The sequence below is a fragment of the Oncorhynchus kisutch genome, linkage group LG10, assembly GCF_002021735.2.
Source record: "Oncorhynchus kisutch isolate 150728-3 linkage group LG10, Okis_V2, whole genome shotgun sequence".
Taxonomy (NCBI): Eukaryota; Metazoa; Chordata; class Actinopteri; order Salmoniformes; family Salmonidae; genus Oncorhynchus; species Oncorhynchus kisutch.
In genome coordinates, this window is record NC_034183.2 from 9764832 (window position 1) to 9836920 (window position 72089).

Genomic DNA, 72089 nt, shown 5'->3' on the forward strand with positions numbered 1-72089 from the left:
AGTAGAAAGTTTGCAGCCATCCACTTCCTTATGTCTGAAACACATGCTTCTAGCGAGGGCAATTTTGGGGCTTCACCATGTTTCATTGAAATGTACAGCTGTGTGTCATCCGCATAGCAGTGAAAGTTTACATTATGTTTTCGAATAACATCCCCAAGAGGTAAAATATATAGTGAAAACAATAGTGGTCCTAAAACGGAACCTTGAGGAACACCGAAATTTACAGTTGATTTGTCAGAGGACAAACCATTCACAGAGACAAACTGATATCTTTCCGACAGATAAGATCTAAACCAGGCCAGAACATGTCCGTGTAGACCAATTTGGGTTTCCAATCTCTCCAAAAGAATGTGGTGATCGATGGTATCAAAAGCAGCACTAAGGTCTAGGAGCACGAGGACAGATGCAGAGCCTCGGTCCGATGCCATTAAAATGTCATTTACCACCTTCACAAGTGCCGTCTCAGTGCTATGATGGGGTCTAAAACCAGACTGAAGCATTTCGTATACATTGTTTGTCTTCAGGAAGGCAGTGAGTTGCTGCGCAACAGCCTTCTCTAAAATTTTTGAGAGGAATGGAAGATTCGATATAGGCCGATAGTTTTTTATATTTTCTGGGTCAAGGTTTGGCTTTTTCAAGAGAGGCTTTATTACTGCCACTTTTAGTGAGTTTGGTACACATCCAGTGGATAGAGAGCCATTTATTATGTTCAACATAGGAGGGCCAAGCACAGGAAGCAGCTCTTTCAGTAGTTTAGTTGGAATAGGGTCCAGTATGCAGCTTGAAGGTTTAGAGGCCATGATTATTTTCATCATTGTGTCAAGAGATATAGTACTAAAACACTTGAGCGTCTCTCTTGATCCTAGGTCCTGGCAGAGTTGTGCAGACTCAGGACAACTGAGGTTTGGAGGAATACGCAGGTTTAAAGAGGAGTCCGTAATTTGCTTTCTAATAATCATAATCTTTTCCTCAAAGAAGTTCATGAATTTATCACTGCTAAAGTGAAAGTCATCCTCTCTTGGGGAATGCTGCTTTTTAGTTAGCTTTGCGACAGTATTAAAAAGGAATTTCGGATTGTTCTTATTTTCCTCAATTAAGTTAGAAAAATAGGATGATCGAGCAGCAGTAAGGGCTCTACGGTACTGCACGGTACCGTCCTTCCAAGCTAGTCGGAAGACTTCCAGTTTGGTGTGGCGCCATTTCCGTTCCAATTTTCTGGAAGCTTGCTTCAGAGCTCGGGTATTTTCTGTGTACCAGGGAGCTAGTTTCTTATGAGAATTTTTTTTTGTTTTTAGGGGTGCAACTGCATCTAGGGTATTGCGCAAGGTTAGATTGAGGTTAGACCTATCTTTTGGCGCAATTATTAGAAAATGGAAGAAGTTCAAGATGACGGTCAATCACCCTCGGTCTGGGGCTCCATGCAAGATCTCACCTCGTGGGGCATCAATGATCATGAGGAAGGTGAGGGATCAGCCCAGAACCACACGGCAGGACCTGGTCAATGACCTGAAGAGAGCTGGGACCACAGTCTCAAAGAAAACCATTAGTAACACACTACGCCGTCATGGATTAAAATCCTGCAGCGCACGCAAGGTCCCCCTGCTCAAGCCAGCGCATGTCCAGGCCCGTCTGAAGTTTGCCATTGACCATCTGGATGATCCAGAGGAGGAATGGGAGAAGGTGGTCTAATGAGACAAAAATAGAGCTTTTTGGTCTAAACTCCACTCGCCGTGTTTGGAGGAAGAAGAAGGATGAGTACAACCCCAAGAACAGCATCCCAACCATGAAGCATGGATGTGGAAACATCATTCTTTGTTGATGCAAAGGGGACAGGATGACTGCACCGTATTGAGGGGAGGATGGATGGGGCCATGTATCACGAGATCTTGGCCAACAACCTCCTTCCCTCAGTAAGAGCATTGAAGATGGGTCGTGGCTGGGTCTTCCAGCATGACAACGACCCGAAACACACAGCCAGGGCAACTAAGTAGTGGCTCCGTAAGAAGCATCTCAAGGTCCTGGAGTGGCCTAGCCAGTCTCCAGACCTGAACCCAATAGAAAATCTTTGGAGGGAGCGGAAAGTCCGTATTGCCCAGCGACAGCCCCGAAACCTGAAGGATCTGGAGAAGGCCTGTATGGAGGAGTGGGCCAAAATCCCTGCTGCAGTGTGTGCAAACCTTTTCAAGAACTACAGGAAACGTATGATCTCTGTAATTGCAAACAAAGGTTTCTGTACCAAATATTAAGTTTTGCTTTTCTGATGTATCAAATACTTATGTCATGCAATAAAATGCAAATTAATTACTTAAAAATCATACAATGTGATTTTCTGGATTTTTGTTTTAGATTCCGTCTCTCACAGTTGAAGTGTACCTATGATAAAAATGACAGACCTCTACATGCTTTGTAAGTAGGAAAACCTGCAAAATCGGCAGTGTATCAAATACTTGTTCTCCCCACTGTATACAGCTACACCTCCCTCATAAGCATTCCTGTCTCTTCTATAGATGTTATATCCTTGTATTGCTACTGCTGCATCATCAAATGAATTATCTAAGTGAGTCTCAGAAATGGCTAATATATGAATGTTATCTGATGTAGCAAGTTATTGATTTCATGAACCTTATTTCTAAGGCTAAATATATACTGCTCAAAAAAATTAAGGGAACACTAAAATAACACATCCTAGATCTGAATGAATGAAATATTCTTATTAAATACTTTTTTCTTTACATAGTTGAATGTGCTGACAACAAAATCACACAATAATTATCAATGGAAATCAAATTTATCAACCCGTGGAGGTCTGGATTTGGAGTCACACTCAAAATTAAAGTGGAAAACCACACTACAGGCTGATCCAACTTTGATGTAATATCCTTAAAACAAGTCAAAATGAGGCTCAGTAGTGTGTGTGGCCTCCACTTGCCTGTATGACCTCCCTACCAGGCCTGGGCATGCTCCTGATGAGGTGGTGGATGGTCTCCTGAGGGATCTCCTCCCAGACCTGGACTAAAGCATCCGTCAACTCCTGGACAGCCTGTGGTGCAATTTCCGCGTTGGTAGATGGAGCGAGACATGATGTCCCAGATGTGCTCAATTGGATTCAGGTCTGGGGAACGGGCGGGCCAGTCCATAGCATCAATGCCTTCCTCTTTTGCAGGAACTGCTGACACACTCCAGCCACATGAGGTCTTGCATTAGGAGGAACCCAGGGCCAACCGCACCAGCATATGGTCTCACAAGGGGTCTGAGGATCTCATCTCGGTACCTAATGGCAGTCAGGCTACCTCTGGCGAGCACATGGAGGGTTGTGCGGCCCCCCAAAGAAATACCACCCCACACCATGACTGACCCATCGCCAAACCGGTCATGCTGGAGGATGTTGCAGGCAGCAGAACGTTCTCCACGGCGTCTCCAGACTGTCACGTCTGTCACATGTGCTCAGTGTGAACCTGCTTTCATCTGTTAAGAGCACAGGGCGCCAGTGGCGAATTTGCCAATCTTGGTGTTCTCTGGCAAATGCCAAACGTCCTGCACGGTGTTGGGCTGTAAGCACAACCCCCACCTGTGGACATCGGGCCCTCATACCTCCCTCATGGAGTCTGTTTCTGACCGTTTGAGCAGACACATGCACATTTGTGGCCTGCTGGAGGTCATTTTGCAGGGCTCTGGCAGTGCTCCTCCTGCTCCTCCTTGCACAAAGGCGGAGGTAGCGGTCCTGCTGCTGGGTTGTTGCCCTCCTAGGGCCTCCTCCACGTCTCCTGATGTACTGGCCTGTCTCCTGGTAGTGCTTCCATGCTCTGGACACTACGCTGACAGACACAGCAAACCTTCTTGCCACAGCTCGCATTGATGTGCCATCCTGGATGAGCTGCACTACCTGAGCCTACCTGAGCCTTGTGTGTGTTGTAGACTCCGTCTCATGCTACTACTAGAGTGAAAGCACCGCCAGCATTCAAAAGTGACCAAAACATCAGCTAGGAAGCATAGGAACTGAGAAGTGGTCTGTGGTTATCACCTGCAGAACCACTCCTTTATTGGGGGGGTCTTGCTAATTGCCTATCATTTCCACCTATTGTCTATTCCATTTGCACAACAGCATGTGAAAAGTTATTGTCAATCAGTGTTGCTTCCTAAGTGGACAGTTTGATATCACAGAAGTGTGATTGACTTGGAGTTACATTGTGTTGTTTAAGTGTTCCCTTTATTTTTTTGAGCAGTGTATTAATATGGGCTATTTTCAGCCTTTTCCTATATTATTTTCTATATTATAGACATAATATGGAAAGGAGCAAACAAAACAAGAGGAAACATATACATTCAGCAGCCCATTAATCAGTTGGTGTGTGTGTGTGTGACTCTTGTTTCTCTTGGTCTGAGAGTCCTTTATGTGCCTTTTGAGAAACAAGATTCCCTGGTCTGATGAAACCAAGATTGAACTCTTTGTCCTGAATACCAAACGTCACATTTGGAGGAAATCTGGCACCATCCCTACGGTGAAGCAAGGTGGTGGCAGCATCATGCATAGGGATGTTTTTCAGCGTCAGGGACTTGGAGACTAGTCAGGATCGAGAGAAAGATGAACGGAACAAAGTACAGACAGATCCTTGGTGAAAACCTGCTCCAGTCTTTGAATGTCCTTGAGTGGCCCAGCCAGAGCCCAGACTTGAACCCGATTTAACCTCTTTGGAGAGACCTGAAAATAGCTGTGCCGCGACGCTCCCCATCCAACCTGACAGAGCTTGAGAGGATCTGCAGAGAAGAATGTGAGAAACTCCCCAAATACAGGTGTGCTAAGCTTGTAGAGTCATACCCAAGAAGACTCGAGTATGTAATCGCTGCCAAAGGTGCTTCAACAAAGTACTGAATAAAGGGTCTGAATACTTATGTTGTTTTATTTTTTATAAATTAGCAAACATTTCTAAAAACCTGTTTTTGCTTTGTCATTATTGTGTGTAGATTGATGAGTAAAACATTTATTTTAATAAATGTAATACATTTTAGAATAAGGCTGTAACATAACAAAATATGGAAATTGAATACTTTCCCGAAGGCACTGTAGTTATTTTTTTTGAACTAGGCAAGTCAGTTAAGAACAAATTCTTATTTACAATGACGGCCTGAAAGTGTGTTAGTAACATACATGTTCCAAGCAACAATCATAAACTTGGTGGCACTGCAGAAATATTGATGGACTCCCAATCAGGTTGCAAGTTCAAATAATTATTGTATACTCTACGTCAAGAGTCCTTGAGAACTGCTAGCTTTATGTTGATGTAATGTCGGTGGTGATTATTGTACAATTATTTACTTGATTGTGGGTGGCTTTTAGCAAAGTGCAGAAATGCATTCTAGCCCATAAGTCTGTATCTCTTTTACACTCACATATCTGGTGGTGTAGCTGCCCTGCAGCAGGACATAACAAGTTTGGTTCACAACACAAAATATTTAACAGTAATTGAAATCAGAATAAATCTTCATTTTTTTTAAACAACACTTTTAAGTTGTTGTATATTAGTTACTTTATTTTTACTGCAACTTAAGGCAAAGTGAAAAAATATATTCTTAGCAAGAATCTCTGTTATGTCCATAGACCTGGAGGCTCGGCAGGAACTTCAGGTAGCTAGTAACCAAGATGTAGTGAGTTCAAATCCCGAAGTGAGGTTCAGTCCCAAGTAATCAGCATACTGTCATTTAACATAAAAAATACAGTAACTCGTTATAAATGTCCCAAATTTTCACTGCAACTAGACAAAAACCTCTAGGGGACCATGACACAACTTTCTGAGAACGTCCCTGGAGCAAATCGGGAACTAGAATGAAACCTGAAGGGGACCAATGACACAACATTCTGAGAACTTCCCTGGAACAAACCAGGAACTAGAATGAAACCTGAAGTGGACCATGACACAACGTTCTGAGAACTTCCATGGGAACAAACCAGGAACTAGAATGAAACCTGAAGGGGACCAATGACACAACATTCTGAGAACTTCCCTGGAACAAACCAGGAACTAGAATGAAACCTGAAGGGGACCAATGACACAACATTCTGAGAACTTCCCTGGAACAAACCAGGAACTAGAATGAAACCTGAAGGGGACCAATGACACAACATTCTGAGAACTTCCCTGGAACAAACCAGGAACTAGAATGAAACCTGAAGGGGACCATGAATGTTTAAAAGGAATTCATGTTATTTAAAGTAAAGTATTCTAAATGACGTTTAACCTCTCGGCTTTTGCATGTGCTCAAATGATGTCACATGAAATTTCATGGTATCACATATTGAAATGTTGCATCCCTATGTTGTAAAACAAAATTCACATGAGATCAGGTTATCACATATGTTCAAATGTTGTCATGTGTACTTTCATGTCACATTTATTTCCCATTCATTTCACATGAGATCATGTTCTCACATTTTGTCACATGTTATCACATTAACATCACATTAAATCACATTATCACATGTGAAATTCATGTGGTTTTTCCATAAGGAACCCTAATTTGCCCTGAATTTGGTAAACCCTGGCCTACTGCACGAGGGCAAAAGTAAGATATTGAGGTGGCACCATTGATACGTGAGGAAGCGCCATAGAAACGTGAGGTGGCGCCATAAAAACGCAATGTGGCGCCATAGAAACGTGAGGTGGCGCCATAGAAACGTGAGGTGGTGCTGTCCATGATGCTGGAAATGGCTGCCAATGCTAGGCTCCTATGTGTGTTGAGGCACACGGTAAACCCCCAGTCCAATAGACTGCTTGTCACGGCTCCTCCCGAAGGTGGCTCCCCTTCCCGTTCGGGTGGTGCTCGGCGGTCGTTGTCACCGGCCTACTAGCTGCCACTGATCTTTTCCTCCCCCTCCTTGTCTGTTTATTAGTTACACCTGTTGGTTAATTAGGTTTATTAGTTGGGTTTTATTAGCCAGCCGGGCCGTCTGCTGGGTGTGCGGGATTGTTTATTGTGTACACGCATGTATGTAACGGTTGTTCGTGTCCGTGAGTTGTTTTTTGGGACTGTTTAGTTCCCCTGTGTTTTGGGACTGTTTAGTTCCCCTGTGTTTTGGGACGGTTTAGTTCCCCTGTGTTTTGGGACTGTTTAGTTCCCCTGTGTTTTGGGGCATTTGTTTTGAGTGGCGTCTGTTTTTACCTGGTCGGTGTATAAAGAAGTAGCGCTACTCTGAAGTCTCTGTCTCCTGCGTCTGACTCCTTCCTCCACTACACCCCGGGCATTACACTGCTCCATCGTATGTCATACCATCACTTTAATACATAGCCTTTGACCACACAATTTTTAAAAAATCGCTAAATAATTAGGATCTAACCAAACTACAAATAGACCTAAATGGTGTTTGGCAAAAGCATTCACGTTAGAAAGTCATAGCTTGTGTCCTAAATTGAAGCCTATTCCCTATTGGGGGGGCACTACTTTTGACCAGAGCCCTATAGAACCCTATAGAACCCTATATAGAGCACTACTTTTGACCAGAGCCCTATAGAACCCTATATAGGGCACTACTTTTGACCAGAGCCCTATAGAACCCTATAGAACCCTATATAGAGCACTACTTTTGACCAGAGCCTGGTCTAACTTAGTGCATAAATATATGGAATAGGATGCTATTTTGGATGCACTCATACACCTCACCTCAGGAGTGTCTCCAAACACACCACTGGTACTTTGTTTTGTTGTGCCCTGCTGAGAATAGTAAAAAGACTTCACCACAACGGAACCATGACTAATAACCTTTGCCGAGAGTTGAGAGAAACACATATTGCAGACGGTAAGCGTCACCCTTTACACATGACCTGTAGAAGACATTTCTCTGAGTTGCTAAGAGAATCGTTCAACATATTAAAAAGTCTCAATAGGCTATAGCCTATGGGTTACTCTAGCATTATGTCTGAGGGGAAAGGCTATGCGAATGACGCGGACACTTTATTGTTCTGAAAAGTTAAGAGGGAAGAGTAGGCTAGGTGTGCTTCAATGGAATATGATAGCGCCATGACTTAAATGGCGACTGAACTTCCTGATTTGGACACGTTTAATATTTGTTTCATTAAGAAATGCTAGTGGCCATAACTGAATCCAAACGTGAGTTTGTTTCTGGGTGTGGTTTGATGTGGGTGTCTATTGTGTGTGTTCGCAGGTTGGAAGAGTTAGACAAACTTTTACGCCAAGTAACTTCAGCCAGTTAGTGTGCAACTGTGACAAAATTGGTTTGACTTTGGATAGTCTATCTCAGGGGCTAGTTAGGGACTGTCAATATAACAACACAATCTCACACTCAATTCATTCAAATATGTACAAAAGGTATCTTTGTGTGGCTTAATTAGAGTGAAAATACAACACATTTTTGTGCGACTTCATTCATTGGAAAATAACTTTTTTTGGGGGGGGCAGGCTTTGGAACAATCTTTTGAACGTTGTTAGAGCAATGCATGATGGGCAATGGTGTTCTACACTGCCTTTTTTTTTGTGTGTCCCACATTTATTTATATATATATTAAAAAAACACTTTTATTATTGTTAATCAACCAGGTTGTCACCGAAATAATTGTAATAATAGTATCCTTATGTTGTTGTATTTTTTATGAATGCCAATACTGTTTTCCATGCTTGTTTACACGTAATACTTTGGGATATTGGTGCACTTGTAGTCAGAAATGCCCTTTATTCGTGTACGCAATACCAGGTCTACATGATTTTCTTCATAACACATTTCATATTTCGTGGAGCCTACATTAACAATTTCTTTCATATTGCATTGTATCCAAGGCTATGTCGAATTTTATGAGGGTTGCCAGATTGGAGATGAAAAAAAATATATCATATTTTTGGGGGTATCGATGAAGGTATTTGATTGGGGAATGGGGATAACTTTTTATGATCAAATCAAATCAAATGTATTTATAAAGCCCTTTGTACATCAGCTGATATCTCAAAGTGAAACCCAGCCTAAAACCCCAAACAGCAAGCAATGCAGGTGTAGAAGCACGGTGGCTAGGAAAAACTCCCTAAAAGGGCCAAAACCTAGGAAGAAACCTAGAGAGGAACCAGGCTATGTGGGGTGGCCAGTCCTCTTCTGGCTGTGCCGGGTGGAGATTATAACAGAACATGGCCAAGATGTTCAAATGTTCATAAATGACCAGCATGGTCGAATAATAATAAGGCAGAACAGTTGAAACTGGAGCAGCAGCACGGCCAGGTGGACTGGGGACAGCAAGGGGTCATCATGTCAGGTAGTCCTGGGGCATGGTCCTAGGGCTCAGGTCCTCTGAGAGAGAGAAAGAAAGAGAGAAAAGAGAGAATTAGAGAGAGCACATGTGGGGTGGCCTGTCCTCTTCTGGCTGTGCCGGGTGGAGATTATAACAGAACATGGCCAAGATGTTCAAATGTTCATAAATGACCAGCATGGACGGATAATAATAAGGCAGAACAAAAAGGTGAAGCTCTATGTAAATAAATGGTGATAAATGCTCCGTTTGAAGCCATTCGTTTGAAGCCACACAGCCCTATAATAATGCTACAAGTTATATCACCTTAAAAGGTATCACGGCTCAGGACAAGACCCAGATGAAGAACGGTTTGAAGTAACAAAAGTTTATTATAAAAACAGGGAGCAGGCAAACAACAGGTCAAGGGCATGCAGAGATCAGTAATCCAGCGCACTGTCACAAGGTACAGAATGGCAGGCAGGCTCAGGGTCAGGGCAGGCAGAATGGTAAAAAACAGAAAAACTGGAAAACAGGGACTAGAGAAAAGTACGGGAAAAAACGCTGGTAGGCTTGACAAGACAAGACAAACTGGCAACAGACAAACAGAGAACACAGGTATGAATACACTGGGGATAATGGGGAAGATAGACGACACCTGGAAGGGGGGTTTAGACAAGCACAAAGACAGGTGACAGATAAGGGTGTGACAAAAAGGGTTTATTTAGAACCTCTGGGGTTTAACATGTTGGGCCAAGTAGTATAGGAGAGTCTGACATATAACCTCTATCTTGAGTTCAGTCTTCACCAGAGAAAACCAAGAGAGGCCAGCTTTGTCCTTCATGCCTGGAAAAGGCCTTGATTCTAGGCCATAGAAAATCCTCCATCCATCACATTAGATCAGAACTGGATGGATTCAACAGTGATTCATATTATTGGTATGGATCCTATAAGTTGTGTTTGGCTGCGTAAGACACATGATTTGTCTACCCATATGATGTGGATCATTGTCAGGTTATTAGATATATAAACTTCCATAAAACAACAGAACACCATGGTTGTAATAGCACTTTAAACAGGTAATTTGTAAATGTGTAGAATGTGTTTTGTTTTGGGTCCACACTGGTAAGTTAACTTAGACCGTCACAAGAGGATTTCCTTCTGAATAACTGGTCAGGGCATAACACTTTCCATTCAGCTTCAGGCTACTTTGATGTAAGGCTTGATCACACCTGACGACTGTCTATCCGTCACGCCCATTGTTGCTTATCCATTGTTCACTAGATATATAAATGTAATTACACCCAACACAATGTTGAAGAACAGAATGCTTCCCACCACTAGATCGGATGACTAAACGGACGTAATCCCAACGCTGCCACCAATGTAGCGGAAGAAAGTAAAAGCTGCAACAGGGACTCTAACCAGGGCTCATACATGGCAACGTGAGCTCAAATGGCAGTTGTCATGAAAGCCGAGTAGGCCTCTGGGCAGAGGCAGTAGGGCTACAATGCTGGCATATGCCTTGTCACAATAGCCTAAGTATATAACATGATTGACACGACCGTATTAATCATCATGAAACGATCTTGGAAAAGCCATGAGTGTAAGACAACATAGTTCATTATTTTACATGAACCTGTTTAACTGCATTGAAATGTCTTAATTGATCGTAGCCCAGACTCGTTATAGATATGTCTTAATTGATCATAGTCAGACTCGTTATAGATATGTCTTAATTGATCATAGTCCAGACTCGTAATAGATATGTCATAATTGATCATAGTCCAGACTCGTTATAGATATGTCTTAATTGATCATAGTCAGACTCGTTATAGATATGTCTTAATTGACCATAGTCAGACTCGTTATAGATATGTCTTAATTGATCATAGTCAGACTCGTTATAGATATGTCATAATTGATCGTAGTCCAGACTCGTTATAGATATGTCATAATTGATCGTAGTCCAGACTCGTTATAGAAATGTCTTAATTGATCATATTCCAGACTCGTTATAGATATGTCTTAATTGATCATAGTCAGACTCGTAATAGATATGTCTTAATTGATCATAGTCCAGACTCGTTATAGATATGTCATAATTGATCATAGTCAGACTCGTTATAGATATGTCTTAATTGATCGTAGTCCAGACTCGTAATAGATATGTCTTAATTGATCATAGTCAGACTCGTAATAGAAATGTCTTAATTGATCATAGTCCAGACTCGTTATAGATATGTCATAATTGATCATAGTCCAGACTCGTAATAGATATGTCTTAATTGATCATAGTCAGACTCGTAATAGATATGTCTTAATTGATCATAGTCAGACTCGTTATAGATATGTCTTAATTGATCATAGTCCAGACTCGTTATAGATATGTCTTAATTGATCGTAGTCCAGACTCGTTATAGATATGTCATAATTGATCATAGTCCAGACTCGTTATAGATATGTCTTAATTGATCATAGTCAGACTCGTTATAGATATGTCTTAATTGATCATAGTCAGACTCGTTATAGATATGTCTTAATTGATCATAGTCAGACTCGTTATAGATATGTCATAATTGATCGTAGTCCAGACTCGTTATAGATATGTCTTAATTGATCATAGTCAGACTCGTTATAGATATGTCATAATTGATCGTAGTCCAGACTCGTTATAGATATGTCTTAATTGATCATAGTCAGACTCGTTATAGATATGTCTTAATTGATCATAGTCCAGACTCGTAATAGATATGTCATAATTGATCATAGTCCAGACTCGTTATAGATATGTCTTAATTGATCATAGTCAGACTCGTTATAGATATGTCTTAATTGATCATAGTCAGACTCGCTATAGATATGTCATAATTGATCGTAGTCCAGACTCGTTATAGATATGTCTTAATTGATCATAGTCCAGACTCGTTATAGATATGTCTTAATTGACCATAGTCAGACTCGTTATAGATATGTCTTAATTGACCATAGTCACACTCGTTATAGATATGTCTTAATTGATCATAGTCCAGACTCGTTATAGATATGTCATAATTGATCGTAGTCCAGACTCGTTATAGATATGTCTTAATTGATCATAGTCCAGACTCGTTATAGATATGTCTTAATTGATCATAGTCAGACTCGTTATAGATATGTCTTAATTGATCATAGTCCAGACTCGTTATAGATATGTCATAATTTATCATAGTCCAGACTCGTAATAGATATGTCTTAATTGATCATAGTCAGACTCGTTATAGATATGTCTTAATTGATCATAGTCAGACTCGTTATAGATATCTTAATTGATCATAGTCCAGACTCGTTATAGATATGTCTTAATTGATCGTAGTCCAGATTCGTAATAGATATGTCTTAATTGATCATAGTCCAGACTCGTAATAGATATGTCTTAAATGATCATAGTCAGACTCGTTATAGATATGTCTTAATTGATCATAGTCAGACTCGTTATAGATATGTCTTAATTGATCATAGTCAGACTCGTTATAGAAATGTCTTAATTGATCATAGTCAGACTCGTTATAGATATGTCTTAATTGATCATAGTCCAGACTCGTAATAGATATGTCTTAATTGATCCTAGTCCAGACTCGTTATAGATATGTCTTAATTGATCCTAGTCCAGACTCGTTATAGATATGTCATAATTGATCATAGTCAGACTCGTTATAGATATGTCTTAATTGATCGTAGTCCAGACTTGTTATAGTGGCAAATACCATGCAGTTGCACCAGGGGGATTTTGCAGGTCTTCTGTTTCCCCACATTTATTGATGAATTAATTTCCCATTATGAAATGTATCCCCATTCCCCAATCAAATAACTTAATCAAAACCACAACAACAAAAAACGGACGAATACAGCTTCTTACTCCAATCTGGCAACCCTCATGAAAATCTGACACCAGTATCCCAAATAATTAAGCGAAAACAAGCATAGAAAACCACATTGGCATTAATAAAAATCTAATAAAAACGCTACTATTATAAGTATTTCGGTGACAACCTGGTTTATATACAGTATATATAAATAAATGTCAGACACAAAAAAGGCAGTGTAGAACACCATTGCCCAAAATGCATTGCTCCAATAACTTTCAAAAGATTGTTCCGAAGTTTTACCTTCCAAAATGTATTTTCCTATGAATTAAATCACACAAAATGTGTGTATTTTCAGAATAATTAAACCACATAAAAACGCACAAAATCTACTGAAATAGTTTTTGTACATATTTGCACTAATTGAGTGTGAGATTGTGTTGTACACAATGTAAATTTGACATTTTCATGTTGCACACTTTTTTTCTGTCTCTCATTCAATTATTTCAAATATTTGTATATACATTTCTACAATTTATAGTTGGTTTGAGGTTTTTAAGTTATTTAAATTTGGCAGTATTGGAATCTTAACATATTGTCCCATGTACATTGTGTAATTTACAGATGGTCTCTAACTATCCCTGTCGACATCCAAAGTCAACCCGAATTTACCACAGGCATAATGATCTCTGTCGCGAATGAATGATTATGCGAACGTGTGTGATGTCAGCTGTGGGCATATGAGCAGGATTGAATTAAACCCAACCTTAATTTACGTTGTGATGTAGTCACGACCAAATGTCTCACAAAACTCAGTTGTAGACAAGACTGACTTTATGGCCAAAATGATCCTATTTACACTTTGTAGTCACTTTTGATGGTAGAATGGATGTTTCTGACTCTTATCGATGCCACATAGTCCATTTTCTACTAGATAAGTAGTTTTTGAGGGGCAGTTGCTCAATTTGTTGAGATGAAATCATGGGAGGTGAATTAGATTTTCCTTAGCCTGTTTTATGATAGTCTTTCTTTCGCAATGATATTGTCAAGTAAACGATGAACTAATAGGCTAGGCGGCTTATTGGCGACCTATAGTCGAATCAAAAAGGGAGAATCATATGATGTAATAACACAAATGTCAGACATGATAAGCAAGGTTTATATTTACTTGCATAAATCATGAAATGTACAATAAAATTGTCATGGGTGACAGGCCTATATGGGTGTTCTCGGCATAAAGCAAATGGGTCGTCGTCCGCGTCCTTGCCTTTCCAGAGATGGATCATAAGACGTCATCGGGAACAATCAGGAGTCACGCAGCAGCACTCAGGGGTCAGAGCCAAGTCTGCCTGGAGAGAACGATTCCGGAGGTGACTAAGAACCACCGACCATGGAAACAGAGTGCTGTCCTCCTTTATGAAAACATAAACACACAAGTCACCTCAACTCCACCCGCCTCCTCTCCATCTCCGCCTCTCTCCGCCTGTTTAAACTCTCCCTCCATCATAACGGAAGCATATATGACTTGATAAAGAAATTAGAATTCGGCCGCTATCTAAAACCGGCAGGATTTTAAACATGTCAATAATACATGGTTTCATTTTCCATTTCTATTATTACGCTCTCCAAAACATTTGCCTTGTGGTTGGCCCCCTCGTCTCCCACATGTGCCTGTGTGTGTATACAGGGATCATTTTCATTTGTTTGCTGTCCCTCCCATCTGCCTTCGGGTTTCCATTCCATCTCGTATCGGGCGACGCATAGTCGTTCTAGGAAATCGACAGGATTTTGGTTGTTTACTATTGAGAGCTGGATGGGGCGGGGGGTGGAAGGCATGGATGGGATGTGGGGAGTGGAAGAGATTAATGGTGGGGGTTTGTTTGAATTTCAACCTCAGATTAAGGATCCCTTCCCTCCCTCCCTGTTTATTTTCCATCTCTCCTGCCTAAATGATGTCAATGGAAGCAGAGCTATAGGAGCTATTTATAGCATCCCCCCACCCACCCCTCGGCATCACGTGGTTCAGAGCTGCTGCACAATAACCACCTCAAGACAAGAGTGTGCATGAATAGAGGCGGTGAATATTTATCAACGGACGGGTGTCCTGCCATTGTCACATTTACCCACTGTGCAACACCCGTTTGAAAAAAGTTTGTGCGTGGGTGTGTTTGGAGTGGGTGTGTTTGGAGTGGGTGTGTTTGGAGTGGGTGTGTTTGGAGTGGGTGTGTTTGGAGTGGGTGGATGTTTTATGTTTTCTTATTATTATTTTACCCGAAACCTTTATGTGCAAATATCGCCCCCGCAAACGTGCAGCTGTAGCTGACTGCAACTCGCACCCATTGACAAGGATTGCGCGCACACACACACACACGCTCATATTGGGTTCATTCATTCATCCCTTCACCCAGTCATTCACAGAATTCCTCCCGAGTTCCCCGAATGACTAAGACGAATGAATTTGGGAATACACTTGTTCTTCTGACGTTGAGTACATTTTGTACTTTACCAAACACCCAAATCTTCGGGGACACAAAAGTACACGGTGTTCCCTTGTTATTCGTTTTTGGTGCGCTTTATGCATAGACCACATATCATGGTGGTCTACTCTTCTCTCCCCCTAAACCCCCTCCAACTGGTTGTCTCTCGCCTCGTTCACATGCTACATTACATAACGAAGCTTTACGTCTTCCTCCCATCACAAATAAAGACACGGTTCGCTGCACAAGCGTCTTCGGTTGAGAACTGAAGTCTATATTTAATGGCTATTTCTGCATGTTGCAGGTGATAAAAATACACTACAACCCCCATATCGCTTTCAAACCCAAATTCTTTATATACACACTGAGTATACAAAACATTAAGAACACCTGCTCTTCCCATGACATAGACTGACCAGGTGAAAACTATGATCCCTTATTGATGTAATTTGTTAAATTAACTTCAATCACTGTAGATGAAGGGGTGGAGACAGGTTGAAGAATGATTTTTAAGCCTTGAGAGAATTGAGACATGGATTGTGCTATTCAGTAGGTGAATGGGCAAGACAAAATATTGAATTGCCTTTGAACGGGGTATGGTAGTAGGTGCCAGATGCACGGTTTGTGTCAAGAACTGCAACACTACTGGATTTTTCACGCTCATCAGTTTCCCGTGTGTATCAAGAATGGTCCACCACCCAAAGGACATCCAGCCAACTTGACACAACTCTGGGAAGCATTGGAGTCAACATGGGCCAGCATCCCTGTGGAACGCCTTCAATACATTGTAGAGTCCAAGCCGAAGATTTAAAGCTCTTCTGAGGGCAGGTGTTCCTAATATTTGGTGTACTCAGTGTATATTCCATACAGTATAGGCTATATCAATCGTCGGATCAGCTATAACATCAAAACAACAACTAAAACGACATAACCGAGCCTTTTTGTCAGAAATAACCAAATAAACACAAATAAATCCATTTTATATAGATTGGCATAGGGCTGCAACATTTACGCCATGTTGTGTGTTTGTCTTCTGAGCTCAATCTCACGTGCGATTGAATTTGTATGGAGTTGTAACAACAGCTAATCTTTTTCGATGTATAATTTATGGCGAGGTTGCTGTTTATAGCGAGTACTGTCACACACGTGTAGCAGCTACTTCCTCGCACTCCTGCTGAAGTTGACATTCTGGCGCTTACTGGCTGCTATATATAGCACTCGTCGCTGTGCTGTTACTATTCCCAGCATTGTACATGAGGGGGCGGGCGTTGCTTTTCTTTAGTAAAAGGAAGAATACAAAGTTTTAGTTCACAATGGATGCATTTATTTCTCCGTGTAGGTACGTTCTTGCCCTGGTGTCTGTTTCGTTTGCATAGCAAACTGCTGCATCGATAAGTTAATCACTTGTGTATCAATCACTGGGAATCAAGTAATTATCTGTATGCCGCTATCCCATGGTGCTGAATGGTATAAAATCCCCTCAGTCCTTGTAAAACCATGGCGAGGTCTTATTAAAAAATACATTTATCTGGAGCCTTAAAACATAAGGATATTCAAGTTTCCCTCTAATCAGGGACCCGCTAACCACTCCATGTACTTGATGTATTCCAGAGCTAACACACCTGATTCAACTTGTCAAGCAAGCCCTTGACTAAGTAGCTGGTTCATGTGAGTTTGTTCAGGACTACAACAACATTTCCCGAGAAGAGATTTGGGGACCACTGCTGTAAGGATAAAGACTTGGATTCGAAATGAGGTAGCGTTTTTTGGGGGGGTTGAATGCCTATAAGATCAGAACACAAGGCTTTAGGTAGCCAGAGTGGGGAGCAATAGGCTCTATAAGGGTTCTAGTATACACTACCACCATCAATAGTCACATATGTAAACCATTTATTGAATGCTCATTGAGTTTCATGTTTTTTGTTGTTGAATCACCTAGTTCTCCTGCTCAAGTCGATTACTCACTGAGGAACCGTTTCAACGCTCAGTGTTTCTGATGTTTATTCTTCTATTCTATTCCTGGTGCTGCTGCTACACGCTCCACCTCCACTTCCTGGTTATTTTCGGCAGTGTGTGTTTTGGTGTCAGGCTCCGCGGATGGTGGGTTTGGGAAATACCTGGTCACGATAAATCAGGGGGGAGGTTTAGCTAAGAACATGTCACCCCCTACTGCATGGGAAGGAGAAATGCACATACGGATGTTAGTAGATACATAAAGTGCTGTATTTCTATTTGCCCCCTTTCTAATTTAGCATTTTTTCTTTTAAATACTAAATGTTATCAGATCTTCAACTCCCAATGGCCCTATGGGGAAAAAGTAATTGCCCCCCATACACTCGAAATTGGGTAAAGTGTTATGAAATGTTATGTAATATTTTAAATTGTATATAACTGCCTTAATGTTACTGGACCCCAGGAATAGCAGCTGCTGCCATGGCAACAACTAATTGGGGATCTTTAATAAATACAAAAATACAAACAACTGGTTGTGCCACCTTTAGCTGCAATGACTCCAACCAAACGCTTCCAGTAGTTGTTGATCAGTCACTCACATTGCTGTGGAGGAATTTTGGCCAACTCTTGCATCCAGAACTCATGGTTCCTTCTATTCTTTACTGCCTCAGGACCTGGATGACTGGTCTTAATAGGAGATAAACGTCATTACCATTATCACACCAGCCTCCCTCTGGACCCCCCCATAATCACACCAGCCTCCCTCTGGACCCCCCCCATAATCACACCAACCTCCCTCTGGACCCCCCCATAATCACACCAACCTCCCTCTGGACCCCCCATAATCACACCGGCCTCCCCCTGGACCCCCCCACAATCACACCAGCCTCCCTCTGGACCCCCCATAATCACACCAACCTCCCTCTGGACCCCCCTGTAATCACACCAACCTCCCTCTGGACCCCCATGTAATCACACCAACCTCCCTCTGGACCCCCCTGTAATCACACCAACCTCCCTCTGGACCCCCCATAATCACACCAACCTCCCTCTGGACCCCCCTGGAATCACACCAGCCTCCCTCTGGACCCCCCTGGAATCACACCAGCCTCCCTCTGGAGACACCATTATCACACCAACCTCCCTCTGGAGACACCATTATCACACCAACCTCCCTCTGGACCCACCCATAATTACACCAACCTCCCTCTGGACCCCCCCCCATAATCACACCAACCTCCCTCTGGACCCCCCCATAATCACACCACTTCCCTCTGGAGCCCGGCCTGAGACAAATGCATACTCATCCAGTCAGATACACACCCCTCTTTGTATTGTTTCCATCCATATCATGGTAGTCATGTTGACCTCAATAGGTTGCCATAGTCCCAAGCCCTAATCATTTAATAAGATATATTCACTTATCTCAGATCTACAGTTCATTAGAACCATGTAATGGGAATGTCAGCCAAGGTGCTTATGATGTTCTGACTCCAAGAACAATTTTTACATTCTGGGTTGAGGAGAAAGGGATTCTCTGGACCTGACTAGCAGGGCCATGTTCAATGGGCCGCAACGTTTAATAGAAGAGAAACTGTTAAGTGTCATTATGGTGGCTCCAGAGAGTGGTTGTGTAGTGGACATGTGTTATTATGGTTCAGAGGGATGTTGTGGACGTGTGATTTCAAATGGTCACCCTCATATAGATCACAAAACGTAAGAAAACATACCTTATAGAATGCTGAAGAATGGTAAGCATAGTTTTGGGAAAATGTGATGTTCTATTTACACCGTTGTAAAAAGGAGCAAAACATTTCACGAACTGAATGCGTCCCAAGTCTCAAAGCTTCTAGAATAGAATGATAGAATGCATTCTGCAATGCAAAGAGAATCAAAAAATTTAATTATTATTGCAGGAGTTCAGGGGAAGGGGGGGAACAAAATGCTGGTCTGTGTTGCCCTCTAGTGGAGGATTTCAGGGTCCATTTGAATACATTTAGAGTGCCGATCTAGGAGCAGCATAGCATTTTATATCATAATGAATAAGATTAGGTTGACAGAGGGGAGACCTGATCCTGGATCTGCACAGCTACTCTGAGATACTTTATAAAAATGGGCCCAATTGTTCAATGTCAAAAGGCCAACAGCAGCCCGGATGTTGATGGCCACAGCCGGATGTCGATGGCCACAGCCGGATGTCGATGGCCACAGCCGGATGTCGATGGCCACAGCCGGATGTCGATGGCCACAGCCGGATGTTGATGGCAGCAGCCGGATGTTGATGGCCACAGCCGGATGTCGATGGCAGCAGCCCGGATGTCGATGGCAGCAGCCCGGATGTCGATGGCAGCAGCCCGGATGTTGATGGCCACAGCCGGATGTCGATGGCCACAGCCGGATGTTGATGGCAGCAGCCCGGATGTCGATGGCCACAGCCGGATGTCGATGGCCACAGCCCGGATGTCGATGGCCACAGCCGGATGTTGATGGCAGCAGCCGGATGTTGATGGCAAATTGATGTAAATTGCTTATGTGAGTTTGACCTTAAGCTTCTCCTCAGGCTAATGGATCTTAACCTCTTCCTCAGGCTAATTGATCTTAACCTCTTCCTCAGGCTAATTGATCTTAACCTCTTCCTCAGGCTAATTGATCTTAACCTCTTCCTCAGGCTAATTGATCTTAACCTCTTCCTCAGGCTAATTGATCTTGTCCTCTTCCTCAGGCTAATTGATCTTGTCCTCTTCCTCAGGCTAATTGATCTTGTCCTCAGGCTAATCGATACAGCATGTAAAAGAGAGAGCTAGCTGGTGGCCAACACAAGTTTGATTTCAATCACAAGAAAGAGCCTCCTGAATGAAGAAATGATTGATAAGATAATACATTTTTATATAATACATTTGGTATTAAGTCATTAGCTCAATTGAGAAATCTAAACCATAGAAACCACACCTTGACAATATGAACACAATAAACCACCTTGGTATTGATGTTCATCAGTTCGTTGTAGGGCATTTCCTACAAGTCGTCTTCTGCTTCACTGAAAAACGAACTATTCAGATAAAGAGGTGAGGAATTGAAACTACCACCCGATTCAGAAATGAGAGAAAGAACCGCCCCCCTCCTCCTCCAACACACGTGTCCCCACATGCAGACCTGTAGCTCCCACTGTGAGCGCGTGTCGAACCGAGCCAGCATGTGTGCGATGCGTGAGCAAGAGAGTCGGCACTCCATCCGGGTGTGTAAAATAAAAGAGCTTTCTTAACAAGACAGCCGCTATTTTTAGCTCCTTCAATTATTGGGCGCCAGATTCTACTCTCCCTACTTCAAAGTAGTTCTCCCCACTCAGTCCCGACGCTGGGGGAGCTGGAGGGAAAGAAAGAAGGGGTGGTGCAGGAATGGAGACAGGATACATCCCAAATGACACCCTATTCCCTGTACAGAACACTACTTCTGACCACTATGTAGGGAACTGGGTGTAATCTGGGAGACATAAGAGGGGGAAAAAAGAGCACCAAGCAAACCTGACAGGAGAAGAGGGGAGGGGGGGGGGACTCGGGAGAGTGAGAAGAGAGGAGGGGAGAGAGAGGAAGGGACAGAGAAGAGAAGGGGGACTAGAGGGGGGGGGGGGGGGGGGGAAGAGAAGGAAAATATAAAATGTGGATCCCAGATAGCAGGGCCTTAGCTAAAATTAGCTCTCCCTTCCTCCCCTCTCCAGTTGATGAAAGGGTCTGCGCCAGGACTAAACAGAGGGGGAGAGGGAAGGTGAAAAGTGGAGGGGAGGAGTCCAGGACAGACCGAGAGGGAGGGAGTGATGAGGAGAGAAGCATACAGGTGTCTATGCTGCCCTTTTTCACTTGTCCTTCTATCACTTTGGGTTTAAAAAGACCCACATCGCTCTCTGACTACACACAGAAATGCAAACGATTACTTACAATCTATATAGCGGTCATGTTTTCCTGACATAAACACACACAACGACTGGACTACCATATATTCTGCTAGTCTTTCTGTTGCTGTAAGATTCTGTTCACTCTTCTCAACAAGCCCTTGGAGAGGCCCTGTTATATGTTGTTCGGTGGAGGCCTCTCCAACAGCTGCCATGTGTTGTTCGATCGAGGCCTCTCCAACAGCTGCCATGTTGTGTTGTTCGATCGAGGACTCTCCAACAGCTGCCATGTGTTCGGTGGAGGCCTCTCCAACAGCTGCCATGTGTTCGGTGGAGGCCTCTCCAACAGCTGCCATGTGTTCGGTGGAGGCCTCTCCAACAGCTGCCATGTGTTCTGTGGAGGCCTCTCCAACAGCTGCCATGTGTTCGGTGGAGGCCTCTCCAACAGCTGCCATGTGTTCGGTGGAGGCCTCTCCAACAGCTGCCATGTGTTCGGTGGAGGCCTCTCCAACAGCTGCCATGTGTTCGGTGGAGGCCTCTCCAACAGCTGCCATGTGTTCGGTGGAGGCCTCTCCAACAGCTGCCATGTGTTCGGTGGAGGCCTCTCCAACAGCTGCCATGTGTTCGGTGGAGGCCTCTCCAACAGCTGCCATGTGTTCGGTGGAGGCCTCTCCAACAGCTGCCATGTGTTCAGTGGAGGCCTCTCCAACAGCTGCCATGTGTTCGGTGGAGGCCTCTCCAACAGCTGCCATGTGTTCGGTGGAGGCCTCTCCAACAGCTGCCATGTGTTCTGTGGAGGCCTCTCCAACAGCTGCCATGTGTTCGGTGGAGGCCTCCCCAACAGCTGCCATGTGTTCTGTGGAGGCCTCTCCAACAGCTGCCATGTGTTTCAATTTTCACCTTGCTGCTGTCATTCTCTCCAAGCCTGGATAGATTACAGTTGGTCAAATAGACGTCAAAAAGCAGATATTGTTTTTGCTTTGAAGCTAACCCCAACCTTATCCCATTACGTTAATTCTCCTAACCTGCTACGAAAAGTCAATTCTGACATACTTTGTATACTATAGTATCTAGTCAAAACCCTGTCCAAGGTGCTGAAGAAAAGGGTTAGGAGGCAGCTTGAGAGGCTTCAGAATCATCAGCAACCTAAGCACAAATGTTTGTGTCACCTTTAGATCAAAAGATCACCAGTAATATTTTAGCTAGGAAAATGAAATACATTTAACACACCAATATTATTAAATCTCTATAGAAACCATGTCAAGCCATTCCTTCCTGTGGTGCTGAGGGTGAAAGGGAGTACTTCACTGCTGAATTCCACTGCTGTGGAACTGAGTGGATTGGTTAGGTGGAAGCAATATGTTAATATTTCTACCCAGCAAATCACAAGGCAGGACGAAGCAATCCACCATAACATGAATATATATTAATTCCTCTCAGATCTACTGGAAACAGTGGGATGTAATTTCCTTCAAGATATCTTACTCTTCCTTTGACAGCAAGGTCACTTGGGCTTCAGAAAACACCAGTTCTTTTACAAAAAAAAAAAGTTAAATCAAATCAAATGAACAAATCCTAGCAAGTGAAGCTCAATACAAGCTAAAACAGGGGGTTGTGTTCAGTTGGGTCTTTTTTTTGTAGCAACAATTAATAACAGTACATACCAAACACCACATATGTCCCAAATACCACAAGCTTGGAGGTATGTTTGCTCCCGCGTGTGGAGGGGTGCGGCATTCAGAACAGCACTGGTTGCATTCAAATCAACAGTTGCTATGTTTCCTTCAACCCGAATGCACCCCAGGAGTCCGTTTTGTCTTTTGCATTGATTGACTATATAGACGATACACCACCAACTATAAAGCAGAGAACCTACAACACAGGTCAACTTCTGTATACTGCATAGTGAGGAAAAGCTTTGAAGGACCATTTGGTAGAAAAATACTCAAATAAATCAATCATGTATGCCAATCAGATTTGATTTCCTTTTTTTTAATCCAAAAGTTTTTAAATAACACTGGGAGAAATATTTAAAAAAAGAAGAAAAAAAAAGCATGCAAAACATGAATGGAAAACTCAAATTGAGACTCTAAACTCATTTAAATTGAGTAGAAAAGTTACTTGGGAGTTAATTAAAATTGAACTCCCAAGTCCTAAATCTGCCTTGGCTGATTCAAAAGACACCCAATGTCCAATAAAACAAATTGACTTTAATAATCATCTATTCGGCGTCACACAGCCTGTTTTGCAGAGGAAATAATCTAGTTTTTCCTACTACCTAAAAATTCAGAATACATTGGTTTTCAATGTAATTGTCTTATTTTTAACAAGGTTTTACACAAACAAAAGGGCATGGTGGTGGAGACATCAATATAAGTTTGATTTAAAAAAAAATCTGACGAAAACATTTGGATTCATACAAAGTAGCGAAGAGAGAAGGCCAATCCAAATCCAAGCTCAATTTTTTTTTTAAAGAAATAAAAAGATAGAATGCATTTGTCAACAGTTTATAAAACTTTTTTTTTTCTGACAAAAATATCAAATCAGGTACAACTTGTCAGTCTCTGGTTCCACAAAAATACTAATAAAAAACTAAAACCACAAGGATCTACTTGAACAATCGCTTCACCAGGCAAGAGTGTGAGGGTGGAAATGTCAGGTAGGAAAGTCCAAATCCCAGTCTCCTTGAAGTGGATTTACTCTGAGGGCAGGAAACGACCAAAAAAACAACAACTTCCTTTGCACAGGTGTTTGGAGGCGGAGGAAAAAGAACAAGTGGACACAGGTTGAGGAGCGGTGGTCATGGAGACCCCCTTGGTTACGGCAGGGATCCTGATGTGCTGCAGTTCAGTGTGTGTAGTGTGTGTGTGATGGTGGACTCAGTAGATTCGGCCTCGGCCCCTGCCTCCGAATCCTCTTCCCCGGCCGCCCCTGAAGCCTCCGCGCTGCTCTGGAATCACAAGACGGGCACAACAGACAGGGGATCAGTATGAACAATCATCATAAGGGCCAGGAGATTTTCCTGACTGTTAGACCTGGCCAGGAATAACCTCTGGGCCTTATTTTGAAGGGATCCAACAGCCTATAAAAGGAAAAACTAACGGTGTTACTTCATGTGTTTCATAGCTCAAAAGGATCGTAATATGGAAACATTCCCTTCCATTCAGTTGCAGATTTCTCAACTGCTCACATGAAACAGAGGGCTCAGCTTGAAAACAATGCCTGATTTGGGTTAATTAAGCAGTAAGGCACCACAGGTTTGTGGTATATGGCCAATATACCACGGCTAAGGGCTGATCCAGGCACTCCGCATTAAGTACAACCTTAGCCGTGGTATATTGGCCATATACCACACGGCCTTATTGCTTACGGCTAAGGTTGTCCTTCAGCACTACGCATCGCGGAGTGCCTGGACACAGCCCTTAGCCGTGGTATTTTGGCCATATAACACAAACCTGAGGTGCCTTATTGCTATTACAAACAGGTTACCAACATGACCCCTCCTGTCTCAGTCTCCAGTATTTATGCTGCAGTAGTTTGTGTCGGGGGGCTAGGGTCAGTTTGTTATATCTGGAGTACCTCTCCCGTCCTATTCGGTGTCCTGTGTGAATCTAAGTGTGCGTTCTCTAATTCTCTCTTTCTCTCTCGGAGGACCTGAGCCCTAGGACCATGCCCCAGGACTACCTGACATGATGACTCCTTGCTGTCCCCAGTCCACCTGGCCGTGCTGCTGCTCCAGTTTCAACTGTTCTGCCTTATTATTATTTGACCATGCTGGTCATTTTAGAACATTTGAACATCTTGGCCATGCTCTGTTATAATCTCCACCCGGCACAGCCAGAAGAGGACTGGCCACCCCACATAGCCTGGTTCCTCTCTAGGTTTCTTCCTAGGTTTTGGCCTTTCTAGGGAGTTTTTCCTAGCCACCGTGCTTCTACACCTGCATTGCTTGCTGTTTGGGGTTTTAGGCTGGGTTTCTGTACAGCACTTTGAGATATCAGCTGATGTACGAAGGGCTATAAAAATACATTTGATTTGATTTAATTAAAGCAGTAAAAATATGTTTTGTCATACCTGTGGTATACGGTCTGTTATAACATGGCTGTCAGCCAATCAGCATTCAGGCCTCAAACGACCCAGTTTATAACTATCCTATGAACACGGTACATTCTAGCATCAAATCATTAGCATGTGCACCTCGGTCACTCAAGTAACCAGAAAGGGTGTACGTGGCACAATACACGGTGGAAGTGAACAATATCCAACACACACATTGGAGAGGCTCAGTAGGCCCCCAAAACATGACCACAGTTCAGTCAGTACATCATCTCACCCAGAGTGACTAAGTTACACCAAGAGCATTCTACTTATGTAGAAGAGACAAAGTGTCAGACAATATGAGAAAAAAAAACATATGTCTGCGCAACGTCTGTCTTCCACCCGGTGCCCCTAAAACCCAGCTATGGCTCAGTGTGCCACCCTCGCCGCCACCCTCACCGTTAGAGAAGTTGCCGATGGTGGCGCTGTACTTGCCACTGGGGGGGTTGTAGATCTGCCGTGCGTCCCTCCGGGGCAGGGGGGGGGACAGCTGCTTCTTCATGGTACTGCCTGCACCCATATCCTCCCCGGACGGGCGCTTCAGACTGTGGTGGGCAAAGAGGGCAAAGGTCACAGTGTTATGACCCCAGGTGACCTGATCGAATGGTGTTTTATATCTGAAGATTTGCCACTAACAAGTTGCTAGTGTCCCTGTATAATGCATTACAAATCCATTCATCAGTCATTGATATGGGCTGGTCCGTTGAGATGAGACTGAATCCCATGAATGAACATTACACTCCAATTTACAAAACAGACGGCCTGGCACTGAACTCCCCCTGACGGACTACTTTTGGAGATCTGAAAACATCTGACCCATTTAGATTTTTGACAGCGTAATGCATCTTTAAGACTGTTAAAGAACACCTCGTCAGAAACCCGATATTCTGGGTCACCAGATTCCCCGTGACAACATTGAAAGAGGCTTACGCTACAGCCTCAGCCTTCTGGACAGGCTTCCAGGACAGCGTGACTGTGCTCTTGTACGAAGGTGGGTTGTGGAAGAGATCCTGCAGAGAAAGGGAAAAGTAATGAGAATGTCAGCTAGCGTTTCAGGGTCGACCAAGTGCGTTTCAGGGTCGACCAAGTGCATTTCAGGGTCGACCAAGTGTTTTGAACGCCTCACCTTGATCAGAACGTTGATGTTGTTGGTGATCTTCAGAGCCACCACTTTGATCTTGTTCTGAGATGGAAAGACAATATAACCATCAGGGAATTTCTCACAATAGAAAACGGTCTACAGCGCTTCATTGAAATCAGAACAACTGTGAGGCTTGTCAAGAAGAAACAAAACTAGTGACTAGAACTAGAAACAACAGCCATGATACATAGCTACCTCTTCGGTCTTCAGTGCGTCTCCAGTCTTGCCTTGCAGGGCAACTCGCAGCTGGCGAATGTACACCTGCAGCCCTCTGGCGAAGTACTGTAATCTGGAGGCAGGAGAGAAATAACAAACTTGGGTTATACACCTTTCAAACCAAGACATTTTTCCTCGCCATCTTCAGCATCCCACCAACTTTTAGTTACATATTTCCGCCAACCGACCTAGTAATGATCTCGGGAAAGTTCTGCGTACGGCCGAGTATGAACCGTAGACGTAATGCTGAGGCGGTATTGGCACGCTCTTGGTGGTTGCTAGGCAGCTAACTACTATCATCCTGGCAGTTGTAAACTTTGCGAGGCATGTCACTTCATCCATCTCGTCGCGTTGCCCACCACACGCACTGTTGTTGTTTCCTCAACCACAACTGGATGGATCCATAAAGACTTACAGTGGGAATGAATATCACTGAATGACAAAGAAAATATGGAAATAAAATAGGCTAATGCAATTGAATGCATCAAACAGTTGCTTACTGTAAGGGGGGCAGGGTAGCCTAGTGGTTAGAGCATTGGACTAGTAACCGGAAGGTTGCAAGTTCAAATCCCCGAGCTGACAAGGTACAAATCTGTCATTCTGCCCCTGAACAGGCAGTTAAACCACTAGGCCGTCATTGAAAATAAGAATTTGTTCTTAACTGACTTGCCTGGTTAAATAAAGAAAAAAATATATATATTAAATTGTTATAAACTATTCAAAGCATTAACCTAACTGTGGAGTCACTATTTCAGCACTGTTTTGTAGACAACCGTGAATATTTTTTTATTTTCACCGAATCGCCGTTTGGATATTGGTTAGGCTGTGGAAATGTTAGCTAAGTTGAGGCGAGTGCTGCTCACGATTATCTTGTCTAGTTGGCTCATTATTTTGCATTGATCAGAACATTTTGCCAGCATGTTATGTAGTTTAACTAACAGATTATTTTGCTCTTCACTCGCAGTCGCTTCGTAGCCTAGGCCTACTCCCAACCAACATGTGACTCGCCTTAAAGTGGTTTTGTTTCACTGAATCTTTGTCTGTATATTAGGTTCATTCTAAATAAGTAGAGGTGGGACAGCTCCATCTATCGCTGCTCAGAAACATTTAGCATGCTATAATGTAGCCTAAATCAGGTAAACGTCTATTATTTTGGCTCAATTGCATAAATGCAACTCCAAAAGCCCAACGGAGGATGTGAAATTTGAACACGAGACTCAAATGATTTTGAGAACGCCATTATTTTCTACGGGTATAAATAATGAAGATACTCAACGTGAGACCCTACCCCTGCTCCCTAACAAAACAGAGAGGTTAGGAAAGAGAAAAAGAGGATAAAAATTGAATAAAAAAAAAACATGGACTTGGCATGGGCTCTTTGTTTATATGGACGGCAGTTCCACACGTTGCCATGCAGGAAAAATATATCCTTATGTGTGTCATTTATTCTGTTATATTTCATTATATTCTTAGCCTACTATAAAAATACAATGAGCTCCAATTGGGACAGTGATATCATCCCATCGGTATTTTTGGACACCGATTTGGCCGATTTTATATATATATTTTTTTACACCTTTATTCAATCTTTATTTAACTAGGCAAGTCAGTTAAGAACACATTCTTACTTTCAATGACGGCCTAGGAACGGTGGGTTAACTGCCTTGTTCAGCGGCAGAACGACAGATTTTCACCGTGTCGGTTCGGGGGATCCAATCTTGCAACCTTACAGTTAACTCGTCCAACGCTATAACCACCTGCCTCTCGTTGCACTCCATAAGAAGACTGCCTGTTACGCGAATGCAGTAAGCCAAGGTAAATTGCTAGCTAGCATTAAAGTTATCTTATAAAAAACAATCAATCATAATCACTAGTTATTATCTAGCATGTCCTGCACGCTGTATAATCTTACTGAGCATACAAGCATCTGAGCGGTGGTAGGCAGCTGAATGCTTACAAGCCTGCTGTCAAACAGCACTTGTGTGCGTTTTGCCAGCAGCTCTTAGTTCTGCGTCAAGCATTGCGCTGTTTATGACTTCAAGCCTATCAACTCCCGAGATGAGGCTGGTGTAGCCAATGTGAAATGGCTAGCTAATTAGCGGGGTGCGCGCTAATAGCGTTTCAAACGTCACTCGCTCTGAGATCTGGAGTAGTTGTTCCCCTTGTTCTGCATGGGTAAAGCTGCTGCGGGGGTGGCTGTTAATGTGTTCCTGATTCAAGCCAAGGTATGGGCAAGGAGAGGGACGGAAGCTATACTGTTACACTGGCAATACTATAGTGCCTATAAGAACATCCAATAGTCAAGGGTATATGAAATACAAATGGTAGAGAGAAATAGTCCTATAATTCCTATAATAACTACAACCTAAAGCTTCTTACCTGGGAATATTGAAGACTCATGTTAAAAGGAACCACCAGCTTTCATATGTTCTGAGCAAGGAACTTAAACATTAGCTTTCTTACATGGCACATATTGCACTTTTACTTTCTTCTCCAACACTTTGTTTTTGCATTATTTAAACCAAATTGAACAAGTTTCATTTATGAGGCTATTTTGATTTTATTTTACTAAATTTATTTTATTGATGTATTATATTAAGTTAAAATAAGTGTTCATTCAGTATTGTTATAATTGTCATTATTACAAATAAATAACATGTAAAAAATTAATCCCCCCCAAAAAAATTGCCACGATTAATCGGCATCGGCTTTTTTGGGGTCTTCCAATAATCGGTATCGGTGTTGAAAAATAATAATATTCGGTCGACCTCTTATTCTAATCTTTTGAAAATACATGATTCGTTTTGTGTTTTAGGACGTGCCAAAAACGATCTAATAGTGAATTTCTTTGTGATGGGTGTTATTCCAACGAATTCATTCAAATAAGACGCCCACCCACATCTACTCCCACACTGGACGACCTGTAGAAAAGACTTATCCGGGAAGGAATGTGTTCATAACAGGACTGTATGAACTAGTTTCTGAAAAACATGGCCAGATAAAAATGACTGGCAACATTCAGTAAAGTCTGTCTGCAAAAGGGTACTAGACTGACTTAAAAAACATTTAAAAAAAACACAAATAAAACTATGACTCGGTAAACAATCACTAACATTACTGGCATCCACACGCTACAGTAGACTGATAGAAATTAAACAGAAGCCTTGTCAAAACGCAGATGACTGATGAAAATAGGGACCAAAATAAATGTAAATGCCACAACACTTTTCAAAAAGACAAGCGAACTTGGCCAAAAAAGGTTACGGGGCAAACCCTCCTCTACCTGATCTTGAAGTCTTTGAGGCGCTCTGCATTGATCTTGTCAATGAGGAAATCGGGGAGCTTTTTGCCCAGCTGGTGGAAGCTGAAGAGGAGACACTCCACGTAGCTGAACTGCAGCTTAGGCTCGTCGCTCAGTGTGTTCTCGCCGTTCTCACCCTCCGTCTCTGGAGGCAGCGGCATGAACTCCTAGACACAGGGAGGAAGGGTGGACCAGTTAGCCTTCCACCGGTCCGGACCGGTTAAGGGCAAAACACACCATAACCAACATCAGCCTCATACCTTGGCACGGTCTGTTTGGTCCATTGGCCTTTTACCAGTCTGATAAACCAGACTGTTACATAAGCTGGTCCAAAATCAACAACTAGATATAGCGGTATGCAGTCTGGTGAAAACTCTCCTAACCCCATTAGAAGGTACCAGAGATACCAGCATGGTGAAAGCACTCCTAACCCCATGAGAAGGCTGAGCTGCGCTAGGCTGTTACTTACCAGCAGCTTCTCAAACAGCATGGTGAGGTTGGTCTCCACCTTCTCCATGTCTCCACAGAATGGACTCATCTCAGCAAGCAGCTTCAACACCTACACACACACGCCACATATCAATGCTATTGTCCCCGGCATGTTGGAGCCAACATGGAGGACTAGTTGCCTGAACTTTGTACGGTTGGTACAGGGGAGGGTGGTAACTGACCTCTAGCTGAATGTCCAGCTCTGCCACGGGACTGGTCAGGGAGCTGAGGTTGGGCAGGACGTGGTCACAGAAGTAAGTGACGAAGCGGGTGGAATGGACATTTTTCTGGAAGTGTAAAAATAATGAGTTTCAAGTTCATTTGTCTATGAGGAACATTTGTTTTAGGGGGAGGTCAGAAGCTTGAACAAACACGCATAAATAGAAAATAAGTAAAAATGAGACGTAAAGGCAAACACACAATTAGCATTTTGCAAACAATTACAGTGTGTGTGTATGGTGATAGTAAGCATTGTAAAACAACATTTCCCCCAGTGTGTTTGGTGATACCGTGTGTTGTGAGTGGGAGATAAGCAGTTGCTTCAGTTGGTAAGAGTGTGGCATTAGCAAAGCCAAGGTGGCAGGTTCAAGTCCCACAGGGGACACACAAAAATGACTATGAACTCACTGTACTGGAAGACACTAAGTGGAGTATAGTATGTTAGAATGTCTGCGTGTCACTCACAGAGAAGAGGTGGAGTATATTATTATGGCCGTGTGTGTATCACTCTCAGAGAAGAGGGGGAGTATATTATTATGGCCGTGTGTGTGTTATAGTGTGTGTGTGTATCACTCTCAGAGAAGAGGTGGAGTATATTATTATGGCCTGTGTGTGTGTTAGTGTGTGTGTGTATCACTCACAGAGAAGAGGGGCAGTGCTTGGCGCGTGCACTGCAGCAGGCGATCCACAGTGTCGGGGTCAGCGGGGTTCAGGGCCTGCTCCAGAAAGGCCTGCTCCACCACCAGCTCCACCAGCTGCTGCCGTCCACTCATCGTCTGCAGGCCCTTCAGCACCATCAGGATCCGCATCAGCAGCACAAACTCTTCCCCAGTCACATCCTCCAGCACCTGGGGTTGGAACAGGGTCAACGTGGGACACAGGGTCAACGTGGGACACAGGGTCAACGTGGGACACAGGGTCAACGTGGGACACAGGGTCAACGTGGGACACAGGGTCAACGTGGGACACAGGGTCAACGTGGGACACAGGGTCAACGTGGGACACAGGGCTGGGTCGTGTTCAGTAGGCATCAAACAGAAGAAAACTGACTAAAACTGGGAGGGACTACCAGGACTTGCCCAACAAGAAAGTAATTTTTTGCTTTCAAGACATTTTGCTACGATGTGCTCTAATGAAAATGACCCAGGAGTCACCGTGACCCACAGGTCACCAGTTACAAATATATCCTACCTCCAACTAGGTGACAGATCCTTCCTACGGAGCTCTTGTATTCAGTTCGTCAATTAATAGTAATAAAAACAAATTAGAATCTATCCAAGCCCTCTCACAAAGAGCTCTACTAACCATCCCCAAGCAGTGAGTTGGTTCACCACACGGATCGTTGCTACCAGAGCAGAGCGCTATGGAACAGACCTTCTTTGTCTCGGTGAAGATGTAGTCCTCCACCTCCTTGGTCATGGCGTCCTCAGGCATGGTCTTCAGCTTGATGGAGAGGAACTTGATGGCCCTCTCCCTCACTATGTCCTCCCCCTGCAGGATCTGAGAGAACAGACCTCCTAGTGTAGCTGAGACAGAATAGAGAAATGCAGGTTGGTTATCCACAGGACATAAAGAGGCTATGCAGAAGTCCTGCCTCTGGGGGGGGCACCCGAGGCAAAGAAAAGGGTATTATAACCATGTTATGCTCACCTCAACTAACTAGGACTACCTACTAACTAGGATGGTTAATTTTTTAAAATATCTATTCCGGTGCCCATTTCACCCATTCATTTGGGATTAAGGCCTGCTACATGTTTACTAAAGCGTTGTTTCAGAGTTCTACACAACAGACGGCATGGAATACAGTCAGGTATGAAAACACCTGGAAAAAAACAAATTTATTATGAACTACTCTTTTCTTTTTAGAGCATTGCACGAATATAAGAGCACGAGGCAGGGCGCCCTGCCTTTTCACTAGTGTATACAAGAGCACGAGGCAGGGCGCCCTGCCTTTTCACTAGTGTATACAAGAGCACGAGGCACTGCATCCTGCCTTTTCACTAGTGTATACAAGAGCACGAGGCACTGCATCCTGCCTGTGGACTCGTGAAGTTGTCCGTCATCTCACAATTGAAAACCAACCCATACACGAGAAAAAATATATTTAATTGAAATGTTTAAAAAAAATGGACACTTACCCTTCGCGTCCATCTTGAAGATGGAGACCAGAGCTGTGTTCACTTGGTTGAATTCGGCAGAATCTTCTGTAAACAACAACGTAGAAGAGAGTATAAATATTGGTCCAACAGCATCCCAGACGGTACATATCTCCTATTGACACCGACCCAAACACCACGGTATACATAAAGTCCACTCCCAGGAGAGTACAAACATTTCCCCTCAACAGGGCACATGCTACATAGGTTTGATACAAGGTACGAGTGTTGCTCGGTATACCGGTAACGTTCCCATGGTAATTGTACATTACAAAAACATCCCAATACCAACAGTTTTAGAACAACACAGTAACGTTTCATATGATACTACCGATTATTTTCAGCCCTACCGATCTAAAGAACCTGCTTGCACTTGTTATAAAATGTTAATAAATTCAGTTGAATTCAAGCAACAGCCACTGGTACGCGCCTCCCTCTCTCCGTCCACCCCTCCCTCGCCTCCCTCTCTCCGTCCACCCCTCCCTCTCTCCGTCCACCCCTCCCTCGCCTCCCTCTCTCCGTCCACCCCTCCCTCGCCTCCCTCTCTCCGTCCACCCCTCCCTTTCTCCGTCCACCCCTCCCTCGCCTCCCTTTCTCCGTCCACCCCTCCCTCGCCTCCCTTTCCCCGTCCACCCCTCCCTCGCCTCCCTTTCTCCGTCCACCCCTCACTCGCCTCCCTTTCTCCGTCCACCCCTCACTCGCCTCCCTTTCTCCGTCCACCCCTCACTCGCCTCCCTTTCTCCGTCCACCCCTCACTCGCCTCCCTTTCTCCGTCCACCCCTCACTCGCCTCCCTTTCTCCGTCCACCCCTCACTCGCCTCCCTCTCTCCGTCCACCCCTCACTCGCCTCCCTCTCTCAGTCCACCCCTCTCTCAGTCCACCCCTCTCTCAGTCCACCCCTCACTCGCCTCCCTCTCTCAGTCCACCCCTCACTCGCCTCCTTCTCTCCGTCCACCCCTCACTCGCCTCCTTCTCTCCGTCCACCCCTCACTCGCCTCCTTCTCTCCGTCCACCCCTCACTCGCCTCCTTCTCTCCGTCCACCCCTCACTCGCCTCCTTCTCTCCGTCCACCCCTCACTCGCCTCCTTCTCTCCGTCCACCCCTCACTCACCTCCTTCTCTATGGGCTTTCCCTGTATATAATCTTGCAATTGTACTGCTGCTCTTTAATTACTTGTTACTTTTATTTCTTATTCCTATTTTTTCTTAAACTGCATTGTTGGTTAGGGGCTCATAAATAAGCATTTCACTGAGGTCTACTACACATGTTGTATTCAGCACTTCACTGTAAGGTGTACCTGCTGTATTCGGGGCCTGTGACAAATACAATTTGATCTATTCCTCTATCAGTTTTTAAAATAAAATTTTGCCGTGATGGCAAGTGGGATTTTTTAAATGTATTTAACCAGACAAATCAGTTAAGAACAAATTCCTATTTACAATGACAGTCCACCAAAAGGCATCCTGAGGAGATTGGGATACATTTTTGTTAAAAAAAATAATAATAACATGACAAAACACACATCACAACACTACATTAAGAGGGACATAAGACAACAACATAGAATGGCAGCAACACATGACAACATGGTAGCAACACAACATGGTAGCGGCACAAAACATGGTACAAACATTGGGCATGGACAACAGCACAAATGGAAAGAAGGTAGAGACAACAATGCATCACTGCAGTCCTTGAATCCTCTTATATTTGTTACATCGGAGTAGCGCGGGCAAAGTTGATACATTATATAATTTCATTGCCTGTTATAACTATGGGCACAGGCCCGTCTGAGTAGACTGCAAGTTCGCTGTAACGCAGCCTCCCGAGTGCCAGAGGGTCAACTGAGCACAAGCCTAAACGGGTAAAATTATGACCCATATTACCAGACACCTTTTTTTCTTTCTATGAGATTCCTTTCTGACAGTTTTATCCCCCTATTATAAATGTATTTCAAATTATTTCCTCCTTGCACTGTCTGTTATGCATATTTTTATTCACTTTTTTTATAATATAATACTTTATATAATTTCACAAACCATGCCGCGGGCCATCTTAAACTAATCCGGGGTAACCAATTATTGGTTTGAAAACAATCTTGTTCAGTCATGTTACTTAGCTAGCTAACAACCCGGTAACTTGACAGTAGGTCTAGGCTAATTTGATTGGCCCAGGAAGTAAGGAAAAGGGTCTGCTACTCATGACACGTGCTTCTAAAAAAGAGGAAGGATTCATGTTGGCCTAAACGATATTAAAAACCATTCTCCTTCTGGTGTTACTTCAATTCCGTTTGGTGCTTAACATTTTAAAAGTAGGGAGCAGTGTACTTATGAGAGAGACGGAAACAGAGTGTGATGAAGGGAGGGAGATGTGTGTTTGTGGGAGAGAGAGTAGTGTGTGTGTTTATGAAGGATTAGATGTGTGTTTATTAAGTGAGGAATAAAGAAGGTTTCATGCAGTATTTCCCCTTACTGCCATAATGACATGCAGATCATTATGCATGTATATTCCACTAGGTCACTCCCCCGTATGTGGTAAAAGCGATACTTGGCCTGGTATCAAAATTTAAATGTTTGTATCACAACAACACCAAGTTACATGTGAAAATGTCTAGGAGGGTTAGCTTAAGAGTACTGTACCTGTCTGGAGAAGCTGGGTGAGGATATCTGCTACCCTGACGATGTTCTCCCCGGCTGCGAAACGGGGGAGCTCTTTGATGGCCTGCCTCCGAATCTACAGGAGGAAAGACGAAGAACCGACAACCGGTAAGCAACAGAGTAGTAGGACTACTGTAACCAGGCATTAGATATACAGCTACTCATTTAAATTGATTGGTTAAAATCTAACTTTTTTTCTTCTCCATTCTGCACAATGGAATTACCCAAATGGATATGATAGTGCCACTGGGATAAAATCCTTACCGAGACGTCTTCATCCTCACACAGGTCAAGCTGAGCGTTGATTGCTGCATCCGCCAGCTCTGGGAAACTGCTGAAGAATTTGGGAATGAACTGTGCTGCCAAGCGCTTCTCTTTAGGACCCCCTTTCACGCCATCAAGGATCACCTGATAGGCATCTTTGTGCTGGAGGACAGATCCAAACAATTTGATACATTAACAAGTTTGTAATATCAGGACATCACTGTCAAACATGAATGCAAAAGCTTCCAGATTAGTGTTGATCAAAATACTGATTAGACTAGAGATGAGACTTCTGCCCAACAAGCATGCAATACTTGAATCCCTTGGCATTATACTAGCAAGTTGTCAGTAGTAGTAGCTACCTAGCTAACAACACTATAGTAAGAGAGCGCCTTTGATTTTTACATTGTAAATCTAACCAGCATGACAAGTTATAAGTCATGCCATGGCTCAATTACTTTTTTTCAGGAGCTGTGCAAGGCTATCAATAATCCATCTTAGACAATTAACGTTAGCTAGCTATCCGCTATTTAGCTAGTGGGATAGGGGTCAGGTCAAATCAATTGGCTAGCATGAAGCTAGCTAGCGGTCTGTATTCTCTGTTTTGACTTCGCTAAGCCAACTAAAATGGATTATAAAACATCGCCAAGTAAGTAACTAGCTGGTTAACTTGCTTGCTATAAATGTAAATTAGTTCCATGAGTTACCTGGAAAGCTACGATACAAACGCCGGGTAAATCAAGTGAAACAGGATTAGCTTTCAAATTAGGCCCATTTTAGCTTGCTAACAAGCTAACGTTAGTTTAACATGAGATGCTAACTAGCTAGTTACTATACTTAACCAATGTGTGTGGTTCGGCCTAACTTTCACCTCTGGCTTCCACTGCTGTAACTTATTTGAAGAATAAAAAAAATGGCGCTATTCTGGAAGATACTTCAATTACTTAGATAAGTAGTCATCCATCTCCTGCATACCTGGCTCAGATCCTCCGGCTTGGCATCAGCAAGAATCCCATAGTTACGATACAGCTCCTCGATAGTGACCGCCATCAGAGTGCGTCCAACTGCGTGTTGTCGAGATGAGAATACAAACAATATTCCACCGATATGACTTTAAATTCTTCCCTTTGAGTCCAGAATTTCTCCAAAAACATATACAATATTACGTGCTGTGTATTGGACAAGGGGATGGGGAGAGGAAATTTCTAGAACGCTGCGAATGAAACCCCGTTGTCCGCTCCAACAATGTACACGACTAGCCTTGCTACGAAAATTAGTATCAGGAAGTACATTAGTGCGCATGCGCTTCCTTCAGGGACGCACACCAACGTTCTGGAACGCGCGGACAAGATTCCTCATCTTCCCAACAATACAGTAATTTACACTGTCCGAGTGAAGTTATATATTTGATAACAGTGATGGCAAACGCACATCCTATACATAAAATAAGGGACAATGGACCTTTAATATCACTGTATGATAAGTTTTTAATGGCACAGATTTCGGACCAACTCGAACGCATCCAAAAGCTTGTCTAACATCAACTTTATGCAAAAATGTTCAGTGGTGGAAAAAAGTACCCAATTGTTACACTTTTACATTTATTATTATTAAGACGGCTCAAGTAAAATTTAAGTCACCGAGTAAAATACCAATTGAGTAAAAGTATCAAAGTACAGTATTTGGTATTAAATATACTTATAAAAGAAAACTATAATTTCAAATGTCTTATATGAAGCAAACCAGATTATTTATTTATATATAAACAATGTATGGATAGCCAGGGGCACTTCAGCACTCAGACATCATTTACAAACGAAGCACTTGTGTTTAGTGAGTCCACCAAATCAGAAGCAGTAGCGAGGACCCGCATTCTCTTGATAAGTGCATGAATTTGACAATTTTCCTGTTCTGCTAAGCATTCGGGAATGTTACGAGTAAGTCTGAGTGTCAGGGAAAGGGTATGGGAGTAAAGAGTACATATTTTCTTTAGGACTGTAGCAGAGTAAAACTAAAAGTTGTCAAATCCAAATAGTAAATTACAGATACAAAAACGACTTAAGTAGTACTTCAAAGTATTTTTACATATTTACTTTACACCACTGAAAATGGTTTAATCCATGTTGTTTCAAGACACAAACCAAAAATGAACCGGAAGGCAAGTGGATGCTATAGAGACTCAGTGTAACTTTAATAACTGTAGATCATAACATGTATTAAATCAGCATAATAATTTAGACCACATTGACATATTTGACTCATGGCTGATGTCTGCCTTTCTTAGGTTTCCACTAGAGGTCTTCACAGATCCACCCGTAAACGAATACCCGAGAGGGTTCGGATCCAGAATTCGAAATAATGTCACAGGTCTGGCTCGGATCTGATATGATTGTCACGGGTATGTGTAATTTTAACGACCAAATAAACACGCAAACCTGGTTTCAAAAAACAGATAAAGCAACCCGGCACGCCCTCTCTCTCCTATTGGACCTAGATAGTTTGTGTGTATGCATTGATATGTAGGCTACGTGTGCCTTTAAAAAAAAAAAGATGTATGTAATTCTGTCCTTGAGCCGTTCTCATCTATTAATGTTCTGTATAATGTTTCATGTTTTTTTGTGGACCCCAGGAAGAGTAACTGCTGCTTTTGCAACAGCTAATGGGGATCCTAATAAAATACCAAATACCAAAACCGACTTGTCCGGAAGTACCTGTACAGATCTGCTGCAGTACAGAGAGAGAGAAATCATATCATTTAAGCTGCTCCTCGTTTCACAAGAGTGGCATGTCTAGCTTGTTGTTGGCCAATCATAAGTCATCAAAGCAGCAATAGGCTAGAACAGTGTTTTCCAAACTCAGTCCCAGGGACCCTAAGCAGTACACGTTTTGTTTGTTTGATTTAGCACTACACAGCTGATTCAAATAATCAACTCATCATTAAAAACTTTGATTATTTGAATCAGCTGTGTAGTGCTAAATCAAACAAACAAAACGTGTACTGCTTAGGGTCCCTGGGACTGAGTTTGGAAAACGCTGGGCTATAGTCATAGAGCCTCCATGTGTGGCAAAAGTTAGGAAATATCAATGGAATATTGAATTAAAAATTACGGAAGTTAAAGGAGAGGGATAGGCTACAAAGACCAAGAGCCAACAGGTAGGCTGCTACTTAATATTCTGAATGAAGTTGTTTCTAACTGTGTAGGACGAGAATAACACAGCTAGCTAGGCTGCCATTCACTCTACCATAGCGCGAGTCGGCTTAGTCGGTTGCCGTTTCTCGTCTCTCCCTCCCTGCTCCCTGTGTCACTAGCTGACATGTCCTGCTAGAGCTCTACCTCTCCCTCCCTCTTCCCTGCTCCCCGTGTCACTAGCTGACACGTCCTGCTAGAGCTCTCCCTCCCTCGTCCCTGCTCCCCGTGTCACTAGCTGACACGTCCTGCTAGAGCTCTACCTCTCCCTCCCTCTTCCCTGCTCCCCGTGTCACTAGCTGACACGTCCTGCTAGAGCTCTACCTCTCCCTCGCTTTATCACCTCCGGTCGCTTAAAAATTGACTTTATAATGTGAATTCCCTCACTCGTATCCGGACTGGATCCGACCAGGTCTACGCAGAATGGGTCTAGTTGTCCTCGTGTCCATTCGGAACGGGTCTCTATATTTAACAAATAAATGTAGGCATATTGGGTCCGGACGGGAAAGCCCCAGGTCCATTTCGGAACAGGTACAACTTTTTGAACCCGTGAAGGCCTCTAGTTTTAACATCTTGAGCACTGGAGGCTCTCATCATTCTTTAGTACTGGAGGAAAATCCCCATTGATGCCCTTGTCCATTTTACTTACAATAGCTTGGTTGTAGTAGACATTTAATTCCCAGCAACCTTCGCTGTGTTGAAAGTGACCCCTATAGATCACCTCCCACTTCCTAAAACCAACGAAACAAACTCCTGTGTTCCACAATTCAATGTAGCAAGACAACAGGACGACATCACAGAAATCGGATTCCAGCTCCAAACTGGACCCCGTCGCATATCCTAAAACAAACAAAGACCAAAGTGTCATTTCTTAACAGTAACCCAATACCCTTTTCACAATACTGAGCCAAACATCTAGCTGTACTGGGCTGGCCTGGTTACACAACCACCACATTTGCTGAAACCATTATGGAAATGACACAGGAAAATAAATGAACCAAGCCAGTACGGTTTGAGTTGGCCCTTTATGGTGAATCCGACATAAGTCTTCTGCTCATCTCCAGTGCATTCGGAAAGTATTCAGACCCCTTTTTGTTACGTTACAGGCCTTATTCTACAATTGATTAAATAGTTTCCCCCCCTCGTCCATCTACACACACTACCCCATAATGAAAAAGCAAAAACAGGTTTTTCAAAATCTTTGCTAATTTATAAGAAAAAAACAGAAATATCACATTTACATCTGAGAAATCTCAGAAGACATAAGAATTGTTGACTTGCAGAAAGCTGAAACGGGTTACAAAAGTAACTCTAAAAGCCTTGATAATCATCAGTCCACGGTAAGACAAATAGTCTATAAAATGGAGAAAGTTCAGCACTGTTGCTACTCTCCCTAGGAGTGGCCGTCCTGCAAAGATGACTGCAAGAGGACAGCGCAGAATGCTAGAGTGTCAGCTAAAGACTTGGAACATCTCTGGAACATGCTAACATCTCTGTTGACGAGTCTACGATACGCAAAACACTAAACAAGAATGGTGTTCATGGGAGGACACCACGGAAGAAGCCACTGCTGTCCCAAAAAAAACATTGCTGCACGTCTGAAGTTCGCAAAAGAGCACCTGGATGTTCCACAGCGCTACTGGCAAAATATTCTGTGGACAGATGAAACTACAGTTGAGTTGTTTGGAAGGAACACACAACACTATGTGTGGAGAAAAAGGCACAGCACACCAACATCAAACTCATCCCAACTGTAAAGTATGGTGGAGGGAGCATTGTGATTTGGGGCTGCTTTGCTGCCTCAGGGCCTGGACAGCTTGCTAATGTCGATGGAAAAATGAATTCCCAAGATCATCAAGACATTTTGCAGGAAAATGTTAGGCTATCTATCCACCAATTGAAGCTCAAATGAAGTTGGGTGATGCAACAGGACAACGACCAAAAACACAGAAGTAAATCAACAACAGAATGAATGGCTTCTTCAACAGAAGAAAATACACCTTCTGGAATGGCCCAATCAGAGTCCTGACCTCAACCCAATTGAGATGCTGTGGCATGACCTCAAGCGGTTCACACCAGACATGGCAAGAATATTGGTGAACTCAAACAGTTTTGTAAAGAAGAATGGTCCAAGATTCCTCCTGATTGTTGTACAGGTCTGATCCGCAACTACAGAAAACGTTTGGTTGAGGTTATTACTGCCAAAGGAGGGTCAACCAGTTATTAAATCCAAGGTTTCACATGCTTTTCCCACCCTGCACTGTGAATCTTTACACAATGTTTTCAATAGAGACATAAGTGTGATATTAGTTTAAGCAGACTGCGTTTGTCTATTGTTGTGACTTCGATGAAGATCAGATCAAATGTTATGACCAAATAATGCAAAAATCCAGGTATTTCCAAATGGTTCACATTCTTTTTCTTGCCACTCAGTATTCAGACCCTTTACTCAGTACTTTGTTGAAGCACCCTTGGCAGCGATTACAGCCTCGAGTCTTCTTGGGTATGACGCTACAAGCATGGCACACCTGTATTTGTGGAGTTTCTCCCATTCTTCTCTGCAGATCCTCTCAAGCTCTGTCAGGTTGGATTGGGAGCGTTGCTGCGCAGCTATTTTCAGGTCTCTCCAGAGATGTTCGATCAGGTTCAAGTCCAGGCTCTGGCTGGGCCACTCAAGGACATTGAGACTTGTCCCAAAGCCACACCTGCAATGTCTTGGCTGTGTGCTTAGCGTCTATGCCCTGTTGGAAGGTGAACCGCCGCCCCAGTCTGAGGTCCTGAGCGCTCTGGAGCAGGTTTTCAAGGATCTCTCTGTACTTTGCTCCGTTCATCATTCCCTCCATCCTGACTAGTCTCCTAGTCCCTGCCGCTGAAAAACATCCCCACAGCATGATGCTGCCACCACCATGCTTCACCTTAGTGATGGTGCTAGGTTTCCTCCAGACATGACGCTTGGCATTCAGGCGAAAGAGTTCAATCTTGGTTTCATCAGACCAGAGAACGTTTCTTATGATCTGAGAGTCCTTTAGGTGCCTTTCTGTCATGCTTCTGGCCACTCTGCCAAGAAGGCCTGATTGGTGGAGTGCTGCGGAGATGGTTGTCCTTCTGGAAGGTTCTCCCATCTCCACAGAGGAACTCTGGAGCTCTGTCAATGACTATTGGGTTCTTGGTCACCTCCCTGACCAAGGCCCTTCTCCCACGATTGCTCAGTTTGGCCGGGCGGACAGCTCTAGGAAGAGTCTTGGTGGTTCGAAACTTCTTTTATTTAAGAATGATGGAGGCCACTGCGTTCTTGGGGGCCGTCAAAGCTGTAGAAAAGTTTTGGTAACTTCCCTAGATCTGTGCCTTGACACAATCCTGTCTCGGAGCTTTACAGACATTTCCTTCGACCTCATGGCTTGGTTTTTGCTCTGACATGCACTGTCAACTGTGGAACCTTATATAGACAGGTGTGTGCCTTTCCAAATCATCTCCAATTTAAATAGACCACAGGTGGACTCCAAGTTGTAGAAACATCAAAGATGATCAATGGAAACAGGATGCACTGGAGCTCAATTTCGAGTCTCATAGCAAAGGGTCTGAATATGTATGTAAATACGTTTTTTTTTTTTTATACATTTGCAAACATTTCTAAAACCCTGTTTTTGCTTCATTATGGGGTATTGTGTGTAAATTGATGGAAAACATTTATTTATTACATTTTTGAATAAGGCTGTAACGTAACACTGTGGAAAAAGTGAAGGGGTCTGAATACTTTACGAATACACTATATGAACCATATAGTATAGTTTCTAAGCTATGGACTATCATGTCATGGTTTGATAACAGGAAGGGCAGATAATAGGCTACCTGTCTCCACTCTGGACGCCCATGGGAATGCAGTAGTTGAGCTCCAGCCGGGCGATGTTTCCGAGTCGCAGCACGATTCCCGCTCCATAGGACCAGCGGATACACTCTGCCAGCTTACTCAGGTGTGCTCGAGGCCCGTCACCTGGCGCAACACACATACACACCACAGCCTGAGGGGTCACGACACCTCAAAAGCACAAGAAAGCGGATTTCCACACCCACCATGTCAGATTGTTCTGAAATCGTTTTTTGTTGTTAAAAACTAATAAGATTAGCATTCCCGGAAACATTTTGTTGAAATCTAATTGGCTCTCTACATATTACTAGGTCATTCCACTCCTCTACATACATACATACATACATACATAATTGTGATGGAGTCCTGCGGATTTCTCATACTGATGAATTTGAACATAGATTCAGCTTGTAAAGATATTACAGCTATCATCTCAGAAGATCTGACACTTCCACATCATAGATCGTGGGGTTCAATTACATCTTTAAAACACACACCATAGTTGAGGTTACACAGGTTCCCAGCATTGAGGAAGAAGTGGGTCCTGAAGAGGTCTCCGAATCCCCCTTTGCCTGGACGGAAGGGCAGTGGAGTATACAGGTGGACGGCTCCAGCCCAATACACCTCACCTCCCAGGTAGTCACCTGGTCATTCAGACAATAAAACCACACGATGTGAGAAAGTTAACCATCTTAAAAAAAATAAAAAATAGAACTTCGTTCAAACGGACAGAGGATAACATCTCACCTTCACTCTGTGGGCCGATGCTGTACATACTGAATCCTCTGACGCTAGTAGGACCGCCGAGATAGAACCTAAAGAGACATATCGGTAGAAACCATAGAAACAATCCCTAAAAACAAACCCTAAAAACAGAATTCCAGCTTCATCACAATCATGCTTCAAGGGAAAGAGGATCATTTTGTACATGTATTAAAACAGAGTTGGGCCAATTCCAGTCCCCTTGTTTAGGGGGTCTGTGGTCCGACCTGGGATCATTTTTTTATATAGAAGGACTGAGAAGCTCAGTTCTGGTGACTTGAGTGTATATATAGATATATATTCAAACACCATCTAAAACAATTTCCACCTCCAGAAATGAGCCCCAAAAACATATTGGTAAATTTAAAAAAATGATTTGTACCATATATCCTGTCCATGGTATATTGTCAGATGTTCTATTAGTCATAGGCATTATCACCTCTAGCCAACTGATGCTGCATAGCGGCTATAACATGTACATAGGCTGAAGCATGGGGTCTGTGCATCTGCATTTACCCTCCTGGACACAACATTCTGAATGTTATTATTTTTAAATATACAGTACCAGTCAACAGTTTGGACACCTACTCATTCCAGGGTCTTTATTTTTTTACTATTTTCTACATTGTAGAATAATAAATAATAAATAATAATTTATTTTATATTTGAGATACTTTGAAGTATCTTAAACAGATTACCGACCATTTTGAATCCCACCGTACCTTCTCCGCTATGCAATCTGGTTTCAGAGCTGGTCATGGGTGCACCTCAGCCACGCTCAAGGTCCTAAACAACATCATAACTATCATCGATAAGAGACATTACTGTGCAGCCATATTAATCGACCTGGCCAAGGCTTTCGACTCTGTCAATCACCACATTCTTATACTCAGACTCGACAGCCTTGGTTTCTCAAATGATTGCCTCGCCTGGTTTACCAATTACTTCTCTGATAGAGTTCAGTGTGTTAAGTCGGAGGTCCTGTTGTCCGGACCTCTGGCAGCCTCTATGGGGGTGCCACAGGGTTCAATCCTCGGTCCGACTCTCTTCTCTGTATACATCAATGATGTTGCTCTTGCTGCTGGTGATTCTCTAGTACACCTCTATGCAGATGACACCATTCTATATACTTCTGGCCCCTCTTTGGACACTTGCTAACAAACCTCCAGACGAGCTTCAATGCCATACAGCACTCCTTCCGTGGCCTCCAACTGCTCTTAAACGCAAGTAAAACTAAATGCATGCTATTCAACCGATCACTGCCCGCACCTGCTTGCCAGTCCAGCATCACTACTCTGGACGGCTCTGACTTACATGGACAACTACAAATACCTAGGTGTCTGGTTAGACTGTAAACTCTCCTTCCAGACTCACATTAAGCATCTCCAATCCAAAATTAAATCTAGAATTAGCTTCCTATATTGCAACAAAGCATCCTTCACTCATGCTGCCAAACATACCCTCGTAAAACTGACCATCCTACCGATCCTCGACTTCGGTGATGTCATCTATAAAATAGCCTCCAACACTCTACTCAACAAATTGGATGCAGTCTATCACAGTGCCATCCGTTTTGTCACAAGTCCCATACACTTACCCAACATTGCGACCTGTATGCTCTCGTTGGTTGGCCCTCGCTTCCTACTCGTCGCCAAACCCACTGGCTACAGGTTATCTACAAGTCTCTGCTACGTAAAGCCCCGCCTTATCTCAGCTCATTGGTCACCATAGCAGCACCCACTCGTAGCACGCGCTCCAGCAGGTATATCTCACTGGTCACCCCCAAAGCCAATTCCTCCTTTGGTTGTCTTTCCTTCCAGTTCTCTGCTGCCAATGACTGGAACGAACTGAAAAAAATCTCTGAAGCTGGAGACTCATATCTCCCTCACTAGATCTAAGCACCAGCTGTCAGAGCAGCTCACAGATCACTGCACCCGTACATAGCAAATCTGTAAACAACCCATCTATCTACCTACCTCATCCCCATACAGTATTTATTTATTTATCTTGCTCCTTTGCACCCCAGTATCTCTACTTGCACATTCATCCTCTGCACATCTACCATTCCAGTGTTTAATTGCTATATTGTAATTACTTCGCCACCATGGCCTATTTCTTGTCTTAACTCCCTTATCTTACCTCATTTGCACTCACTGTATATAGACTTTGTTTTCTTTTGTTCTACTGTATTATTGACTGTTTTGTTTATTCCATGTGTAACTCTGTTGTATGTGTCAAACTGCTTTGCCTTATCTTGAACTTGTTCTCAACTAGCCTACCTGGTTAAATAAAGGTGAAATAAAAAAATAAAGTAGCCACCCTTTGCCTTGATGACAGCTTTGTACACTCTTGGCATTCTCTCAACCAGCTTCATGAGGTAGTCACCTGGAATGCATTTCAATTAACAGGTGAATGACTAGCTGTGTCCAAACTTTTGACTGGTACTGTATAAATAATGACTAATTATTCACTTGAATTACTATTATATTTGTTCCATTTAAGACCAATTTCTCCTTTGAGATTTGTTGCCAGGATGCTTGAAACTCTGGTTGTAACCTAATCTGTTAAATGACACCACCGGAAGGAGAAACAGTTGTAACTGAGTCTGTAAAAAGATGCCACTTGAAGGAGTAAAGAAATAAAAAGGTAGCAAACTGACGCCGCTCTGGTTTAACAAAGGCCAAAACTGCTTTCAAAAAGGCTTTTCCCGCGATGGCATTAATAATTGTTGTGCATTGACAGAGTACATGTTTCCTCCCTATCACAACCTGAATGCACCTCGAGAGGAAAACCTTTCATATAGAACGCATAACAAGCCGACCAGGGAAACGGCGTTAGGTTCTAACACACAACAACAAGCCAACCAGGGAAACGGTGTTAGGTTCTAACACACAACAACAAGCCGACAACAACAGCATTAGGTTCAAACACACAACAACAAGCCAACCAGGGAAACAGCGTTAGGTTCTAACACACAACAACAAGCCGACAACAACAGCATTAGGTTCAAACACACAACAACAAGCCAACCAGGGAAACAGCGTTAGGTTCTAACACACAACAACAAGCCGACAACAACAGCGTTAGGTTCAAACACACAACAACAAGCCAACCAGGGAAACGGTGTTAGGTTCTAACACACAACAACAAGCCGACAACAACAGCGTTAGGTTCAAACACACAACAACAAGCCAACCAGGGAAACGGTGTTAGGTTCTAACACAACAACAAGCCAAACAGGGAAACAGTGTTAGGTTCTAACACACTCACGGGAAGCTTAGTAAAGCTTAAACCAAGTTTATTCATCCACTGGGTCATACAGCTGCATAAGACAAGGAACACATTCTTACAAGCACCTGCATTTAACCCTTTCTCCTATGCGGAGCCCCTTCCTTACACATCTAAACAGCCAATACATCTCTGTTGCTAAGATTATATTCTTCCTCACTTCATCTGACCTCAGCCCCAAATTCCTCACTCCTCCCCACAGGATCCCTGGATGTTCAACAAAAACATATCCTGACAGAATATAAACGTTATACATTCCCGTCTCCCTCGGTGACATGAATAAGTATATTTCATATCTAAAAAGTCAGAACCCATCAATAGGTCAACTATTCTACTAGGTTGGTTGTCTGATTTGTGTTAACAACATGACATGGTGAAAAATAGTAGCACTGGAAAGTCCTGACCTCAGTGATAAAGTTGAGGCTTTGAATGACGCTACAGTAGCTACAGTAGGCTAGACACCACTGTCTGAGTTGAGCGCCACGGCCCATTATAGACCATTTCATTCCCTTCATCTGAACATCAGTGTCAGCAACAATCATGCATGTCAGTTCAGTGCACACAGCTTAACAGAGAACATTAAATATTTGGAAATATATTTCATAGCCTAACACCGAAGCGTGTATTTTCTATGTCATCTCCAAACCAGAAACTTTTATTTTGGATCTACACAGATCTCAAAAACGACCTCTCCAGAATCCATATGACAGAAATCCATCGAACTTTAACCCCCGACTGACTATACAGTATAAAGACAACATGGCAGGGCCACGCTAAAAATCGGCTAGCGTGCCATGTTCGACACCCCTGCGTTTCAATTATGGTTTTGTGAAACGGAGAGAAGTATTGTCTTACCTGTCAGCAATGCAAGTTGGCTTATCTCCAATGGGCAGGAGGCATCCGCCCCAGAGAGATGCAGACAGGACCTGGAAGATAGAGGACGAGGTCTCAACAAATGTGCTCTTTTATCCCACATTTTTTCCAACCTGGTCAAATCCATTTGTCAACCCTCCATCAACAAGCTGTTTACATAGGCTCAGGCTCTCCCTCTCCTGCTGTCTCAAACTCTGAATGCCCGGCTATGAAACGCCAACTGACATTTACTCCTGAGGTGCTGACCTGTTGCCCCCTTATACAACCATTGTGATTTATCTGAACCTGCTGGTCATTTATGAACGTTTGAACATCTTGAACAACTATCTGGCCTTAACGACCATGTCATTTTATAATCTCCACCCAGCACAGCTAGAAGAGAACTGGCCACCCCTCAGAGCCTGGTTCCTCTCTAGGTTTCTTTCTAGGGAGTTTTTCCTAGCCGCCGTGCTTCTACATCTGCATGGCTTGCTGTTTGGGGTTTTAGGCTGGGTTTCTATATAAGCAATGTGACATCTGCTGACGTAAATAGGGTTTTATAAATACATTTGATTGATTGCTGGTTATAACTTGTTTACTATAAAGATGGTCCAGAACCAGTTCAATACTCAGACTGAGATCCAACTTGTGATTCATGTGTGTAACTAAAGTTTTTCGCACAAATCTTTTCTTGATAAATAGGACGATTTAGTTTCTCACCGAGTCCCAGAAAAGACGTTTGTTAAATTGGAGCTCAAAGTCCTCTTTCAGAAAACTGGCATCTCCTCCAGTGTAGCCAGCCAACTCCTACAAAATCACAACAACGCATCAGCTGAATGAGTTGTTGGTTCAAAAATGGTCTGGGGAAAATGGTTTTATTAAGGTATTACCATTGAATACAACACTGGGCCAGGTAATGTTCACCTAACATACACACCTGGTTGATTTTCAGCAAGGCTCCCCTCCTGGGAAGGATTGGGGAGTTTCTGGTGTCGATGACCATGGCATGCTATGAGGGCCAAGGAGAAAAGAGCAAAATGTTGAGGAAAAAGTAAAGTGTCTAAGTGGGGCCGAATCTTAACTCAAGATCCACGTTAGCAAAGTTTTTTTTTCTCTCACAAATTTCCCATTGACATCAATGGAAGATTTACACAAAAGCCTAAATGAAGTGTACAGATCTCAGAACAGGAGTTTGGGCCTCAATGTATTACCACAATGTCTTAATCCTTTGGACTAAAAAAAGGGTAGTTGTGTGAGGGATTGTGAAGCGAAACTCAAGTCCCGGTACCGAGAGTGATGACTTGAGGGAGTGGCCGCTCTCCTCCCGGACTGCGAACGAGGCGGTACGTGCCAGACATCCCAGCTCTCGCCACACACCCTCCCACTTCAGGGTGTGGTTCGTCTTCCAAAGAGGGAACTGTTTGCAAAACAGAGAGGGAGAAAGAAGAGAGAGGATCAACCACTTGCAAATGCATTACAGTAGGATTACATTTAATTTGAAAATAAAATCGCTGAGAAGTTCCAATTCTACTCATCGCAGTTAGCATAACAACAGTAAATGAGAACTTGATAGTAATGATAGATGGATGAATGGAAAAATGTTCTTTACACTGAATTCTGTGGAGACGCCACGATCAGTCTCTCTCAGCGAGCTCCATGGAAACTGGCCTGTGACTTTGTAAAAGTTAACAGCGAAACTGCAACAGCAAGAGCAAGTCAATTAGAAGAAGAACAAAAAGAGCCAAGGGCTCTATAGAATGAACAACTTATTAAAGGTGTTCCATCCCCAGGGATCTATAGAATGATCAACTTAAAGGTGTTCCATCCCCAGGGATCTATAGAATGAACAACTTAATGGTGTTCCATCCCCAGGGATCTATAGAATGAACAACTTAAAGGTGTTCCATCCCCAGGGATCTATAGAATGAACAACTTAAAGGTGTTCCATCCCCAGGGATCTATAGAATGAACAACTTAAAGGTGTTCCATCCCCAGGGATCTATAGAATGAACAACTTAAAAGGTGTTCCATCCCCAGGGATCTATAGAATGAACAACTTAAAGGTGTTCCATCCCCAGGGATCTATAGAATGAACAACTTAAAGGTGTTCCATCCCCAGGGATCTATAGAATGAACAACTTAAAGGTGTTCCATCCCCAGGGATCTATAGAATGAACAACTTAAAGGTGCTACACATAGAGGAAAACATTCAGAGAAATGCTAAGTGAATTGCAACAGCACAAGGCTCCATTCTAAACAAATCTCCCCCATATCCACGGCAACAATGGCGGAGACTCGTGCTTGAGCCTCTTACTTTCGGTTTTGTTTCACCAGCTTAATTGATAATATATTTCACAGCAATTTAGATGGTACAATGATTCTCTCCACTATTCCGTGGCCGTTTTCTCAAATAAACTGAATTTGAGCGAACAGCGTAGAATTTTTATAACCAGGAAATGGCACAGTGATTTCTACATTGGCCGCTTGACACGATTTCCACTAGATAACACAGTCACAAAGTAAAAACAGCTTTCCTTCAGAAGTAATACTGTGAAACACGATCATTCCACTATTACTGCAGATATATAAACATTTTCAGAAATTACAAATCAGAAAAAGTATAAAATAAAAATCCGGTGTAGCACCTTTTAAATGTAAATCTGTGTATTTACAGCACTGCTTATAATATAAGTGGCAGGTTTTTGTTCTCATACTTGCGCTCAAAGTGACCAGGTTGAGGCTTGAAGAAAGACAGCCCATAGGAAGTTTCTTTGGTGCCGTAGGAGAACTGGAATGTAAGCTTTTCCGCACGACCGAAAACATTGGGCAGCTTCAGACCAAGAACCTGCAGTAAGAGTGAGGGAAAACTAGTCAAAAACCTGACCACAGCGGAGGATGGTACCTCCTAGAGCATGTGTAATCACCACCATAGCTCTTTATAAATTAATCTGTCCTTGATTTCTAATTTCCTCTCGCTTCCTTCTCAAAACACATTGGAGAATTTGGTCCAAGGCAGTGTTTCCCAAACTCCGTCCTCGTGACCCCAAAGGATGCAGGTTGTTGTTGTTCTTCCCACAAGCACTACACAGCTGATCTTAAAATGATTAAAGCTTGATGATTAGTTGAATCGGCTGTGTAGTGCTAGGTTAAAACGTGCACCCCTTGGGGACCCGAGGACCGAGTTTGGGAAACACTGGTCCAAATAGAGGGACATTGGGTCCTTCTCCTCCAATACAATTTAGAAGGAGATAAGGAGATAGGACTCACGACAAGATGACATGAGATAGAGCTCCAGGAGTTCTCACCATGCTGCCTTCGTTATTTCCAACCATGGTGTTATAACTACCAGTCATACGTCTCAGCTCAGTCACTTCAAACGTCACATCTAGTCCGTTAGGCAGCGCATCCACCCCTGAAAGGAAGTGTTAAAAAAAAAAAAAATGTTATTACATTTTTGTATTTTTTGTGTGTGTTTTAACCACTTTCGCCATTCATTTGTGTGATTTTCCCAATGTAATATGCAAAACTTTGGTAGTGATACTGTTCGGATAAAGAACGGATCATCTTTCTAACCACAGTACCTTGTGAGGTATCAATGACAACCTCCACCTGTCTGAAGATACCAAGACGGAGGAGCTTCTGTCTGGCTTCGTGGGCTCTCTTCATGACCTACAAAAAATAATTTTAATAAATAAATAAACAAAGTAAGTTATACTTTTGCTACAGTCTCCACAGCGTCTCCATACACAGCGTTTCCCCACTAGCTCCGGCTGTCGACTATACAGCCGATTACAGACTCATTTTCAGACAGGTACTTTTTCCTCACTGAAATAAACTAGGCTACTTTTCAATTGGCTAGTCAGGAAAAGAAAGGTCTGAAGAACCCTCTCCCGCTAGAATGAACAATATGCGTCTTCTAGCGATCTATTGACAGGACATGTGCCTGTAAATCACAAAGGGAGCGAAGACAGGGAAACACTGCTGGTTTGACAGTCTGCTGTGTGTCCCGACTCTCCGTACCTGGGTGTGTGCACTGAGGTTGCAGTCAAATTTCTTTACAGGTATGGAGAGAGCATATGGAAAGCCGTTACCATATATTCATGTTTTTTTTTTTATATCCATAAAACTATTCTAAATCTATTGCATTTTTTTTTCAAGAAATAAAAATAAAAATAGATTTTTTTTGGATAAACAATTAAAATTATTTATGGAAAAATACAATTATTGATGTAAAAAAAAAATCGTGAATATATGTTAACATCTTTCATTAGAGAACATGAATTTGCATGTCCCATATAATGTGGGAACGACAAGTCAACATCCACCTAGCACATTCCTTTCTTTTCGGTCAGACATTAAAAGGGATACAATTTGTATGTCTCCGTGTCAAGAAAGAAGAAAGTTTGAGGTAGTTTTGCGAGCCAATGCTAACTAGCGTTAGCAGATACCCATGGACTTCTAGTCATTGTGCTAATGCTAGTTAGCAATTGCGCTAGTTAGCAACTTAATTTAAACTGCACACAAAGATATAAATGGAATTCACGAGTTAATCTAGAATGCATTTAAGAACTACACCATGTCCTGGCCAGTGAGGAAAAAATTTAACGTTGGGCCCTGGCACATTTCTGAAGCAGCCACGGCGTGGTGGCACATAGGCTATTTACTGTGCTTTGACTGATGAACAGCAAGACTGACTAGGTTATAAAAGGTGTCGAACTGACTGAATAAAGTCCATCTCATATATTCTTGCCATTCATACAATGTAGTTATCTGTCCATGGTATCGCATCGGGACAAGTAAACCTTGTCTTGTATTTTGATATGAAGTTCATCCATGCTTGCCAGACAGTGACATTTAAAATGAGTGACTCATCAGTAGCCTACTGAATTGCATTGGTAAGAGAGCTGTTAATTTGGCTTATTTGCATACTGGTAGACTTTTTGGAAATTATCAGCAAATAAACTATCAAAAACATTAAATGAAGTTGGTGAATCCTCCTCACTGCAGGAACATAAGATAGGCTAAGTGGAGAAAGCCTCACTCTGGTCCAAAATATGATTAAAGAAAACAGATTGAATAGTTTTAAAAGATAATGATTAATATGGTATTTCAAAGATATTGATATAGGTCTATTGATTTAATCAAAGTGTTGACAATAGACTAGTCAACTGCGGCTTTCTGTGTAGCAAAGCCCATGTTTAACGCCTGCTTCATTATTCAATCATACCTGTATTGCACAAAGCTGAGAAAATGCCTCGTAAAAGGAAGCTTGAAACCCACGGAAGTCAGCAGACTCTTACAGGATTCTTAAGGCCCAGTGCACTCAATATTTTTTATCCCCATGTTTTATATAATATTGCTGATGAAACAAAACTGTAAAATATGTAGATCAGTGTTATTTCCTGATAGTTACTGGTTGAAAATACAATCTAGCATTAGAATGAGACCACCAAAATAGAGCTTGTTCTGCAAAAATTGAAAAAAAAAAAAAACTGTCTAAACCCCTCCCCCAGCCCGAGGGAGCCTGGCTGGCTACTGTCTAAACCCCTCCCCCAGCCCGAGGGAGCCTGGCTGGCTACTGTCTAAACCCCTCCCCCAGCCCGAGGGAGCCTGGCTGGCTGTCTAAACCCCTCCCCCAGCCCGAGGGAGCCTGGCTGGCTACTGTCTAAATCCCTCCCCCAGCCCGAGGGAGCCTGGCTGGCTACTGTCTAAACCCCTCCCCCAGCCCGAGGGAGCCTGGCTGGCTACTGTCTAAACCCCTCCCCCAGCCCAAGGGAGCCTGGCTGGCTACTGTCTAAACCCCTCCCCCAGCCCAAGGGAGCCTGGCTGGCTACTATCTAAACCCCTCCCCCAGCCCAAGGGAGCCTGGCTGGCTACTGTCTAAACCCCTCCCCCAGCCCAAGGGAGCCTGGCTGGCTACTGTCTAAACCCCTCCCCCAGCCCAAGGGAGCCTGGCCGGCTACTTTTTCTATTTAGCTGGCAACTCCATGTGCTTGTGGAAAACACTGCATACCGTCTCCACACATTAAAATCGGTGGTCTGTATCCTACTGTACTGATAGATTCACTCACGTCAATCAAGTTCTTTGCTCTGAAGACACCAGCAATCTCGTATGTTAAACAATCCTCCTTGGTTCTTCCCAGACCATCTATGTGAACATGCTGGACTATGACCTATAGGACAAATATAATATAGAGTTATAATCAAAGTTGACAGGCAACAATAAAAAGGTCACTTTTACATTCAACCACACAGAAAAGATGAACTAAGAAACAACTTGAGCCGTACATCTTTGTTTTCAAGAACCTCTTGTTTTGATTCCTGCTCCATTTCTGGTGTCTCGATGTCATCCGCATGAACCCCCAACTCAGGTCCCTGCATTGGCAAAGGGTCAAGACTCTGCAACACAACAGAGATTGTGATGAATCAATGACTTACCAGGATACTTCTTGTATTGTAAAGCTAGTTATCTGTACAAAACCCAATAGCTAAAATGGCAGTTAGGTGGCTTTAGTGGTTTGGTTATTAGGATAAAGGTAGTTGGTAAATACCATATTGAGATGAACTTGTACAAGTCATTCTTCAAAATGTCATTAGTTGAAGTTAGTGGAAATTTCAGAATGTGGTTGTAAGCATCTAAGCAAGCGCATGACGGCACTGGAGAATGGCACTGAAATGTATAGAGGCCGTTTTGCAGGCTCCTGTCCAATTCTGCTATTTTGTGTTTTTTTATTTTTTCTTCTTCTGGACATCAGAAAAGTGATCACTATCCTCGATTTGGATGAAGATTTCTACATCAATGAGTCGAAGGCACAAGACATACTGCTTACCCAGGACCAGGTCCTAATCTCGGGACACTGGGAAGAAACTGCCATACGTGTACACTGATCAGATTGTCTGATTTGATGATGCACCCCCATGCATTAGTTCTGTAGGCAGCATTTTGCCTTCTCCCGACGGTGCTCAGCCATTAGCTTTCAACCCACAACTGCCTCATGTGAACTACAATCCTGATACCATGTTTTAGCAGTTAGGTTAATAATCATTGCTTGGCAATATGGCTTTCGAAACATATAGCCCTTATCTTTCATCAGCGAGAAAGAAGCCTTCAAATTAAACTCATATACAACTACTCCATCCAACAAAACTACACTTCTGCTACACTTACCGAGTTAAAATTATACATAGGTGTTGGAAGCATGCTAGATCGTTGCCTGGAAACCAGATGTTGAATTGCATTGAATTCCAGTGGTGTAAAGTACTTCAGTAAAAATACTTTAAAGTACTACTTAAGTAATTTTTTTGGGGGGGTATCTGTACTTTACTATTCATATTTTTGCCAACTTTTACTTCACTACATTCCCAAAGAAAATAATGTAGTTTTTACTCCATACATTTTCCCCTGACACCCAAAAGTACTTGTTACATTTTGACAGGAAAATTGTCCAATTCACACACTTATCAAGAGAACATCCCTGGTCATCCCTACTGCCTCTGATCTGGAGGACTCACTAAACAGAGGACATCCCTGGTCATCCCTACTGCCTCTGATCTGGAGGACTCACTAAACAGAGGACATCCCTGGTCATCCCTACTGCCTCTGATCTGGAGGACTCACTAAACAGAGAACATCCCTGGTCATCCCTACTGCCTCTGATCTGGAGGACTCACTAAACAGAGGACATCCCTGGTCATCCCTACTGCCTCTGATCTGGAGGACTCACTAAACAGAGGACATCCCTGGTTATCCCTACTGCCTCTGATCTGGAGGACTCACTAAACAGAGGACATCCCTGGTCATCCCTACTGCATCTGATCTGGAGGACTCACTAAACAGAGGACATCCCTGGTCATCCCTACTGCCTCTGATCTGGAGGACTCACTAAACAGAGGACATCCCTGGTCATCCCTACTGCCTCTGATCTGGAGGACTCACTAAACAGAGGACATCCCTACCGCCTCTGATCTGGAGGACTCACTAAACAGAGAACATCCCTGGTCATCCCTACTGCCTCTGATCTGGAGGACTCACTAAACAGAGGACATCCCTGGTCATCCCTACTGCTCCTGATCTGGAGGACTCACTAAACAGAGAACATCCCTGGTCATCCCTACTGCCTCTGATCTGGAGGACTCACTAAACAGAGGACATCCCTGGTCATCCCTACTGCTCCTGATCTGGAGGACTCACTAAACAGAGGACATCCCTGGTCATCCCTACTGCCTCTGATCTGGAGGACTCACTAAACAGAGGACATCCCTGGTCATCCCTACTGCCTCTGATCTGGCGGACTGATGAAACACAAATGCTTTGTTTATAAATGAATGTCGGAGTGTGCCCCTGGCTATGCATGAAATGTTTTTTATTTTTGATGGTGACATCTGGTTTGCTTAATATAAGGAATTTGAAATGGTTTATACTTTTACTTTTGATAGTTAAGTACATTTGAGCAATTCCATTTACTTTTGATACTTAAGAATATTTAAAACCAAATACTTTTACTCAAGTAGTATTTTACCGGGTGACTTTCACTTTTACTTGAGTCATTTTCTATTAAGGTATCTTTACTTTTACTCAAGTAGAACCTTTGAGTACTTTTTCCACCACTGTTGAATTCAACATCAGACAGAAATTAGTGTTTGAATCAGTAAGTTTACTCTCACGTCCTCTACAAGACAGAATGTTGAATAAAATCATATTTTAACGCGCTTTACCGGTTGTCCGTGCGGTTGGTCCTTTTGACTGTAGGAATGTGAGACAATATATCCACAGGAAAGTATAATTACATCAACTTTTCAAAGCGCTGGTAGTGTGTTCAGAAGCATGCAAAACAAGATAAATAATACATACAGAAGACGCACGCATATTTGCCGAGCTCATGCACGTGTTTACATGAATCTGCGCTTCAGGTGATTGACATCTGGTATCAGCAAAACTCCTTCCTACAGAAGGCGCCTTCGTCCAATGACTCGTGTCATGATCCAAGGGCTAACCCATATGATCACTATTTAAGATCCGTGAACGTGTAGGGCGCCGGTTGCACGTTCACCAATGCTGTTGTTGCAACTATGATCATGTTAATTTCCTTTACTGATATCGACAGTTCATGTATCTGAAGTTCAGCTAGTTTCCATAGTTGGCAAGCTGTCCAACTGGGCCCCTTTCGCTGTACGTGACAGCTAGCTATACTAAGCTAGCTATTGGCTACTGCACTCAGAGGTCATGCTGTCACCCTTTGCATTTTGAGCAGTTATCCTTACCCTTGCGTGGACGGTGCCCATGATTAAGGTATTGAATGTGTAGTCCTTCAAATGTTGGTGTTTATTTTACGAAATTAAAGGACATTTAATTCACGCTCGGCTCAATAGAGATGTAGCTTCGTGGACGGGGGAAGCCATGACACCATCAAAACCACACCCCCAACTCATCCTGGGTGTATTCAAGATGTCAACGTTTCACAGCGTATTGCATTTATTTGATTGAACCTTTATTAAGCTAGGCAAGACAGTTAAGAATACATTCTTATTTACAATGACGGCCTACACCGGCCAAACCCTAACCCGGATGAAGCTGGGCCAATTGGGAGTCCCATAGGACGGCGCACAATCACAGCTGGATGTGATACAGCCTGGATCCGAACCAGGGACTGTAGTGACACCTCTTGCACTGAGATGCAGTGAGCTTAGATCGCTGCACCACTCGGGAACTAACATTTTTGACAACAGCTGGTTACTGTAAACACAAAACAATAGTGTACACGTAAAACCTATTGAAGGCAGAGAGATTCATATTTTCAAAACTGAAGTGTTGCTTAATTATCATTATATGATAACATGTACTTGGATTTGTGTAGGACTTTTCAAACAAGTGCATGATGGATGGTGGACAAGCCGAGACAACTTGCATTCAAGAATGTGACCATACTGGGTCCAGACAACATAAGTCTGCCTGTAGCACTAACCCAATTTCACTATTACTTGATGTATTGTTGTCTCTACCTTCTTGTCCTTTGTGTGGTTGTCTGTGCCCAATAATGTTTGTAACGTGTTTTGTTCTGCTGCCATGTTGCGTTGCTACCATGCTGTGTTGTTATGTTGCGTTGCTACCATGTTGTTGTTATGTTGTGTTGCTACCATGCTGTGTTGTCATGTGTTGCTGCCTTGCTATGTTGTCTTAGGTCTCTCTTTATGTAGTGTTGTGTTGTCTCTCTTGTCAATAATGTTTGTACCATGTTTTGTGTTGCTACCATGTTGGTGTTGTTAGGTTGTGTTGCTACCATGTTGTGTTGCTGTCGTGATGTGTGTCTTGTCCTATATTTGTATTTTATTTTTAATCCCAGGCCCCGTCCCCACAGGAGGCCTTTTGCATTTTGGTAGTTGTTCTTAACTGACTTGCCTAGTTGCATAAAAAAATTAAGAAATTACTTTCATTAATGAAGAGTTCATGTAGCCATCATAGACATATCAATCAAAATACCACACACTATTTTGACAAATGTTGCTGAGCTTCTCTGTAAAAGAATGAGGAAAAATACAGAAAGATAGTAATATCACAGATTATCTCACAATAATAAACATTTATTCCAGTGAATAAGTAACTGGTTTATGTTTGACTGAAAAGAGATCGATTTTACTTCTCTCTCGAAGGTTTCCTGCGATACCTTGCCCTTTGCCACACCTTCAGGATACTCATTAAACTTCATTATCCCCTGAGTGGTTAATGCTGCGGAACAAAATCATGCATAGTATGTTGACTGAGTGTTTTTCTTCAGGAGTGAGGAAATATTGTAAACATTGGGGTGGCTAATCTCAGAAACCCAGAAGTAAAATTTTGCGTAATTGCGTCAGATATGTTACTTGTGTCTCTCAACTAGAGGTTATGTATAGACTTTTATATAGGGACGAATCATCGGTATGCCCCCCAACTTTTGGATGAATCTCATTGTCCCCACTTGTTTTTGATGTACTTATCTGATACAGTAGGTAGTTGTCCCACTGTCTTTTCCCATCCAAATGGTTTCTGGGCCATTGCCATGCAAATGATCAAAGGAACCATTTCCGTGACTCCCCCTCCATGTATTGAACAAAAGTGATGTGCCCTTATTTGGTAGGGTCAAAGATTCCAAAAAACAGAATTCAAGTTGTGTCATTGAACAGGCTTGGGTAATCCAGGGACCGGATTTTGGACATTCTTAACTGTTCAAGATGTGTGATATAACTATCTTGGTCTCTCTGTAGTAGAAACAGCACAGAGGATGGGAAAAGATATGTACACTAACGGTCAAAAGTTTTGGAACACTTACTCATTCAAGGGTTTTTCTAAATGTTTGACTATTTTCTACATTGTAGAATAATAGTGAAGACATCACAACTATGAAATAACACATTTGGAATCATGTAGTAACCAGAAATGTTTTAAAGAAAACAAATCTATATTATATTTGGTATACAGAAGATAGCCCTATTTGGTAAAAGACCAAGTCCATATTATGGCAAGAACAGCTCAAATAAGCAAAGAGAAACGACAGTCCATCATTACTTTAAGACATGGTCAGTTAATGCAGAAAATTTCAAGAATTTTGAACGTTTCTTCAAGTGCAGTAGCAAAAAGCATAGCAAAAACCAAGCTCTATGATGAAACTGGCTCTCATGAGGACCGCCACAGGAATGGAGACCCAGAGTTACCTCTGCTACAGAGCATAAGTTCATTAGAGTTACCAGCCTCAGAAATTGCATCCCAAATAAATGCTTCACAGAGTTCAAGTAACAGACACATCTCAACATCAACTGTTCAGAGGAGACTGCATGAATCAGGCCTTCATGGTCGAATTGCTGCAAAGAAACCGCTACTACAGAACAACAATAATAAGAGGAGACTTGCTTGGGCCAAGAAACACGAGCAATAGACATTAGACCGGTGGAAATTTGTATTTTGGTCTGGAGTCCAAATTGGAGATCTTGGTTCCAAACGCTGTTGTGAGACGCGGTATGGGTGAACGGATGATCCGGTGTGGGTGAACAGATGGTTTTTCAACAGGACAATGACCCAAGGCACCTCCAGGCTGTGTAAGGACAATTTTTTGAAGAATTAGAGTGATGGGAGTGCTGCATCAGATGACCTGGCCTCCACAATCCCCTGACCTCAACCAAATTGTGATGGTTTGGGATGAGTCGGACCGCAAAGTGAAGGAAAAGCAGCCAACAAGTGCTCAGCATATGTGGTAACTCCTTCAAGACTGTTGGAATAGCATTCCAGGTGAAGCTGGTTGAGAGAATGCCAAGAGTTTGCAAAGCTATCATCAAGGCAAAGAGTGGCTATTTGAATAATCTGAAATATAAAATATATTTGGATTTGTTTAACACTTCTGGTTACTACATGATTCCATATGTGTTATTTCATAATTATTCTACAATGAAGAAAATAGTAAAAATAAATAAACTGTTGAATGAGTAGGTGTTCTAAAACTTTGGCCCAGTAGTGTATGTCATGTGTCAATATTCCACAAAGTCATACTCGTATGCTTCAACCCTTCTATTCATCAAACTAGTAGATCCTGGGTGAAAAACAACACTGCAGTATAAGAAGAGGACAATACACAAGAAGGTGAAAGAAAAAACATTATTTGGGGGGTGAATTCGTTAACTAATGTTGCCAAAGAGGATACTAGTGTATTTTGTTCTGAAGTCCCGCTCTCCAGCCTTAGTCAAGCCATCAGTGCAGTTAGCGTTAGCAGCAGTAGGCTAACTTACATTTCTTTGTACTTTTAAACCAGCAAACATGAAAGGAAGAACATTTTATAAATAATACAAAATAAGTCTAAACTGGTCTGTAAAAGACGAGCATGCTTGTTAAATTATCCACGGGTTCACCTGGATATTGCCATACTTGCTCTCCTGGCATTGCCATACTTGTGTGAAAATAATATTTAGCTAGCTACATTGGTTGCTATGGATACGCCAGGTGGTCACGGCCACAGAAATATAATTAATTATATTTCTATCATGTGGGAGCTGCTCTTCTTAAGCTCTGATCAGAATGATGATGATGATGATAATCATTTTTTATGAATAAATAATGAAACTCACATTTTGAAAATATTTGGTTAAAGACACCCTTTCTCAGAATTCTTACATGTGTGGACCTGATTTATATAATCTATTAAAGCATAAACACAATAAAACGTGTTCACATTCGCTGATAAAAAAAAACCACTGAATATTTACATATCATCTACATACATGTATCAAGGCAGGAGTGGTCTTATCAGAAGACATGGTCAAAACTGAAGTAAAGGGGTGCCTACTCTGCAAGTAGTCCTATCCTCAACACCTCATAAGTTATTCATGGCTACATTTATACAGGCAGCCCAATTTTGATCCTTTGCGCAATTATTGGCAATAAGTTGACAAATATTGGAATTCAGCTGCCTGTATGGCTCCAAGAAAAAATGCAATGAGAGGCTCCTGAGCTCAATGAGAGGCTCCAACCAGCCATGTGAACCCATCATTGCCTGATGCAACTTTGAATAGAATTGGCACAGGTACATTTACACCAAATGTCATATTCCATTACATATGTGATACATACACACATGCACATCCTATTTTCTAGTCATAATTGTCTCTGTTGTGGTTTGAGCATGTACAATATGTACATGGATTGCTCTGGAGTAAGATACTGTATGAAAAAACACAGAAAGGGTAATTGTCTCTGTTCAGCAGCAGCCTCTTCTCTGCCCAGCAGTTCTGTCCTCAACTCGCCAGGTTTCTGGAATAGTCTGGCGAAGGGAAATTAAACGTGTATGCATTACATTGGAGTCTCAGCAACATTTTCAAGCAATACATTTCCATGTATGATTTTATCAACAAGTATGCAAAACACAAAGACAACATGGACCTTTTCATTTTGCAATACATATGGTCATATAATATAAAAAGCACACAGGGATGGATAGGGTGTTTGTTCCCGTGCTTACCAGATCGGGTCTGTAGTACTGATGACCTCTGTTCTGGCGAACATGGATAGTACACTGGCACCAAACATCCGCAGGTACCGAGGCCAAGATACACCGGCAGGCATCTTAAAATCAGCCCGAGAGGACCAATCACTTTCCTATACAGGAGAGAGATGGACAGTGATGTAGTCATTATACATTAACACAGGGTGCTCTTTTAATGGAAGCCTCTACAACATAATCCAGGTAGAATCAGGAATTCCCCAGGGCAGCTGCCTCGGCCCCTTACTTTTTTCAATCTTTACTAATGACATGCCACTGGCTTTGAGTAAAGCCAGTGTGTCTATGCATGCAGATGACTCAACACTATACACATCAGCTCCTACAGCGACATAAATGACTGCAACGTTAGTTTCAGAATGGGTGGCAAGGAATAAGTTTAGTCCTAAATATTTCTAAAACTAAAAGCATTGAATTTGGGACAAATCTTTCACTAAGCCCTAAACCTCAACTAAATATTGTAATGAATAATGTGGAAATTGAGCAAGTTGAAGTGACTAAACTGCTTGAAATAACCCTGCATTGTAAACTGCCACGGTTAAAAATGTTTACAACAGTAGCTAAGATGGGGAGAAGTCTGTCCCTTATAAAGCGCTGCTCTGCCTTCTTAACAACACTGTCAACAAGGCAGGTCCTACAGGCCCTAGTTTTGTCGCACCTAGATTACTGTTCAGTCGTGTAGTCAGGTGACACAGAGAGGGACTTAGGAAAATTACAATTGGCTTAGAACAGGGCAGCACGGCTGGCCCATAAATATTTTTGTTGTTGTTTTTTAAACTTTTATTTAACTAGGCAAGTCAGTTAAAAACTCATTTTTATTTACAATGACAGCCTACCCCAGCCAACCCTGGGCCAATTGTACGCTGCCCTATGGCACTCCCCAATCCCGACCAAATGTGATGCAGCCTGGATTCAAACCAAGTACTGCACTGAGAAGCAGTGTCTTATTCCACTGCACCACTCTGGAGCCCTAAATGTACACAGAGAGATAACATGAATAATATGCATGTCATGTCAATCTCTCATGGTTTAAAGTGGAAGAGAGAATGACTTCATCATTACTTGTTCTTGTAAGAAGTGTTGACAAGCTGAATGCACCGACGTGTCTGTTTTAAAACATTAGCACACAGCTCAGACACCCATGCATTCCCCACAAGACATACCACCAGAGGTCTCTTCACAATCCCCAAGTCCAGAACAGACTATGGGAGGTACTACATAGAGCCATGACTACATGGAACTATATTCCAAATCAGGTAACTGATGCAAGCAGTAGAATCCGATTAAAAAACACCTTATGGTACAACGGGTGTGAAGAGACACACACACAGGTACAGGCACACGCACTCTACACACGTACATTATAATATTGTTGTATGGTGGTATTATACATTTTGTGTTGTGGATATGTGGGGGTCTGACAGTGTTATACGATGTACTGTTTTCTTTTGTTTTATGTGTAATATCAGTGCCTTAATGTGTTTGTACCCCAGGAAGAGTAGCCGCTGCCTTGGTAGGAACTAATGGGGATCCATAATAAACCCCAGGAAGAGTTAGCCGCTGCCTTGGTAGGAACTAATGGGGATCCATAATAAACCCCAGGAAGAGTTAGCCGCTGCCTTGGTAGGAACTAATGGGGATCCATAATAAACCCCAGGAAGAGTTAGCCGCTGCCTTGGTAGGAACTAATGGGGATCCATAATAAACCCCAGGAAGAGTTAGCCGCTGCCTTGGTAGGAACTAATGGGGATCCATAATAAACCCCAGGAAGAGTTAGCCGCTGCCTTGGTAGGAACTAATGGGGATCCATAATAAACCCCAGGAAGAGTTAGCCGCTGCCTTGGTAGGAACTAATGGGGATCCATAATAAACCCCAGGAAGAGTTAGCCGCTGCCTTGGTAGGAACTAATGGGGTTCCATAATAAACCCCAGGAAGAGTTAGCCGCTGCCTTGATAGGAACTAATGGGGATCCATAATAAACCCCAGGAAGAGTAGCCGCTGCCTTGGTAGGAACTAATGGGGATCCATAATAAACCCCAGGAAGAGTTAGCCGCTGCCTTGGTAGGAACTAATGGGGATCCATAATAAACCCCAGGAAGAGTAGCTGCTGCCTTGGCAGGAATGAATGGAGATCCACAAAAAAACCCAGGAAGAGTAGCCGCTGCCTTGGCAGGAACTAATGGGGATCCATAATAAACCCCAGGAAGAGTAGCTGCTGCCTTGGCAGGAACTAATGGGGATCCCTAATAAATACAAAAAATACAAATGCTGCAGAGGGAGCACGCCCCCATCCACATCGACGGGGCCACACATCACTGACAACCTGAATTGTTCCATCCACACAGACAGTGTGGAGAAGAAGGCGCAACAGCACCTCTTCAACCTCAGGAGGCTGAATAAAGCCAGCTTGGCCCCTAAAACCCTCACAAACTTCTACAGTGACACCATTGAGAGCATCCTCAATGGAATGGCTGGTAGCCTAGTGGTTAGAGCATTGGACTAGTTACCGAAAGGTTGCAAGATTGAATCCCCGAGTTGACAAGGTAAAAATATGTATTTTTGCCCCTGAGCAAGGCAGTTAACCCACTGTTCCTAGGCTGTCATTGAAAATAAGAATTTGCCTAGTAAAATAAAAAAATCCTGTCGGGCTGTATCACCACCTGGTAAGGCATCTTTAACCGCAGGGCTCTCCAGGGGGTGGTGCCTGCCCCCCCCCCCCACCAGGACATCTACAAAACCTGGTATCACAGGAAGATCATCAAGGACCTCAGCCACCCAAGCCACAGCCTGTTCACCCTGCTACTATCTAGAAGGCGGAGACAGTGCAGGTGGGACTTCTCTAGGCCATTGGACTGTTAAAAAGTCACCACTAGTTGGCCTCCGCCCAGTACCCTGCCCTGATCTTTAGTCACTGTTACTAGCCGGTACTCGACCCAGCACCTTAGAGACTGCTGCCCTATGGACATTTATCATTGAATACTCGTCACTTTAATAGTGTTTACATAGCGTTTTACCAACTGTTTATCTTTTGAAGCCAGAAGGAGGCTAGTATTAGTTACATTTATGCCTTTACTAGAGTATGGGGATATTTTATATATGAACGCTTCCACTCAGTGTTTGAGATCAATTGACACCCTTTACCATGGCATTTTGAGATTTATTTTAGACTGCAAATCCCTTACGCACCACTGCACTTTGTATACCAGGGTTGACTGGCCTTCTCTAGTCACTCGTAGGCTTACTACATTTTTATTTGGGCATTTTTATTGTTCAGAAATGTGGTGGGTACTCTCTTCGTTCGCTGGACTTTATCCTGCTAACTGTTCCAAATGTCTGAACTGAATTTGGTAAAAGGGCTTTTATGTACTCTGCGCCATCGTCTTGGAACGCCTTACAAAATACTTTTAAACTGGTAGAACTTGTCCCAATTGGTATTTTTAAATCACTGATGAATGATCTTGAGACTGATTCTCTGACCTGTCAATGATTTGCTGTTTTTGATTTCGTTATACTCTTGTGAATTCTATGGTTTTTACTAGATTACTTGTAGTTTTCCATGTTGTTTGTCTGTAATTTTTGTAATGACTTAGTGCTGCTGATCTTGGCCAGGACGCTCTTGAAAAAGAGATTTTAAATCTCAATGAGCCCTTCCTGGTTAAATAAAGGTTTAACAATAATAATAATAATAATAATAAACTTCATATGTATGTACTGTATTCTAGTCAAGGCTCATCCTATAACTACTGCTGTACACAATTGTTTTTATTCATATACTGTCCATAATGTCTATACACACCATCATATACATATATATTTATAGTCCGGACTCTGACATTGCTCGTTCTAATTTTAATTATTTTATATTTATTTTGGGTATTCGGGTGTATTGTTAGGCATTACTGCACTGTTGAACACAAGCATTTCACTACACCCGCGATAACATCTGCAAAATATGTGTACCAAAACAATTTGATTTAATTTGGAATGGATTAATGATGTGAGCTCCACACTCCAACCCAGTAGGCGGCGACAACGCAAATACTTTTGTTACGGTAAAGCTAACAATAAACTGAAAAGACGCTTCACCCCAATGTTCCTAAATGGTCTTTGTTTTGGGTCCATTGATCGCCCTCAATCGGTACATTTTGTGAAAAAGGAATTCTAAACATATGTATAACAGGTATGTCGCTACTCAACATCTCTTGTATTAGCACGTTTATATACTCCCCTTGCAATTTCCCAGCAAGCTTGTTTAGTAGCTAGAATGAATGTTAGTTGTCTGTAACCCTTCTTACCACCAAACGTCTTTGTGGTGTTGTGATAACAATCCGTTTGCCAAATCTAAAGGCCGATAGTTTTGCCAATACTCCTACTGTGGTAAATTACAGTGTAAAAGGGCATATCATTGTAGCTAACAGCAACATGAATGTTAATTTATTTAAGTAAATCCTCGTAAAGATGGAAGAAAAGCAGTATACGTCACTGACGGTTCCTACGGATTATCTCCAACAGTGGTGAGTTGTCCTCCGAACGCGTTGGTGTTGGGAGGTTTTTGCATAAAATACAATTGCTGTGGAGTGTCAGTCTCCATCAACATGTATTAAATAAAGCTACTTTTGCAACAACTGTCAAAACAGTTCCTATCGCCATGGCCTACAGCAGGCTATGTATTAATGTCATTATTAGACAAAGCATGCCCCCCCCTCAACACTGTACTTTTTAAAATTAAGAAACAATTATGATCCTGTGAAGATAGACCGGCAGGAAGGCAGACATTTCTACATGGTACAATGTACATGATTAAATAATGATTTGCAAAGAAAAAAACGAATTGGAAGTTTATATGGGAAGTTACTCTATGGATGCAGAGTGAGGTGACATGTCATTGATAGGCCATTTACATTTAACTAAAGTAATCCTAGACGTTAAAACATATGCATCCTTACAACATGATCATTAATAGCACACGCACCCATGTCAAATCCAAAAGTTGGGCCATGAAATGTTTCCTGGTCAGAAAACATGAGACGTCAAACCAATGTGTGTGTGAAATGTATTCTAGGAGCATGAACAGTTTCTCTATGGACCCTCAGTCATTTCTTTGTCTTCCAGTTTGTCACCTCTGGACAAACCCCATTTGAAAACAAAAGAAGATGGTGTCACCCCAGTCTGTTTATTTTGTCTTATGGACCTGTAGGTACCAGTCCACCCAGCAGCACCCCCAAGCTCAACATGTGATGCAGTACCATAACACGGGCCATATGGGTCATTACATGGAGGGATCCAGAGAGGACCGGGTCATGACGGAGCTGTCGGTCCACCAGGACCTCCCTGTCCACCAAGAGCTGGACTTCCATCACGACTTCCATCAAGAGCCAATCGTCCAACACGATCAGCCTGTGGATACATCACAAGGTATGTGATGACCCCCCCCCCCCCCCCCCCATTACTTAGCCATGCCATCTGCCATGTTTGCGTGGTCAATATTTGTACAGCTCTATTTGTTGTGCGCTCTCTCCTCTGCGTACACATTTCCCCAGTCCCCACCACCCTGGTGTTAACATGAACTGATCTATCCTCACCCTAGTGCTGTTCCAGTAATCAATCCAATTATATTTGTCTGGCACCTTCCACAGAATCATTGGGCGTGTCTGAGATTGACTATGATGCAGTCGGACTGCACAGGATCACAGATTTTCAATAAATCCCCTTTTGCTTCCCGGATAATCACTCATTATGTGATCAAGAGTTGCGATTCTGCACCTCGTCTCAAATGGATTCCCCTGCAAACTTGTTCATTTTCTGTCTTTTAGCTCCGACGCCAGGGAAGAGAAAGAGAGGTCGGCCTCCCAAACAGAAGCCGGGGGAGGGCCAACCGCAGGAGGACTACGATCAGGCAGAGGCCCTGAAGAAAGCCAAAAGGACCCTTAACCGTTTCAATGGCATGTCAGTGGATGAGGTTATGGCCAAAACCCTGCCAGATATTATTGACCACAACCTGGACATTTTGATAGTGAGTTTTAACATCATTTAATTTGTGACATTTTCAGACTGGTGATGTTGAGTAGGGCTGTTTATGTAAAGTTTGGCCATTTAAAAAAAAATCTGTACCATTATTAATGATAGGCCATTCTACCCTAATGATAGCCCATGGAATACACCATTCTACCCTAATGATAGCTCCTGGAATACACCATTCTACCCTAATGATAGCTCCTGGAATACACACACCATTCTACCCTGATGCTTCTACACCTGTATTGCTTGCTGTTTGGGGTTTTAGGCTGGGTTTCTGTACAGCACTTTGAGATATCAGCTGATGTACGAAGGGCTATATAAATACATTTGATTTGATTTGATGATAGCTCCTGGAATACACACACCATTCTACCCTGATGATAGCCCACTGGATCAAACACAATTTTTCATTAGATTAAACCCATGTACTACGTATGTGTTGTGAATTTGAATCGAATCAAAAATGACTCTCTAGCATTTTGCAATAATAATTTATGATCCCTTTCTTAGATTGGTATCAATCCAGGACTGTTGTCAGCCTACAAGGGACGACATTACCCAAACCCAGGAAACCATTTTTGTACGTAGCACTCACTTCAATTTCCATACATACAGAGTACTGTAATACCACATACTGACTGCCTGATTAGGGTCATGTTCATTAGGGCACAACAAAGCAAAACATTGTGCAGCGGAAGAAAAAAAAACAAGCCATTCTTGTTGGACGAGTTCAAACGGCACCTCCTCTCTTTGACTCGTTTTAGAACGCTTTCTTCCATTTCGTGCCTAGTGAACACAACCCCCGTTATTAGTAACAGTATGATGAAAGTGATTGAGCATTGTTTTTGTTTTGGACCTTAGGGAAATGCCTGTTCCTCTCTGGTCTTACTGATGAGCAGCTCAACCACATGCACGATCTGAGCCTGCCGGAGAAGTATGGCATTGGCTTTACCAACATGGTGGAGAGGACAACGCCAGGAAGCAAAGACCTCTCAAGGTGTCAAACCTATAGTAATAAACCTATTGTAATAAAAAAAGCACAGATGTCATTAAACATCCATGATGCATTTTCTTTCTAGTTACAATTGTCGTCATGGTTATTGGTTCATAGTCGTCATTGTTATTGGTTCATTGTCTAGGCTAACTTTGTTACTATATCTACAGCAAAGAGTTTCGTGAAGGAGGCCGGCAATTGGTGGAGAAGCTGAAGAAATACAAGCCACTAATCGCAGCTTTCAACGGAAAATGTGAGCACATTTTTAAAGAGGATATCAGTAATTACAGTTATAGTTTATGTTTTGTCTTTTACAGATAAAAACAGAAATACTTGTCATTTCGACAAAAGTTAGACCCACATAATTTAATGATGATATTCATTGCATTACGGTCTGGTTCGATTCCAGGCTGTATCACAGCGGTCTAAGGCACTGCATCTCAGTGCTAGAGGCGTCACTACAGACACCCTGGTTCAAATCCAGGCCGTATCACAACCGGCCGTGATTGGGAGTCCCATAGTGCCGGTGCACAATTGTCCCAGCGTCGTCCGGGTTTGGCCGGTGTAGGTTGTCATTGTAAATAAGATTATTTTCTTAACTGACTTGCCTAGTTGAATTAAGGTTAAATTACTCTTCTTCGGCAGGTATTTACGAAATTTTCAGCAAAGAGATCTTTGGAGTGAAGGCAAAGAAACTTGAGTTTGGCTTACAGCCGTACAAAATCCCAGAAACCGAAACAGTAAGTAGTTTTACCAAAATACACTGAACCAAAATATAAACGCAACATGTAAAGAAAGTGTTAGTCCCATGATTCATGAGCTGAAATAGAAGATCCCAGAAATGTTCCACACACAAGCTTATTTCTTAAAAATGTTGTGCACGAATTTGTTTCCATCCCTGTTAGTGAGCATTTCTCCTTTGCCAAGATAATCCATCCACCTGACAGGTGGACGAGCAGCTTGCTGATGTCAACATTGTGAATAGAGTGCCCCATGGTGAGGTTATGGTATGGGCAGGCATAAGCTACTGACAACGAACACAACTAGATTTTATCGATGGCAATTTGAATGCACCGAGATTGTCGTGCCATTCATCCACTGCCATCACCTCATGTTTCAGCATGAAACCTTGACCCCTTTGACACGTATACTGACGAGGAAATATGGAGTTCGCTAGAGCTTGCCCACCTCAAGAACTTTGTGTCCAACCTGCCAGACAAACTGAATTATGCATGGCCCCATGTCGTAAGGATCTGTACACAATTCTTAGAAGCTGAAAATGTTGCAGTTCTTCCATGGTCTGCATACTCGCCAGACATCTCACCCATTGAGCATGTGTGGGATGCTCTGGATCAATGTGTATGACAGCGTGTTCCAGTTCCTGCTAATATCCAGCAACTTCGCACAGCGATTGAAGAGGAGTGGGAAAACATTCCACAATCCACAATCAATAGCCTGATCAACTCTATTTTGAAGGAGATGTCACGCTGCATGAGGCAAATGGTGGTCACACCAGATATTGACTGGTTTTCTGATCCATGCCCCCCCCCCCCCTTTTTTTTTTCAAGGTACCTGTGACCAACAGATGCATATCTGTATTCCCAGATGTGAAATCCATAGATTAGGGCCTAATGAATTTATTTCAATTGACACATTTCCTTAGAATCTTTAAAATTGTTGCATGTTGCGTTTTTATATTTTTGTTCCGTATAGTAACTAGTTGCACATGTTTGTATCCATTCTCTCATTGTCTGTTCCTACTGTTGTTTTGGGGTCTGTTCAAGAGGGTACAACTTTATAGATTCAGATAGAAATGTATTGTAGATCAAGTTTAGCGTTATGTCACGTAGAGCTGTGAGCCGTGTTGTCTCCAAACATTTCTACCTGCAACGTTGCGATTGTCTTCACTCATTGCATACATCCTAGGTGTGCTACTTGATGCCTTCGTCAAGCCCCCGCTGTGCCCAGTTCCCCCGCGCTCAGGACAAGGTTCACTTCTACATCAAGCTGAAGGAGCTACGGGACAAGATCAAAGGTGTGGTCTCAGTGGCCCGCGAGGTGCAAGAGACTGAGTACCACTTCGACTTGGGACTTGCCAAAGGTAAAATAATGGTCATGACGGAGTTAAGCGTTGCCACACTTCAAAGTCTTGTTCACGCTGCTATTTCAGAACGAACATGAGAAACCCGTTAACTGAATCTCTGATATACAGTGCCTTGCGAAAGTATTCGGCCCCCTTGAACTTTGTGACCTTTTGCCACATTTCAGGCTTCAAACATAAAGATATAAAACTGTATTTTTTTGTGAAGAATCAACAACAAGTGGGACACAATCATGAAGTGGAACGACATTTATTGGATATTTCAAACTTTTTTAACAAATCAAAAACGGAAAAATTGGGCGTGCAAAATTATTCAGCCCCCTTAAGTTAATACTTTGTAGCGCCACCTTTTGCTGCGACTACAGCTGTAAGTCACTTGGGGTATGTCTCTATCAGTTTTGCACATCGAGAGACTGACATTTTTTCCCATTCCTCCTTGCAAAACAGCTCGAGCTCAGTGAGGTTGGATGGAGAACATTTGTGAACAGCAGTTTTCAGTTCTTTCCACAGATTCTCGATTGGATTCAGGTCTGGACTTTGACTTGGCCATTCTAACACCTGGATATGTTTATTTTTGAACCATTCCATTGTAGATTTTGCTTTATGTTTTGGATCATTGTCTTGTTGGAAGACAAATCTCCGTCCCAGTCTCAGGTCTTTTGCAGACTCCATCAGGTTTTCTTCCAGAATGGTCCTGTATTTGGCTCCATCCATCTTCCCATCAATTTTAACCATCTTCCCTGTCCCTGCTGAAGAAAAGCAGGCCCAAACCATGATGCTGCCACCACCATGTTTGACAGTGGGGATGGTGTTCAGGGTGATGAGCTGTGTTGCTTTTACGCCAAACATAACGTTTTGCATTGTTGCCAAAAAGTTCAATTTTGGTTTCATATGACCAGAGCACCTTCTTCCACATGTTTGGTGTGTCTCCCAGGTGGCTTGTGGCAAACTTTAAACGACACTTTTTATGGATATCTTTAAGAAATTGCTTTCTTCTTGCCACTCTTCCATAAAGGCCAGATTTGTGCAATATACGACTGATTGTTGTCCTATGGACAGAGTCTCCACCTCAGCTGTAGATC

At 42.7% G+C, this 72089-nt stretch overlaps 3 protein-coding genes across 5 annotated transcripts in view; 1 reads left to right on the top strand and 2 right to left on the bottom strand.

The window, feature by feature from the left end:
• Positions 1-23353: 23353 nt before the first annotated feature.
• api5 (apoptosis inhibitor 5) lies at positions 23354-37257 on the bottom strand. Its single transcript, XM_020492239.2, has 14 exons — positions 36899-37257; positions 35924-36085; positions 35642-35735; positions 32985-33050; positions 32221-32372; positions 31488-31694; positions 30810-30914; positions 30608-30697; positions 30121-30305; positions 26817-26910; positions 26607-26663; positions 26411-26490; positions 25880-26025; positions 23354-24332 (listed from the first exon to the last, which is right to left on the bottom strand). Exons 1-14 carry the CDS (start codon positions 36971-36973, stop codon positions 24262-24264), a joined length of 1584 nt encoding a protein of 527 aa, XP_020347828.1. The 5' UTR covers positions 36974-37257; the 3' UTR covers positions 23354-24261.
• Positions 37258-37392: 135 nt separating this feature from the next.
• LOC109897710 (sorting and assembly machinery component 50 homolog A) lies at positions 37393-57306 on the bottom strand. Of its 2 annotated transcripts, none has more exons than XM_020492241.2 (15): positions 57140-57306; positions 54167-54277; positions 53950-54051; positions 51460-51547; positions 51184-51290; positions 50593-50723; positions 49488-49575; positions 49167-49295; positions 48816-48887; positions 48599-48685; positions 47882-47952; positions 43724-43791; positions 43474-43620; positions 42961-43102; positions 37393-39951 (listed from the first exon to the last, which is right to left on the bottom strand). In XM_020492241.2, the coding sequence occupies exons 1-15, from the start codon at positions 57158-57160 to the stop codon at positions 39906-39908; spliced, it is 1410 nt and encodes a 469-aa protein (XP_020347830.1). In that variant the 5' UTR covers positions 57161-57306; the 3' UTR covers positions 37393-39905. The 2 variants fall into 2 exon arrangements, with proteins under 2 accessions (XP_020347830.1, XP_031688897.1); XM_031833037.1 differs by lacking the exon at positions 57140-57306 and adding an exon at positions 56730-57043.
• An 8591-nt stretch (positions 57307-65897) lies between these two features.
• The window catches only part of LOC109897711 (G/T mismatch-specific thymine DNA glycosylase), a 7964-nt gene continuing 1772 nt past the window's right edge, over positions 65898-72089 (top strand). The window contains exons 1-9 of one of the 2 annotated variants that reach the window (XM_020492242.2): positions 65898-66074; positions 66338-66408; positions 67092-67309; positions 67708-67907; positions 68423-68492; positions 68774-68909; positions 69077-69159; positions 69552-69646; positions 70833-71007. In XM_020492242.2, coding sequence (XP_020347831.1) covers positions 66353-66408; positions 67092-67309; positions 67708-67907; positions 68423-68492; positions 68774-68909; positions 69077-69159; positions 69552-69646; positions 70833-71007 — 1033 coding nt within the window. In that variant the 5' untranslated portion in view covers positions 65898-66074; positions 66338-66352. The remainder of the gene's footprint in view (positions 66075-66337; positions 66409-67091; positions 67310-67707; positions 67908-68422; positions 68493-68773; positions 68910-69076; positions 69160-69551; positions 69647-70832; positions 71008-72089) is intronic. The other variant, XM_031833038.1, reaches the window with a different exon arrangement.

What these genes read in the sequence shown, in the direction of transcription:
- LOC109897710 (XM_031833037.1), bottom strand. Translation starts at nt 56,759, where the DNA reads ATGAGCTCGGCAAATATGCGTGCGTCTTCT. An exon ending in AGGTTCTTGAAAACAAAGAT is followed by an intron (nt 54,052 to 54,166) that starts GTACGGCTCAAG and finishes TTTGTCCTATAG; the next exon opens with GTCATAGTCCAGCATGTTCA. An exon ending in GAGCAAAGAACTTGATTGAC is followed by an intron (nt 51,548 to 53,949) that starts GTGAGTGAATCT and finishes TATTTTTTGTAG; the next exon opens with GTCATGAAGAGAGCCCACGA.
- api5 (XM_020492239.2), bottom strand. Translation starts at nt 36,973, where the DNA reads ATGGCGGTCACTATCGAGGAGCTGTATCGTAACTATGGGATTCTTGCT. An exon ending in AAGCACTGCCCCTCTTCTCT is followed by an intron (nt 30,915 to 31,487) that starts GTGAGTGATACA and finishes TTACACTTCCAG; the next exon opens with AAAAATGTCCATTCCACCCG. An exon ending in CATCGGCAACTTCTCTAACG is followed by an intron (nt 24,333 to 25,879) that starts GTGAGGGTGGCG and finishes TTGTGATTCCAG; the next exon opens with AGCAGCGCGGAGGCTTCAGG.